The sequence below is a fragment of the Gymnogyps californianus genome, chromosome 5 (assembly GCF_018139145.2).
Source record: "Gymnogyps californianus isolate 813 chromosome 5, ASM1813914v2, whole genome shotgun sequence".
NCBI lineage: Eukaryota > Metazoa > Chordata > Aves > Accipitriformes > Cathartidae > Gymnogyps > Gymnogyps californianus.
The window spans coordinates 32,352,873-32,424,616 of NC_059475.1; the positions used below are offsets into that span (position 1 = coordinate 32,352,873).

Sequence of the window (71,744 nt, forward strand, 5' to 3'; positions counted from 1 at the left end):
TAGGTAAATAATAAATAGCGCCTTTCCAATGCTGTCACCTTCTTAATAGGAACACTAAAAAAAAATGGTGTTCCTTTTCTGCTAAATTTATCATCCATCAGTGACTGCCGGGTGAAACCCATTGGTTATACAAGGAGTGAGAATTTACACTCCCACCATCCCTTCCTCCTCGCCCTCCGCCTCCCCGGCAGTCACCGCCAGCTTGCCCGTTCGCCCTGGGAGCATGCCACCAGCCTGGGGGCACGTCTCTCAAACGCCAGAGCTCCCCGTGGCAGAGCGGTACACCCACTGCTGCTCTCCGCCACTTTGGCACAGGCTGCGGGCTTGACAGACGCTTTCAGGCTTCTCTTAAAATTTGGCAGTGGCTCTTCCTGCCACGCTGGAGTTGTTTCTGATTCAGAGGGCGATGCTCCTGTGCTTTGAAGGCCACGTTGGGATTGCCTGCCTGCGCTGTTCCCTGCTCACCTGCTAACCCACCTCTGCCCTGGAAGAAGGTTCCTTACGGTTAGAAAATGAAAGGATTAACCCTTTCTTGGTCATTTGGTTTTGTGCACCTTCCTTTCCTCACATATATGTTTGGGAGACGGGCGATGTTCAAAACCTCCAGGTCCCAAATAACGTTCCATTATCTTCTCTGCAAACCTGCCAGGGCAATGGCAAGCCCACGACTAAGTGCAAGTGTGGATCAGGATGAACAAGTACAATGGCAGTGCTGATCAAGGTAGATCAATAGTGATCCAAGAAAGCAAGCCATCTGCAAACTTCCTATATTAAATAGTGAAGTGTTTTATGTGAAAGTCTCCAAAAAGAAGTACGTGAAAGAAAACTAATGAGAAATCTTTCCAGTGATGGGAAATACAGAGGTTCTTGAATTCCCTCTACTGTTTGTGGGATTCAGCGGTAGAAACTGGTGTAGAGTTTGCATGGAATTGCAAACTTAGCTGTTTAAGGTATCTTCTGCAAGCCAAATCAAACCAGCTATTCACCGTAGTTATCCTGCAAATATATATATGTGTGTGTGTGCGCCTATCCCAGAATATACTGAGAATTTCTGAGATGTTAACAAAAAAATTCTCACTGCAAAGTCACTGTTTATGTTCAACCTGAAATATTTTGCTCACTGCTGGTAGAGCCAACTCATGTTGAGTAGCCAGTTCTCCAGCCTCTACACCGTGTCAGCATGGCTTCAGTAGTGCTGCAACACAGATACAAAACCGGCCGTCTCATCTGCAGCCACCCTGAAAGACAGATTGGGGGGTTATGGCTTCAAGTGTCAAGGAAACGAAACTATCTCAGTGTTTCCTGAGGGGGCATTATGGGCAACGGTGTGATGAGCCAATTTTCTGTTGTCTCAAAGGTGACCGTAAAAATGGCATCAGAAGGTTTCTGGTTTACTCTTTCTCAGTGTCGCTTCCCAGTCAGATGTGTTCAGCCCACGAGTAAACATTTCTTTGTGTCTCAGTAGCAGGAAGGCACCTCAGAAGGTGAAAACTTGTTCAGTCTGTCTCTGACTGTTACCAGCAATACAATTTCTACTGTTAATGCTTAGGTGACCAGATTATGGAGCTAAATCAGAGCGTTGAAAAGCTAAGAGCCGGTTTGCTGCATTGCTGAGTCTACCTCTGTTTATTGCTGCTGTATTAATTCCTCCAGGCAGAATCTCATGGAGAGTTGTTTGGATTCTTTCCTATTTAAATACATATGCAGGTAAGAGTAAATGGATGGATATTCATCCTCCAGAGCAAACCCATGCCTGCTGAAGGGCCTTTTCTTTCTCTGATATCTAATCCTTTCCTTCGGCAAAGTAAATAATGAGACACTTCTACAGATCTGATTAAGCTCCGAGTCCCTTTTTAAATGACAGAAGATCAATACTATTACTAAATCCATTAAACAGTTCTTCACACTTCAGTTGTGCTCTCTCTAGGATATATGAGAAAGAACAGAAAGGTATTTTGGCTATTATAAAGAAAATGCATGATAAAGCCTCTTCTCATGTTCCACTTTGTCTCCCTGGCTCCAAGCCACCCATATCTTCCAGGCTCCCCATCCCTTGAATCTGGCTCACAGGCCAGAATTACCCAGAGACCTGGGATGCAGGAGGGACTTTTGTCTTTCAATCTCTTAAGCCAGGCTTGAATCTGTCAGTAGTATCTGGAAGTTCTGCTTTTTGTTTAACTCTGATGACAAGTGAGCTGAAGTAGGTCTCAGTTTCTGGTTTAGTTTTTGCTTTAGTGTCTGTTTTTTGCTGGTACACTGAAAGCTTTCACAGTCCCTGAACAACAATCAGGGCACCGCAGCTCTGTGCACATAAACAACAATACAGCTTTGCAGCAGATTTTGAGGTCTTGCGTCCATTTTCAAGCCAATGATTGACCATGTGTGAGCAAAGGATATAACCTTAGGGACAGGAATGGGTTTTCTTCCCAAACCAGAGCAGAGGGAGGTTTTCCTGTGTGATGTGATGAAGAACAGAGACTTGGCTCTAGAGCTCCCACACTGCAGGCTGGGTCTGCGAATGCTGGTGTCTTTTTTCAAGCAGCCCTCTGAGGTAGGGAATCTCCTTCCCATTTTTAAAAACTGTCACAGACAGTTTTGGTGTCCACAACATGGCATGTTTGTGGGGAATGAGCAGCTCTGCCCATTCCTCCTGTCAAGTAAAACAGTATTGATGTGACAGGACAGTACCTCCCAGTCAGCACTAGTTACTGCTTCTACAGTCTTACCAGAAAGGTCAAGTACCAAAAAAGCTGGGGACACCGAATCCCCTTTCTCCACCAGAGATGGTCCCTCCAAATCAGGTAGTCCTTGGATATCTCAAAGGTTAAAGGCAAAGTGTTATAATAATTCAGAAAATGAAGTATGCAACCCGACACACATCCATGCTTGTCTGTGGCCTGATGTCACCGCCAGCCGACCTGAGAGCTCCATCTGTATCCTGCTCCCTGTAACCACTCTGTAATTATGTCTCATTGTACGGCATTTTTGTTCAACAACTCGCTGGCTGTTTTTCACATCAAATGAATTATTCAGCAGCAAACTGTGTTTTTGTTTCTAACAGCAGCAGCAACAATACTTCATGCTCATAGAGTCCCTTCAAAAGTGTGCTGGAAACATTATTTCCTGAATTCTTCCATACTCAGCAATAGAAGATGGGGCTAGTTCAATGAGGTGAGCAATGAGGCTCAGCACAGCTCTCTGACACGGGCCAAGTAAAACAGAGAGCTGCAGAACTAGGAAAGAAGTCCAGCTTCTACTGCTCTACACAACTTTTCTTCCCCTCTGAGCTACTTTTCAGCAATGTAGCCATGTGCCAGATCCTCAGCTACTTTAATCAGCATTATTTCCTTCAATGCCTTGGGGAGATGCCAACATTTGTCTGGATCCAGCCCACATTCTCAGGCTAAATTCCCATGGATTTCCCATGGACACTTAACATTTTTTTAGATGTCTTTAGCTCACTGCTGCCATCAAGAGTGGTGAGTGTTTGGATTATTTCCTCTCTAGGCAGAAGCTGAACCCCACCAAGCTGGGTTATGAGAACAGGCTGAGTTTGTGTGTGCAACAAACTATTCAATGAAGGTGGATGCTGCATGTTTGTGCGTGGCCACTTCAGCTGCACTTCACAGGTACACTTGGAACCCGTGCTTGCCTGAAGACCTCACATAGCAGCATACATCACAGGCTTTATGCCATCACTCATACTCTTGGAGACTCAGGGACCTACCTGCCCTGCAAGCAATGATCTGGTCTCAGCAATTTACACCTTTTAACATGAACCTGGGCATGGAGCCCGCAACGGGTAGGGAGATCTAGCAGCATCCTACAGCCTGGTTCAATGTAACCAAGCAGCTATGGATTTGACTCTGCTCTTGCCACAGGTCTCCCATAGAGTATCAGATCCAATTCAAAGCTGGCTTTGCCCTGGAACTAGATGTTCAGTGATGTTAGGAGATCACTAACACCACTTCAAGGTTTTCAGAAACCTCACACTGCTTGCGACTTGTGTGGGGCACGTTTCTTCGGTGTTAAAGAACGAAACACTGGAATGTGTGCATTCAAATCCCATGACCTACCAAACCAAGTCCTCTGTTGCACACATTTTCTCCTGTTGGGAAAGAGCAAACAGCAAACCAGACACCCAGAATGTCTTTCTGGATGACACTGAGCTACTCACTACTGTGAGTACAGGATAAAAATCTATGAAGAAGAGAATCCAAACCATAATCTTCACTGGAATCTGGACAAATATTGATTAAAATTTTCCCTCTTTTTTTTTTTTTTCCGTCTCTTATCCGTAATTTTCATTTCTGCTGAGCATCTTCTGGTTTTCTGTTCATAGTCAGGTGCATGAGCTGCTAAAAAACCAAGACACCCAGGAGAGCTGGGAACTCAAATCTATGGGCTGCACTGCCTGTGACCTCTGCTTAGAAGGTTTTGAAAGAAACATATATCTTCTGTCTGATTGGGGGATGCTGGAAAAAGAACTAGCAGGGTGTGGTGGACAACACACTAGCTCTTGATTTTTGTGCCATTGTTCTTCAATGTTCCCATATTGCTCAGGCATTATTAATCCTACTTGTTTTGGATGATCTGAATGTGCCTGACTGCAAGGTACTCTAAAAGAGCAGAAGGAGTTGCTTTACCTGATGAAAGACAACTGTGAGTGATGCTCCCAACAGACCATGACTCTCAATTGTCAAGTATTATTTTTCTTAGCTGCTAAAGCACTGCAGAGCTTGTGCAGCTGTAGAACTTGTTAGCAATACTACAAAAGTGGAACAGGTATATTGATTTTCCCCCACCCAAAAGCTGGTACTTTATGCTGAATCTTACCTTTGCTTTGTCTTAAAATTTGGCCACATGTATCCTTTAAAAAGCAGAGAGATGCAGATCTGTTCTTTCTGTGGAAAAAGAATTGTGATGTCTGATTTCCTGGAATCTAACTGTTTCTCAGTCAATAGGATGCAACTCAGTAAGGAGTGTTGGTTGCACAGATACAAAAAGGACCTGATGGCGACACAGCAGAAGAAAAACTGGAATCAGTCAAAGCAGTCTGGGGTGAGACTTGAACATGTGTCAACAATGTCTTGCTAGTGCAAAGAATATATAAGAAGCCCTATCATATATAGGACTTCTGAAATAATGCTTCTGCTCTATCTTGCACTGGAAGGCCACACCTGGAGAACTGTCCTGCTTTCAGCACTGCACTTGAATAAAGATGTAAACCACCTGGAAGAAATCCAGAGGAGAGTGAGGAGAACAAGCAAGGAGCGAGAAAACTTGCTGAGTTGCAGCAATGTTGATGGAAGCTGAAAGATCAGAGTCCTAGAGAAGAGCCTTTCACAAAGATCAGGAATTGCTGCAGAGTGAGAGAATAATTTTTTGGTCATATTTACTGTAGCTGAAACAAGAAATAATTGGTTTAAATCACTGCAAAGGAGACTTGGTTTAAACTTTAGTAAAAAGTCTCTTAACTTCCATCTATGAAGGCAGTGGTGTTCTGTCATAGGAGGCTTTTAAGAACAGGTTAGATAAACATCTCTCAGGAGCAGTGTAACTCAATCTGACCTAATTGCTTTAAGGCAAGGGGGTGATGTAGATGGTCTCTTGAGGATCTTTTCTAGTCCTGTTTTCAGAGTTGGTACTTCCTCAGGTTTATGGTATGAGATGACATGGCTTAGCTTGCTCATCATGAACAGAGCTGTGAAGTCCCTGCAGGGAATCTGTATTTATACTGGTGATGAGTGAAAAGGAGAGATCCCATCTTTTATTAGACAGCCATCTTTCATTAGTTAACTGAGTCCATCTGACATTGAATCACACAGATGTAAACATTTGGGAGCCCTAGAGCTCCACATCAGTCTCTAGACTAATAACAGGTGGAGTGGGAAATGGCTGTCCCAGAACAATGAAAATAAGAGAGATGTCTCTCAACAACAGCATGTCTCTTAGAAGAAGATGCATTGCTTGAGAAGAAAAATGGAGCTCACTTTATAATGGGAACCTGTACTAATGACGCTGTGGGGTTCCTCATTTTTCTGTTGATTTCAATTCTGTGTATGCTATAAATTATAGGATTTTCCTAACTGACAGTGTTGTATTCCCAGCCACTGATCTGAGAGTCAAGCTGTGCAGTTACCTGTAATCTGCAGATTCAGACCCTATTCCTGGGTACAGCTTTTCATCTTCTTCTCTCATTTGGAAATAATTTTCCAGAAGTCAATCAAATCTCCCAGACTGAGAGCCGTAAGTCTGCTGAACAGCAGCTTGAGCTTGCAAGGTTGAGGTGAAAACTTAAGTTTGGGGTGCTGCTGTGACATGTTGGTTTGGTGATGTTCAAGGCAGGCTTTTCTCTTGCTCAGCCCTTCCATTTTGCTGGGCCACTGACTAGAGAACTGTTTTTCTGTCCTTACATGAAAGCCCAGGCCTGTGTGATACACCAGCAGGCAGCATTGCCTGCCACAAACATTAAGAAGTGATGAGCTGAGCCCCTCTGAATCATAAGAGCTCAAAAAAACTCATGAGTTTTTACAGTTTGCCTGTTGATGTTTGGAGTCCCTACTACTCAGGTTTTAAAGGGCTTTTAGAAACAGGGCCTGCCTCTACCTCAGGATGACAGTGCAGTCCCAGCACCAGAGACTGGGAGAGTTAAAAACCGTGAGAGTTGTTAGCAATGGGGATATGCCAGTCAGAGGTCAGCCCTGGCTTCATGAGCCACCCCCGCAGCTTGCGGAGCTGATGTGAGAGCCTGGCCTCTGGACCACAAATGAGTCACACATCTGTTCTGCCCGGCTGATGCCGAGACCTGGCTTTTTGTGAGCATCCTGGCTCAGCCCCATATCTTGCTCAGCCAGAGGCCATCTAAAGGACCCCATGAAAGGGCTTGCATCTTGGCTTGCTAAGCTTATTTCAGGGAATGGGCTTATGTGCTCTCCCCGACTCAATGCTCAGAGCTTGCCAACAGGCAGCCGAGCCTCAAAGATAACCTACTGAATTCAGCAAGCTGTTGGTTGGATCTAATTCAGCCCCAGCAAGATGCCGGAGACCAGCTCTGAGTGAAGGAGTATGCTATTTGCATGTGGCCATTTTTCTAACCAGAAGTTTGTAGGAGGTAATATGAAACAGCTGGGTTTTATCTGATGCCAAAAGATTTGCTGCAACCCAGTACTTCTGCTGTGTGAAGTGGAGGAAGTCTGCAGAGTCTAGCTCTATCACCAGCTCTTTTCAGGGACCTGATACCACAGTCCATCCAGCACGTGACTTTCCCCTGAGGCTGTTCCAGGCCATACTAAGCTGCTTGCTTTGGGCTGCCATCATGAAATGAGAATAACGCTGGCAGCCAGACTGGCTGCAAACCATCCATTGTTGGTTAAGAAAGTGAAAAGCCTTGTGTTCGCAACTGTAAATCCCTCAGCTGTCTTTGCTAAGCAAAATCAGAGAAATGCTTAGTCCATCTGTTTCATTCTGGGTAATCTGAATACATACTTTTTTTTCCTAGCGGCCATTAAAATACATTTTAATTGTAGTATCGCATGCTCAGCAACAGTTTCTGCCTAACAAGAGTTAAAGATGCTGCTGCAGGAAGAACAAGATGCAACTGCATCTGAGTTTGAATCACTGCTGAAGCAGAGGCATTGACAGCAAAAGCTCCCCCCCACCAAACTGGAACAGCAGGCTGCTTTATGGACAACTTTGGCAGAAGGGCTGGAATCTGAAGTCATCAAGAAAATCAAACTCCCTTATCAGCCTTGGAAAAAAGCTCTCATTTGCTTTGTTTCAGGTCTCAAAATAACTGTGTCCCCAAAACACATAATGAAGGTGGGTTACCACTTCCAGCTAATACAGGTCTTAAAATGATGACCCTACGCATGTTGTCCCTATCCCCCCCGCCCTGATGCTGCTGTCATGTGTTGAAAAATACGTTAAGGCAAGGCAGTTGGCCTGTCTCTTCGTTCACCATATGGAAAGCAATACAAAGGCAAAAGAAAGGGATCAGCATTTAAAGGGCCAGCAGACAGCCACTGCCTGAGGTCTCCTCCTTGTGTCCTCAGGAATATATCTGTCTCACTCTTCCTCCCTCCATCTCCAGGGTCAGAGCTATGATAGGGTCTGGTCACCCAGATGCCCAAGTCCTACTTGGCACAAGTCCTACTTGTGTCACGGAAGGGAAGTCTTGCTACCAGCTCCATCTTTTAATTTTTCTACCATATTCCATTTCTCTATTTCCTGTTTCTCTTGTGTTTCACTCCTTGTTATGTCTCCCATTCCAAAAACCCCTCCTCTGCCCTGGAGTCAGAGCTCCTGCCAGGCCCTTCAGACTTTCAGCTATGGGTATCTGTGTCTCTTTCTCCTCTGTTCCTTTTCCCACCTAAACTGTCCTTTGAGATGATGATACTCTCATTCTCCTTTCTCACCAAAACAGGATCCCAGGCTGTGAATTGGATCTGCTTTGATTGATTTGCCGTGAGACTTTTCACTCAGGCTGGTTTTCACATTCAACGAAGCTCTCGCGTCCCTTTGGATATCTTCTCCCTCCTCTCCCTCCATGGGGAGCGTGTGTAAGCAGTTATGTTCACTGCAGATTCATGGCCAGATGAAAGCCTGCAGAACTGGGAGCTCATAAAAGCATTAATCGGTAACCAAACATTTTCCCTGCTCTCATTTCAAGAGAGTCAAGTAGTCAGTAAAAACGTGTCAGGACTGGTTGAGCTAGAGCAGGTCCTGCTGTGGGATGGACTGGACAGCAGGATGAGGTCTGGTCCAGCTCTTGTACATTTCTGCCCTTGGGGCTGTACCCCACAGCCCCCTCGTGCACCCCCCACACGCACACTCACATATGCATAGGCTGAGGAATGCCTCCATAAATGCTGGAAACAAAGTTGCTGGTCGAGATGATTTCATACTAAATTCAGCTTCTGTTACTAGTAACCAGGTCTTTCTCCTTTCCTTTCAAAGTGATTTTTTTTTTTTTCTTGGCAGAGTTCTTTATAGAAAGCTTTTCTGTCATCTTCAGATCTTCAGTGCTCATATTTTGCATTTTGGATGTCAGTATTTCACAGTAGTTAACACCAAACCTTTACAGTGCTGAGGTCAGCTGGGGTCTAACACAGAAAATGTACAGTTTCAGATTAATCACAGTTTTGATTTGTAGCTCTGACAATAGACAAGAGAACATATGCTTATATGCTTCTGTTAGCTCAGCTCTGGGGAGAAAATAGTATAACGAAGAGAGTACACTGGTGATTCACCCTTCCTCTGAGCTAATCTCCCATCGCCTCTGTAGTCTGTGGTGGGCAACAGGGAGCTCTCGTGAGTGCCGTGTATAACAGGAGTCTGGGCACGTGTCATCACTGCAGATCTGGTGGCACTACTTGTATGAGGATCCGCCTTGGCCCCAAAGCCCCAGCCAAATTCCTCTTCTTATTCCCTAATGCCCTTGCCAGTTCCACCTGGCTACGTTATAGGTTCTTTCCTCACCAGTGATGGGGAGTTGCCAGAGGTAGCTACGAGCTGGCACAGGTTCACACTCCCCGGCAGGCAAAACGGAGTGAAGGGGAGCCCTCTGGAAGGAAACAAAAGTTGTGGAAGGTTTAGTTTTGCAGAGCTGCTGCTATTTATAAAACTTGGCTGGCGATGAAGGAAGGAGAAAGTCTGTGGGTAGGGCCTGTGAAGTCAGCCTCTCTTGGAGAGCAGCTTCATTCGCCACTGCCATGGTTGAATAGTGCCATACATGCCCCCTTATCTGTCCATGTAACACCACAGATGCTTTCCATAGGATAAGGAGTGAGCATGAAAGTAGGGTAACAAGGTAATTTCCTGGGCACTACAACGGTCTATTTATTTCCTCATTCCCACCACAACTGCTACTGGAAACAGTTGCTGTAGGCACAGCTCTCTGGGCTGAACAGAGTTTGAGCTGGCCCCTTGCTGTGACAGAGGAGCATCTGTCTCTGGGAAGCAAAAGAGAGGTTTTTTTCCCCTCCCTACATCTGTGGGACCACTTAAACCCCCTTCCACCTCACAGGCTGCTGACTGCCTCAAAGTCACATATTGCCACAGGTTTCCTCTCATGTTCTTATCAAGTATCCATGAATTTACCTTCCTTCGATTGTAGCTGTGAGAGGAGCCAGGAGGGTGTCTTGTCTTTTCATCACCTTCACTGAGGCAGCATCGAGGCTGTTGTTGGTGTGGTAGTATAGCCTGCAGCACTCAGTAACAGAGGAACTCCTAAGAAGATCCACTCAGAACAATCTCTGGAAACCATCTCATACCAGCTGCAGCGATACAAAGTCCTACTAATTGGTTATGCGAACCCATGGATAGTATTAAGGAACCTGATAATTTACTGCACCCTCCCAAGCATCCCATCTGGGTGGCACATTGGCCCACCACTGTTCCTCCTTATTTAAGTAACCCCTGCCCAAGCCTCTAAACTACTGCACAAAGCAAGGAGTTTCGCAGTAGAAACTTGGGAGGAACATCAGTCTGCTTCAGGGTGCACAAGGAAAGGTGAATAAATGAGCAGAGAAGAGGGGTAGTCAGCAGGTCCTGTGTGAATTTGGTTTGATTTCCCCTTTGCCCACTGCATACCCTCCCCCTTCCCTTCTCCTGCCCCTTGGAAAAAGAAAAGAGAAAGGGTATCATCAAGGGGTTGAGCATAAAGAAAACAATGCAGACAAAACCTCTGGAGATCTCACGTGAAGCATCACGAGAACACAGCCGCTGCTGGGTCTGCTGGGTTGTAGTTTGGGGAGAACATTTACACAGATGAAACTTGCAGAGAAATTCTGGGAAAGAAAAACAGAGATGCACAGCTAAGGGGGTTGCTCTGCAGTCAAGATCCTCCTCTTCATCTTACGGGCTCCTGCGTTCACTAGCAAGCAAGAATAGCCAGACCTTTACCTTCCTGCCAGTTCTGGAAACCAGTCATACCCTCTTCTGAATTTAAATGAAGATTTCTCCACCCTGTCCAGGCCACTTTTACCAACTGCAACGGTTAACACATATTTGGAAAAATTCTGCAGCCAGCATGTGTTTGTCTTCTCCTCACACTTTCAAAAATGATTGTGCTGGAGGAAGGAAGCCTCCCCCTCTTTTGCCCCCTCCAGCTGGAAAATAACCTCTAATCTTACTGCCTTTTTTCCTGCTGTGTATCCTGCCAATTAAAACTGGATCTTGTTATGAACTGCAAATAATGTGGCTAAGCCTTTGGTCAGGTTTTTTCTAGTTCAATTCCCATTCTGCCCACGAACCTGGGTTTGGCTTGTATTTTGCATCCCATGATCGGCTCATCCCTTGCTCATTTCAACCTCAGTTCCTGCTTGCTGTCAGCTTTCCTACTGCTCTGCCTGTCATCTGCCATTTTCTTCCTGCTGTTTTCACGTGTGATGGGTGAATGGGCTCACTTCCCATTGCACTGGAGACATTTTAGCCCTGCTGGGTACGTGGAGGGGCCTGTGTTCATTGCCCTATGTCCTACCGCATGTTGAGGACATACGCGTATACCACCTGGCTGAGCTAAAGTCTTGTTTGCTTGTTTTGGCTTCCAGGATGTGTATTCCCACATTGCCATTTGACTGCTCCACAGAAAAATACCATCAACTTGTAGTGGACATGACCGCCTCCAACAGAGTGTCCTTCTCTGTCTCTCCAACTCCCTACAGCAATGGTTGGTTAACTTGGGTGGGATTGGGTGGCCTCTGCCCACACCTCCACATCTGGTTGTTAAGGACTGCTCGCTGGAAAAGGTGTGTAACTATTTAACTATGAACTCTGGAGGGTCTTGTTGTATACATAGACCTCTTTCTTGGGGGCTTGATACTAGGTTCTCCCCTTTATGGCCAATCCTTATTTCACTCTTCTGTTTCCTGTTAAGGCAGTTCTTGGACAAAACCACAAGTTTCTCCCTTGGTATTCTTAAATTCAGCGGTGGCCAGGAGATAAACTTGCCCATGGTCTTTTAGGGCCTTGCTCCTCTAAAGCTGAAGAGCCCCTTGATGTGCTGGATGTCAAATATGCCTTCTCTTTCTATCTGCAGAAAGAAAAGCCTTTTAGGAAGTTTCCAAGGCTCTTCCCTACTCCGCTGACACATGCAGTAGAAGTGGTGATGTGTCTGCACATCTTTCCAATTAGACTGCAAACTCTGCTGGGATGTTTGATACTGCAAGGCAGAGCTGGCTGCTATGGGGAGAGTGTAGTCCACAGGAGCTCTGTTGGCTTTGGTGGCATTGCTGCTGTCTCTCTCCTTGACATGTGGAGGGCCCCCACCTGGAATTTTGTCCATGTTTCTCTCAAGCTCTGTGTCACTGCAGAAACATACAGATGCTACATAGCTGGCAAAACAGTCCCTGACTCTGTTTTCTCTTTGGTAACTTCCTTCTTCCAGCTCCTGGTGTGAGTGTGCACTGCTTGCAGGTACTCTGAGTATCAAGGTACGTAACAACCATTTTCTGCAGTAAGTAGGTTGTTGTGTAGCACCTGGAGGCTCTCTGAGATCTTTTTCATATGCACATTCACAAACTTCCCTCTTTCCACCACACTTTGCAGTGCTCCTGGAGGGAAAGAGGCTGAGAACTGAGGAGACTGTAATTTGGAGTCTGCTGTGCCCTTTTTATACTAATGTATACATGGGACTGATGCAGTGACAGTATGTCAGTGAAGCCATTGCGAGGGCTAAAATTGCTTCCAAAGTGACAGTCCATGGACCTACATCTCCAGTGACTGGAAAATGCCCTTTCTCTTACATTAAGGTCATGAGTAACAAGCCTGCCTCAGCTTGCCTGAGCTTTCCTGGGGCAGAGACTGTTTGTGTAGGTGGTGTCCTCTCCTCCTGCATGGCCTGCAGGATGAATCCTCATTTCACTCCTAGTGAAGAGACACGCAGCTGTGGGATGAACTGTCATGAGCAATATGAAGTAGGGGGGAGTCACCTCTATTTGAATTTGCTGCGTGCTGCGATGTATTTAGGATATGGAGGACTGCATGCACCTGAGAACCGGAATCTTATTAGCTCTGTGTTTTATACAATACCAGGTACACCTTACATGCACCCAAGCACACCTCTGCCTAACCTTTTTTTTCTGGTCTAGTTAGCTAACAATCACCTACGGAATTTCCCTCATGTCCTCTTTGTCTTTAACTCAACGGTTCTCCTAGCAGCAGCTGTAGCCTCATTTATTACTTAGACATGCGTCGTGGTGGGCAGAGGTGCTTGCTATTTCTGGCACAGATGTATGAACCATGGGCCATCTGAAGAAGGTGACTGTGCTGCCTGCAGGACGCAGCCCTTTCGTTCACAGTAGCTGCACACAGTGTTCCCAATTTTGGGAAGCAGCTGCTTTCCACCACCCACCTGAGGAACATGAACTTCTGGTGCCATCCCAGGTAATATAAGTTTCACACAACTGATGTAGGTCCACCTTATCTCAGAGACTTATATGCCACTTTAAGATGGTCTCTTCCCCACCCCCAATGTGGGCTGGATGTGTCCCTGAACTAAAGAATACGACTTCAGTTTTTTCAGAGACAATGATAGAGATTTGCCTTTTCTCTTGATGTTTCTGTATCAACTCTTTCAAATTTTGGCTAGAGCAAAATGTGGCGAGATACCACAGCTGGAATGTGGGATGCCGTAGCCAACTGTCTGCAGACACCACATCTGCTGGGACCAAAGCATACAGCACTTGGCTGAACTTTGTCTGTTCAGCTCTCTGTGTTTCAGTTTCCATGTTTCAGCTGAGGGCCGAGTGAAGTATCTCTGGGTACACTCACTTCACACTGACCACCATAGGATGAAACCACTCATGTACATCCTGCAACTGGGAGCAGGTCCCTGTGGGCCACTGATGGGGCAGTCACACTGGAAATGTGTTTGTGGCACTTACTGATCCCATTACTGGCAGTTTCAGAAAAGGACCCTTGAGCCAAGGAGCCTGAGCTCTTAGAAGTGATTGGAGGAGGTCTAAACAGGCCCTATGGGCTGCTGAAATAGGCTCCAAAGCTGTTGGTCCTGCCCTGTTTGTCAGCACCATGTTCTCCTACAAAAGAAAAAAGAGGACACAGGAAGCACCAACACAAGGCGGGAGAATCAAGACCTCAATCCAATGTACTAATGATACTTAGCACTGTACATCACTATACTGTTACTTACAGACATTAACTAATACATCCTCACAACACCCCTGCGAGGTAGGGAAGTATTATTATCCCCAGTGTACAGATGGGGAAACCGAGGCACAGAGAGGCTAAGTGACTTGCCCAAGATCACACAGCAAGGCATTGGCAGAGCCAAGATAAGGATGGAGACGTCCCTTGTTCCCCACCCCATGCTGCCCCCCACTAGACAATGTTGTCTGTCTGGAGACGGGGAACCCAAGAGGTCCCTTCGAAAAGCAATGCCTGGACTTGTTGCCTATTAATAATTTTTATTTGCCTTTAATGAATTATTTCACAGTTTTTCCCTCACACTGTACACCATGCTTTCACAGTCCGTTCAGCATTCTGTGGTAGCCCACAGCCTTCTCCTCTGGCACCGGGACAGCTCTGCGGGGGGTTTGTAGGGTGCTCTGTGCTTTCATTAAAAGGATGTTTAGAAACAGTTTTCACTGGCATTAGACTGGGAGCATGTGAGCTCTCACTGGAGACCGATAACACACACTGGAGAAGCAGGCAGAGGGAACTGATGGTAAAAAGGCATTTGCTATCCCCTGTGAAATGACCAGCGGCTCTCTTGGTTTCTTAGCTCTTCCAAGCTCCAGTGATCACTCAGAGCAGAAACTGCTGGTCTCCGACTTGCCTGGTCAGGAAGTCGTTGTTCTGGGGGTTGCTTCCCTCATAGGTAATAGGCAGTCAGCTCAGGACCAGAAAGGTCCCCAGCATTGCCTGCTCCAGGTGTGTGATACTGTCTTGGAACAAGGCTGGCTGTAGCCGTTGTGCTCTCCTGCCACGGGGAAGGGGTATTACCACGGTTGGCAAGCAGCCATATCCAGCATCTAAGTCTCTTTTTTTTCAAAACTGGGATTCAATGAAGAGCAAGGGAGAGTGGATGGAGGAGGAGATGAGGATGAGGCAGAGCAAACAGGAAAATCCACCAAATGAGCTTCTAGGAAGGAATTGTCCCCCCTTGGGCACTTCAGCTGAAGTGGCTTCATTTTCACAAGGCTTCTTTCTCTCTCTGGGAACACCTGCTGAGCTTCATCTCTGTCAGCTGGATATATCGTATGACATTGGTATCTGCAGGGAAAGAGCATACACATACACGTACGGTGGTTACAACTCCCTGTGGAAGACAGACACACCGCACCTTCATCCTTGGTGCATCGCCTGGGGAGCAACATGGCTCCAGCGCTGCCTGCAGAACAGCATCAGTTGGAAGGGGCTCTGAACCAAACCCCGCAGCTTTGGTTTTGGAGAACCTGGTCTGATTTGTGCTCACCATCCCTGTTGCTCACAATCTTGCCTCAGCTAGTTTTTACCTTCTCTCTGATCACTCTTGGTCAGCACAGTTGAAATCACACAGTTGAAACTATCCAGGTCATCCTTGCCTGTTCTTGTGGAACGGCACCTTCATTGGCTTCCCTTCCCTCAGTGCCTGCATGCAAGCCCCTAAAGGCATTTTGCGTACAGTTATGCTCTGCCTTTTTGCCCTCCTATTCCTTTTACAGCCTATTTCACTCTTCTCACATTTTTCCATGATGAGTTGAATTGGGAAGAGCATCTTTTGCATTCTCTTTGTACACCTGCTTTCCTTAAATTTCATATTAGGAAGTCCTTCCACCATGACACTCTATCTGCATTTTTGTCATATGCTGTATGCTGCTGCATACTGCCTTGTCTATCCTGTCTAATGAAGTTCCTAGGGCCAGAGAACCACTGATTCATCCCTGTAGAGAGCTGTGAGGTCCCAGCACTGTGCAGGTGCTAAGCTGAGCCCTCTTTTTCCTTCCAGTATTTCAGTGCATCAACACAGCACACAAAACATGGGAGTTTTGTTTTACCTCCTGGCCTCAGCAATGAGGGAACCTGTTCACTCCGAAGCACAGGTTGATCTAAACAAGTATGTGTCTCCAGACAGGCCCCATGATTCTGCAGTCATGGTCAATCCTTTCTCAAATCATGTTGATTTACTATCATGAGGGTGACTTCCCACGCACATGGCACCCACATAGTGACAAAAGCCATGTGGTATCAGATCCAAGCAAGCAAGCAAAAAAATAGCCACTTTCACTTATGTATGGATTGAAAAACGGTTCTTTCTTTGCTCACAGCCTTACTCAGACAGCCAACCAGGGCCAGCTTAGTCCATTTAAATTATTAGATTCTCAGAAACCAATCTGAAGTGCAGTGCAGTCCACAGTCAGAGGGCAATCTTGTCTCCTCCTCATCCAAACAGCAATGTGCTCCACACCAGCTAGGGAAATGAGAAGTGCTTGAGCTTTCAAAGAGATGAACAAATTACTGGTAACACATCCAGCACTAGCAAGTGCGGGTATTGTACCCACCAAAGCAGTTGTGGGTGCAAAGTCCCCTTTAAACATGAGAAGGGGACATCTCTGTTGTGCCCACAGCCAGAGCTGAAACAGTGGGAGACGGATTGGCTTCCCCTCACACAGAGCTCTCCGCAAACATGCCATGGGGTACCAGTGGGCTGTGGCAATGCTGTTGTGACTCCTCAAGCTGTCTCTGGTGAGGTGGGTTTCCCTACTGAGTCTTCTGCAGGTCCAGCTGCATCATCCTAGTCAGTCCAGAGGGTGGGATTCAGTGATTAAGTTACTTGCCCAGTTTGGGGTATTCTTAATGAGCCAAGAAGTTCTGCTGTTGCTTGTGTTAGACAAGGTGCACCAGCATCCTGGGCTGTTCATGCATTAGCATTTCATACCAGCCCAGCAAATTTTAAAGCAGCTTTTCTAAAAACAGAATTGGTTTTAGTTGTGCACCCTCCTGGAGTGAAGAAATTCAGTTGAGGCGGTAGCCCTCAATTTTAGGGCTAAAATAAAATCAGTGCACGTGGCAGGCTGGTGGCTAACTCACTCCCAGCAGTGTGAAGGCAGGGCACACAGCCAGGCCAGAGTCCTGCTGTGCTGCCTGCACCTCACTGCAATCTCTCTACTCTGTGCCCTTCTAGGCTTTGATGGACTCTGGTCTGTGTACACATCCCTGCTGCTGAGGTTCACACTTTGAACGTCTGCCTGGTGCAGGTGATAAGTGATAACTGCGTAGGCATGTTAGGAAATCACACCTGCCTGGGCCTGCAGGGAGTCGATGCTTGGCTGAGGGGCCGGAGGTGGGTTCAGTGCATAACTGGGCGATGAAAGGTTGCCAGCTCCCTTTGGCTTGTGGGTAAGGTAGCTAGCTGCTGATGGCACAGCTTCACTCACCTGGGAGATTTCCACACGCCTGGGAAGCCAGGGGCAAAATAAGGTGTAGCCTGATAGAGGGCGGGAGATACTCCCATTGCGAGCTAGTTACAAATCTCCCGGGCAGGTTTTGGCATGTTTTGCTTACTTTTTGAGGGCCACTATTTTACCAAAGAGAAATAATGAGAGCAGCACTCTGTTTACAGAAGTAGAGCCTAGTCTTTGTCAGGTCTTTTCCATCAAATAGTATTGCACCATACTAGCTCTGCCTGCAGCAGTATTTCAAAGCTACATGTAAATGTTAATGAAGAGAAGACTCTAATCTCTCAGTGAGGAAGAAGCAATCCCCTTCTGCTGATGTGGAAATAACAGGTAAGGACAACTCAGATGAGGGGTCAGACCCATACAAAGAGATGCTGGCAAAGCTGCAACAGGAACATGTCTTCTCACTCTTAGGACTGTCCCTGTGTCCTTGTGCAGAGTGGCCTCCTGCTGTTTTAAAGGTCATTTCTGCTTCTCCCTGTAGCTTCAGAGCCCAGCTGCTTATCTGCTGTGCAGACACCGTGGCCTGGGTTTTGTTCCCAGGACTTCTGAGTCACAGGGGTTCAGGAAGGCAGCTCCTGAGCTCAGCCGTGAGCCTGCTCCACGCAGCATGGGAAACCTGGCTTGTACGTGCAGTCCACACGATGTCTGAACATGAGGTTTCAGTGCAGGGCCAGCAGAGACTAACTGCGGGTGTTTGATATTACCAGGCCAGCTGATGGTCCGGTCTCAATCCCAGTCAGTATGTACCTTGATGATGTGGCCCCACCAGTGGGTAAGAACTGAACAAAGCTTGAAGGTAAGGTGTATGTCTGGCTGCCCATGCTGCACCAGACTCTGGACACAGAGTTCAGGGAGGGCTGCATGTATGCTTTGCACAACTTAACAGCAGCTTCCTTCTCCCTTAGTAGGGAGGGTTATACAATTATCTTGTGTTATTTCCATCTGCCTTTGTGATTTTTGTTTGGAGGTAGCGTAAGAAATCAGGCCAAACCCAACCTTCACCCTTGACAGACAGTAAATAGCCATAAGGGATTTGCTGTGCTGACAGCCCTTTAGAACAGTAAACCCCTTTGCTAGCTAATTCCTCTTTACCATTTAAAATCTCCCCCACCAAAGAGAATAACTGCCAGTGATTTGTGCCAAAAACATTCCTTATTAGAAAAAAAACCCACACAGAACATGACTGTAATAATAACCAAGTGCTTTTACCAGTGAGCCTAGTGAAACTTCAGATAAAGAAAAACAATTGCATTTTGCAGATGGAGACAATGAAAGTGGAGACACTGACTTATTCCAGGTCACATAATAATTCTTGATAGTGTTACCTGATTCCTATGGCTGTGTTCTAACAGCCACATCCTTTCTTACTGTATGTATTCACTTCTTTCCCCCTGAATACCCTTCAAGTTTTCCATAATCATAAATAAAGAAGTGGAACAATGGCCTTGAATGGTGTAACAATAACAGGGAAGAGTCTCTGATGCAGAGCTGAAGGCCAGAACTGTTTTTTGTATACATTAAGGGCCTTTGGGGACACTTTCTGGTATGTTTTTGCAGCAAGCTGTGGTATTTGAAGCTGTTGCTGTTGAATAAATTAGTATTTATTTCAAGAAGCAATGAGGGATACTAAATAAATAGTATCACGGGGGGTGGGGGAGCACAGAAATACATATTTTAAAAATGGGAGCAAAGTGGTTCAGCTAAAAGGACTTTTTCACATCTGAGCCTAGTCAGAACCTCAAGGTTAGGATAACTTCTTACTTTCCACTGACTATTTTTCTCTTGCATAGGCTTCTCCATTTCCTGGTTCTGGCAAGGGCTGAAAGCAGAAGGGCACACTGTAAACTAAAATAGGCTAAACTGAGCTTTTAAGCACATTTGCTCAGGGAGTGTGGGGTGCACAGCTGTGCTGTCAGACTGCCCGGAGCCCATGGCCAAGCGCGGCAGATGGGACCGGGCACCCTTATGGGAGGTGGAAGAGGAAGGAGATCCCAGCACACCCTTAAGCGCACCCTCCCTGGTGCTCCTCCCGGGCACAGCCACCGCAGGAGCCCTGCAGGGCCAATGCCTGTAGGACACCAAGCACAGCCAGCTCTGACAGCCTCCCTTGCCTCCTCTAGTTCAATGAACATCAGCTCCACTGTGCTCTGCCAGGCTCACTCCTGTTTCATGCTCAGTTCTCACTCTTCCCTCTCAGGTTCAGGTGGAAGAGCTGCTCTGTGGGGTTTTCTTTGCACATGGCTTCCATTTTGCTTTCTTGTGATCCTTTAATTTTTCTTTGAGTATTACAAAATTCCTTTCTTTTAACAGAAATGGTTTAAACCATAGTGTGGTTTTATCTCCCTATTACTATTTGAATTTAGAATACTACTATTTGAATTTAGAATACTACTATTTGGGTAGGTTAGCATAAAGGTGGTTGCTCTGGCAAGGCTAAAAGTTGTTTGAATATATAACTTCTTTGCTGTCCCAAAATGAATTGTTGGGTTTTGACACATGGATGACAGATACCTGAGCAGGCAAGTGGCTGATTTCACGGCAAAAGTTGAAGCATCCTGTTGAATGCTTTGTGAGTAAATGTCTGTCTCTCTGATCAAAGTAGAATACTAACCCTTTACTGAGATGGTGGAAGGCATGGCTATTGAGGATTACAAATAGTCTCCTGGCTTTGCTAAGGGGAAAAAGCTTTTTGTCAAAAAGTCAGAAAATGCAATGGTTGGGACACACTCTTCCCCATCCTGCTTTCTTCTTCAAAAATAAACTAGAGATGGAAAGAGAGACAGGATCCCCTCCACACAGACGGCATTCCAGCAATACTGTCATCTTCCAGGTTGTGCTGCAGCCTCGGCAGTGGTTAATCTTTGGGCACTGCAACCTTGCTGCACTATGCGAGTGCTTGAAGGGGGAGTACAGCTAAGGATACAGTGAGTCATGCTCATCCCTGTGGAAATCAACGCAATCAAGTCAGGGACAGACTAAGTCTCGTGAAAAGAAATGCAAAAGCGCTCAATGCAAAGCCATGTCCCCGCTCCCCCCCCCCCATACCTGTCGGCTGGCGGGATCTTGCCTCTTTCAGGTAGTAGAGGGCCTTGTTGAAGTCACCCAGGTGGTAAAATGCCACTCCCGATCGATAGAGCGCCTTGAAGTTCTCACCTTCTTTCTGAAGCACTTTGAGGCAGTACTCCTTGACTCGCTCGTAATTCACCAGCTCGGCCTGGAGCAGGCAGGCTGCAGGGGATGGGGATGATGGGGAGACAGACAGACAGACAGGAGAACATTAGTGCCGTATTTCTCCCTGCTCCTGCAATCTGCATGGGGAAAGAGAGCAGCTTAGGTGAGGGAAATGACTCAGACCTGTGATTCAGAAAGGGTGCAGTCATATGGATTGTTTGCCAAACCCGATTGTTCGCAATTGAGATACCAATGCTTCTATTTTTGGCATTGCAAAGTGAAGGGATTGTGTTTGCTCCGGGCGGGGGCGGGGGGGGGGGGGGGGCAGGGGGAGAGAGGGAGAACATAAACATCCCTCAGCAGAGCAGGAACGCCGTACAGTCTCATGGCAGCAACTGGCTTAATTTGTAGTAAAATCGCTTCTCAGACTGAGGGCTGGAGCTCAGGAAGGTACAAAATGGCAGTCAAACAGTTATCTGACAAGGAAAAAAGGGACTAAATTGGATCAAATTTTGTATTTGGCTTAATCCAAGGCTGTTAGATTTACAAATAATCTGTAATTGCCTTTTATCCAGGAGGTCCTGTATGGAGTTTTGCTATAGGAAACAAGGGGCTCTGCTCTGTTGGAATGTGCTGCTAGCAAACCAGAGACACCTGGAGTTGTAGTACAGGGAACAAATGTGCTGCGCTGTGTGCTTTCTGCAAAGTACTGCAACACAAGTTCATCCCGAGAGGTCAGTTTTGCTGACTTCCTAAAGGAAAAGGTAAACACAGTGAAGAAAAGCATGCTGAGGACTCTGTGTGCTGAAGGACAATTGTTGCAAAAATGTCAAGGAACTGAAGAAAATCCCCACAGTGAGTTTCCCCCAACTAGGAGTGAAATAAAGAGGAAAGGGGGAGATCCCTGAGGCATGCTTTACAGCCCTGTTCGTGGCTTACTGTAGTGCTTACTCTGGTGGGCTAAACTTCATTAGGCGTATTGGGCATTGAGAATGGTTTGGGGAACACTGACAAGAACAGGACATGGTGCAGTCACAGTCTTTGGGGCAATGAAGAAAGTTGTGCTGTCCGCAAGCCCACCTGGTGCTGCAACCCAAGGCAACTTTGGGAATGACACAATTTGGGGAAGGGGGAAGGACGGCAGGATGCCGCTGCAAGGATCAGTTCAGAGGCTGGCAGCGTCAAGTGCCAGGGCATGGAGAGAAATTTCCCATGGCAGGTGGTGTTACTCAGTGTGTCTCTGGCAAGGAGACTCACTGCTCCTGGAAATCCAAGTTGTCCCAGTTCAGGTGTCACCAATGAACAGGCAGACTTCATTTTTTGCATGGTAACTGCAGCCTGCAGCTGAGACGATAGGATGCTTGGTCAGGAATATGATACAGTTCTTGATCCCCTTCCCCTGCACCCCTAAAGTAAGCCCTGCACCCTCTCTGTATCTCACTTTACATTTCATGAGCAGGAGGTTGGCTAGATGACCTCCAGAGATTCCTTCCAACCTAAATTAGTCCGAGTCTATGATCAGTTAACATGGACAGAATACATTCCTAACCCAAGTACATGTTCAAAGCTTAAATAGCTAACTGGGAACAATCATAAACAGGCTTTTACCAGTAGCGAATGGATGGTACAAATGTTTTGAGCAAGGACTGCAGAACTAGCCCCACTGCTGGTACATTTGGTTGAGTGACGCAGTAATTACGAACGAGAGCTTTGTCCCATTTGCTTTAATGATAGACTCTCAATATATTTTAACAGCTCCTGCCATTAAAGTGCATAGGTATTTCAAAGGCATCTGGTCGCTTGCTATTTGCTTGCCAGTTAAAAAACACATGTTTCTAAAAGCTTAGCAGCATTTCCTTATCCAGAATTTGTCCCTTCCTATTTGTCAAACATTGATTTTTCTCACTGTTTCTAATGGAGCTTGAAATGACTGTGCCTTGTTTTCCTTTATTTTTCAAAGCTATTAAAAAGATGGCTGTGTAAATTTACTGCTGGCTTCACAGCCCTGGAGACGGGATTGCTTTGTTTATCTGCTGACCAGTAGCACGTACAGCAGTGGCAGTAGCTTTCTGCACGCTGCCAATCTGATCCAGCCTTTCACGTTCTGTGAAACTGCCTTTCAGAGCAACTAGGGGGGGTGGATTTCAGACTCTCTGTTCATTTGCTACTTGGGATTTCCAGTTAGAGTCATAGAAATGACTCTGTGAAAAATGACAGGCAGTCTATTCATGTATATTAACTCAGTAATTCCATATTGGACTTGCTTCATGGATTGGTTTAAAAGAAAAGAAAAAGTCTCCCACATCCTGCTAATTCATAAACCCAAATGGGCTTCCAGATATCCAGCTGGGTTCTTTCTGTGACTCACACTCACAGTAACGATTCTGCAGGGCATCCCCACTAACCATGCACGTGGCAGAGAGAAGTCAGTACCACATGGCTAGCAGGAGATACGCGTGTTTATCTGAACAAAGCGAGCAGATGGATGTGCAGGAAACAGTTCTGCTGGAAGAGTTGGCCATTTGGAGAGCCAGCGTTGGAAGCGGCTGTTGGAAATGAACCTGGAGGGAGTATCTATCTCCCTTATAAATATTTAGAGGTGTGTGCTTTCAGTTCTTGGTGGACTGAAATGATCTTAACGGACTGTGATTCAATGCAAATATTGAGGCTGTTAGTAATTCAGTTTTCAGAAATGGAAGAGGCATGGAATCCTTGTACTTCCTACCTAATTCAGTCAGGGGAGAATTGTTCTGAAAACATGTTGTTTTCCTAAACAGACATGTGCATCTCTGGCTGGGAGTGTTTGTTTACCACATCAAACACCTCATCACCCTCCTTCTCGGTTCATAATAGGCCCCCAGTGAATCCTTCTGAGAACAGAGCTCACTCAGAGAGACCGAATCAAGAGGTTTATCCAGCTCCTCCTCCTGCTTTCTTGAAACTGAATGGGCTTCATCCCACCAGCACCACCTCTAGTAGCTCTTTGGCGATTAGAAGCGTGCCCTTTACTTGCAGATGCAAACCTAGAGTCACCCATTCCCTGCAGCTCTTGTTGTCATTGTAATACAGCATCCGGCGGCCACAAGCTCAGAATGTAGGATGTCCTGCTTCCCCACAGCGTGCGATGATTATCCATCATACTTGGTTATCATTCTCAATTTATCAGCTGATTTATTGTGTCAGCTTAAGCAATAAGTAACTCCTAATTTTTAAAACCATGTTTGTCACATGGTGATGAAGAGTCCCTATCTGCTGTAAAATAAGCCATTTTGAAACTGCTGGGTGAAATGTGCTATGGGGAGGAGGAGAAGGTTAATGCTATCATCAGCTCCAATGGAGGGGCCCTGTCCATCACACTTCCCAACTGACTGTTGATGTTTAAGCAAGGAAACAGGAAGTTTGGCTGTTTTTCTTCATAAGAGGAGTGTTAAGCCTAGATTTCTAAGTTTTAATTTGTGGACTCAATCTATGCCAGCCAGTTCCATGAGTTGCAACAATTGGAGAGGTGCAGTACAGATCTGGTACCAGTAGGTAACTGTGCCATCAGAGCTAATTTGTTTGGCCCTGCTTAGCACAAGGTTAGGCAAAACAAAGATTAAAGCACCTGTAGAGCCAAAATACATCTACACATTTAACCTTTACCAGTAGTTGTGGTTAGCAATGGTGGGAAGTTGTAACTGAAATCCCAGCAGTTGAGGGTTTTGGATTCTACTTTATTACACCCTGAATTAACTTTGAATTCCAGAATACCTTTCAGGAAGATATCTAGGCGTGACAAGTGCCAGTGAGAAAGGATCCATGACAGCCCTTTTCTCCCAAAGGTTAATTACTTTCATTGTTTAAGAACTGTCACTATGTTTCTATACTGATTTTTTTTGTTTAGCTGCAATTAATAGCCACTGGTGCAATTACTAGCCACACCTTTGCTACCCTGAAAACCTTGTATTTCCTTGTTGCACTGTTACTCTGAGACTCTGATCAAGTCACTCCTTCATCTTCTCTTTAATAGCCTGCATAAAGAAGTGACTGGAGTCTCTTACTAAAAAACCCGGTATTTTTCAGCTTTCCTCACTTTTATGGCTGTTCTCTGAGCCCTTAAAATGAAGTTCAACTGAAAGTGCTGTCAGTTAGCATCCTACCAGAGAAACCTCTTCTGTGTGAATACCTCTGCAGGTTATGGCAATAGCTCAGTTTGGCCCAAACTTTTGGCTTCTAATTTTGGCTGAGCTAAGAACTAAGTCTGGAAGTAGGATGCATGGGTTTTAACATGGAGATTTTGAACAACAATATCAAGAGCCTTGCCTACCTGGCAATTTTCACCAAAGGGTAAATCTGCATGCCAGAACAATCCTCCAGACACAGTTTATACCAGTGGCTAAATTCCCGCTGTAGGCAAGGCTCAAGACCTATCTGTGATACAGAACACTTAAGAGAGTGAGCCAAATTACTGTGCAAACAATGTTAGCATATCCCTACCCCGTGGCGTGTTCCTTGGGCTCAGCACACTGTGTTAGTCATAACAGGAATTCCATTTGCTGTTGTTCCGGGAGATGAAAATGCCCTTGCCCTACAGGAATATCTTGGGTTGCAAGTTCATATTTCACAAACTCCTGTCTTGTTTGCAGTTTGCTATCACCCAGGTAAGCTGGTAGCACTGCCTATTTTTAAGATTGCCTCGTGCCTTCCACTGTAGGAGAGAGTCAGCTGCTTATAACTTTGCTGGTCTTTTTAAGTTTTTGGACTAAAATGTTCCATGTGCGATGTCTGCCTTTGATGTCTGCTTTTGGAAAATGTCAGCCAAGACTGTTCAGGTATTTTTGAAAAACAGGCTAGGGAAACGTATCTTATTTTTCCCTTGTTAAAGATCTCTGGTGACTGTCTTTGGATTTTTCTCATGCCCTCTCATCGTTTGGCTTTGCAAACTGAAATCTGGCAGATACCATTTGTGTCAAGCAGGTGCCTTCTGTTATCCCTGGGGTAACCTATAGCTGGCCAGCTGATAACCTTCTGAAAATAAAACCAGTATAGTACTGCACGTGGTACTCTGTAGAGATGCTTTAGAATTATTTGGTACCCACATCCTTTGAATATTCAGTCCACCCTGGGCACAATCCAATCTAGGAAAAAGCTGAGATTTGGAATCTTAGAGAGCAAAAAAATTCTCTTATTGGCTCACTGTCACAGGACAAAAGAAGAGCAGAAAGTGGAAACCAAGCTGAGATGGCCTGTCTCAGTTATGACAGAAAGACAGGGAGACAAGTGCTTGCAAGGGGAGGAGACCGGGGCTGAGAGCCACGTGGGGACAGAGGCACAGAACTGTTGGGGTGGTGAAAGAGGTATATGAGTGGGGAGTTGAGGTCTATTGAGGAGGCAAAGTCTGGGCGGAGAAGTGGAGTTAAGAGTTTGGGACAAGGTGCTAAGGACATAGAGAGACAGTGCAGCCTCCTCTGGGGACCAAGAGGAGCATTTATAGCAGTGAAATCCAAGCAGAGGAAACTAGTCTCCCTAGGTGTGTATGGCAGCAGCTCCTCTAGCAGATCACTTAACCACAATCACATCCCTGCTCTGAATCATCTTTTTCTCTGCTGGGTGTACTCACCAAGGGATACTAACCTGCAATGCTGAAAGCTAGCCCTTGCAAATATTCCCTGGAGACTGGAGCAGGTGTCCTATGCAAGAGCTAACAGTAAGTCATGCGGTTGAACCACTCTCGTATACCCATGCAAAAGGGTCTGAATCCAAATGATCTTTGTTTTCCACCCCTTAGACTGAAAAAACCAGCCTGTATTGATCTGTTTGGTCGCAAAGCAGAGAGAAGTAGCTAAATCCATTACTGCTTAAACCTGAAGTGGATATTCCCTCTTTACTGTATTTATTCTTGACTCTACCACTGGAGTTTAACAGCCTATATGGATCATTACTCTTTAGCAAGTGCTAGGTACTCCAACCACTACAAACTCAACGTGCATTTCACAAACTGACAGTGTCATTCCCAGAAATAACCGCAATTAAACTCTACAAAATACTTTGGTTTCTGATATGATCTCACCCTAAGTATAGCAGCCAGCAGCTCGCTTAAAATCTGTTTAAATTGCAGGAAGATGGTGCATATTCTTGCTCTGGTTCTACTTTGGAAAACATAGGATTGATGCTTTGATATAACTGCTTCAGGGTTTTATTCAGACATTTGATTAAGACCTTTATATATCGTTGAACAGGCTTTGTTCTCATATCTCTTTAAGACTCTAAATAATAGGGCAGGCTAGGAGAGTCTCATACTTGGCATCCTTCATGGTGATGCTCTTCCTCAGAAAAGAGAAAACATGATAGTGGTAAGTTCTGGTTTGATTTAAGTGTTTGGGAAGAAAAATTATTGGAATATAACAAAAAAAAAACCAACCCCAACAACCAACCAAACCCCAAAAAACCCCCACAACCCAGGAGGGGAAAAAAAGGAAAAATGTTTGTCTTGGAAGAGACAGCAATCTTCTAACCATGCCACTAATGGATATACCATTAATCTCTGCGTGCTGCAGTCTGTGTAAATAGTGTTTACAAAAAGCACATGGAGCTTACAGTGTCCATTGGAAGAATTAAAAAGGATACCATTACTACATGAGACTGAAAATTTCAGCCATATGTTAGTAATTTAAATTATAATTGACTCCTAAAATAAATCAGGTAAAATGTGTCTCAGAAAATGATGCTGAAAATGTAAAGGGTTGTCTTAGATTAAAAGCCACCTTGGACTTAAACTACTGTAATTTTAATGTACAGCATAAAAAGATCTGGACTACTGGAATGCTTATCCAAATTTCTCTGAAGTTGAAGTTATTGATCCTGAGTGTGCAAACTGCACAGGCTACATATGGATGGCACAGCCCAATTTTTAACCTATGTTTTAACCTGTGTTAAATATTCAATCTGGATTGGCACTAAAAGGAGCCACATAACATGGGGGAATGTAAGAAGCCTACACCAAGGGAACAGAGCAGAGGTGGTAAAGCATCCATATCTGCACTGAGCTCCGTGTGTGCTGTGCCTTTCAAGAATGCAACCCAGCATTCCTCAAAAGAGGATGTTTAAAGCATCTTTTTTTCGGAGAAATGCCGCATGCAGTTTCACTACTAGGCTGAGATGCTAATTAGGATCTGCAGTTTCCAAATAATCTCTTCCATGAAATATTTCTCTTCTTTCTCTATAGTCCAAGCTTGCAAACAAAGAGGATTTTCTGGCTTCTCACCAATAAAAAGCTAATTATAGACAGCTTGATAATGTCTGGCAATAATCTGATCAGCTGACTCCTAGTTCCCGGACAACCTTAATGGGATGAAAAGGGAATATCAGAATAACAGTACAACTTTCCAGCCAGTGGCTCTCATTTATTCCTCTCCAGGTACCAAAAAGGCCTAAACATGCCCGTATGTTTCTGCTTGCGGGGAAATGTGTGGAAAATTAAAATCCAAACTGTATGACAGGTTGTCTCTCTCTGTAGGGAGGGATTAATGCTAAATGAGGTGTGGATCCACAAATGTTTGGAGAGCCCAAAAAGAGCCCAAGCCACCTTCCCCTTCTTCTCAGCCTGCCTCTCAATTCATAGAGAGATACCAACTGTTCCTCCCCATCCTGCCTTTTGGCCATGCTTTCCTTCCAATACATAGCATGGTCTCCCTCACTTCTCTGCTGCTCCTGAGTCCTTCATACCTCTTCCAGAAGAAAGACCCTGACTTCACAGTTCCAATTAGCTTCTCTAGAAAAGAGAGAGACAGTAGTAGTGACTGAAGTATGCTGATACTTCCACCATCATGCACATTAAGAGGTATCTAGCAGTTCTCAAAGGAGCTGCTGAGCCTGTGTCAGGCTTTTTGTGGCTGGCAGCTGACCCTAGAACTCTGCCTATTGCCATCCTTTGGAGCGCACAGGGCTGATAACAAGGAGATAAGTAACAGCTAATATGTGAGCTGTCAGAACAAATCAGTTTAACTTCAGTCTGCGATAGGGTGATCAGTCTTGAAGATAAAGGAGAAACAGTAGATGTTACATATCTTGGCTTTTACACTAGTCAAATGACAAATTTTAGTGACATTTTCTTAAGCAAATTGAAGGAGCACAGTCTAAATGAATAGACTTAACTCTGTTAAGAAAGTGAAAGACAATATTAAGTAGGGTTCTGCACTGATCTGTCCTAGGCCCCATGGTATTTGGTATTGTCAATAAAGACCTAAATGACAGACTGCACACTGCCTCGTCAATTTGCAGATAACACCAAGATGTGAGGAGCTGGCGTATGTTGGATGACAGGGCTAGAATTCCAAAGGATCCCCACAAACTGGTGGTGTCCTGATAAAAATAGGATGCAATTCGACAAGGTCCTACAGTTAGGCAGGAAAAAAAAACCACTGTGTAAGTACAGCAGGGCAACAGTTGGCTGGACAGCAATTCTGCTGAAAAGGATCTGGGGACTGAAGTGGATCACCAGCTAAAGTCAACAAGGCTATACTGTTAATGAAGAAAAATGCACACCAGCATGTATGAAAAGAAGCAGTTTGCAAGACATGTGAGAGTACTCTGTCTCATTTTGGATGCCAATCTTGAAAGAAAATGTGGATGTAATCCACAGGAGGACCCTGACAATAACAAGTGGTCCAGAGAAGACAGAATATAAGCCCTCAAGAAGACAGTGAGGGAAGATAGGCTAACAGTGTTCATATATGTAAAAAGAAAAAAAAAACCTGTAATGCAAAGAAGGGTATAACCAGGATACAATCTGTTCTTCTTGTACTCGGGAAGTAAGAAGAGGGCTTACATTTCAGCTAGGAAGAACTTTCTAGCAGTGAAGAGAGTGAAGCATTGAAAGAGGCTGCTTGGGGAAGTTGTGAAGGATCCTAGCTTTGCAAGTGTTTAAGAACATCTTAAGCAAACGTTACCTGGGATATGTCTTATCTGTACCCTTGTACCATGCATGGGTATGGACAGAAGACTCTTGAATTGCTGTTCAGCTCTGCAGTCCAATTATTGATTGTCGTGTAACACTCAGAGCATGAACGGTCCTCAGTTCTCCTTAACGGCTGCCATTTAGTGCTAATTCCTATCAGAAGGTCCTGTTGGAAGATGTCAGAGCAACATTCTAGCCAGACACTTAAGTAACAGCAGGCATGAATGATTTCTGCCTTTGCTGTGTGTTTATGTTCCCATATTTCAGACTTTTCTAATTTTCAAGAGCGCAATTCTTTATAAGTGTTCATTATTTCTAAATGATTCTTAAGCTACTTTAAGGCAAGTTTGTGGTGATTTATGCTTCTTTTTTGTCACAAATCCAGTGATATAATACTGCAGTTTTCCTTCAAAGGGCCAAAGCTTTGAGAAGCAAGGAATTTCAGCAAACTTTTCATCTGATCCTCATAGCTTCTGTTTTGAAGGAGTATTTTGACCTACCAGTTCCTGCAGTTACTGGTCCTTCAAATCAAAACCAGAGGCTTACTGAAAATTCTTAGCTATGATAATATTAAAGAAGTAGTTAAAACCTAGATGTCAAGCAAACAAGAATTGTTTTCTGAAGCCAAAATCTGCCCCCAGCTGTGTACCAGCAAATCTTTGTTCTACCAAAATAAAGAGCTTAAGGTGGAGATGATCTTCATATTGCATCTCCTAATCTCCATGCCTTTGATTTTCCCAGCCAGCAGAGGTAGGAGCAAAGTCCTAGCAAAGCACTGGTAGAGCAAGAGCTTCAGTCAGCTTTTAACGACTAGATCATTTTGATTCTATAATATCCATAAATACTAGCTCCTCCTGCAGCCATGTTAGAAGAGATGGAAGTCCCTTCTGTTTGTTTTTGCCAAGGCTGTTATTGTTGAGCTGCCAGGTTAAAACCCCTGGAAGTTTCCTCCTCTCTGACTTTATATTTATCTAGTAATCTTTGACCTGTCTTTATCTTTTAAAATCAGTACTCATCTAGTCCAGTCTAGTCCAGTCAATATGACTTTAGATATGTTTGGCCTTTAGATCTACTGTTCCAGCTGCTATTTATTCCACCACCTCTTCCTCGCTGTTTGCTTTTGTTCACCTTGTGCTGCTCTACTCTCTCACTGTGGCACCTTCTCTACATTGTACCCTTTGATTCTCTGGCCTCCTGTTGCTATTGACACCCACTGGAGGAATCTGGTCTCTTGAGTCATTTTCACAAGGGAAAAGCACTTAGAATTTTATCAGTGATCAGCAACATCAGATGGTGACAACCATCTGGTAAGCGCCTGGAGTTCAACAGCAGTCCAACTCCAACAAGTGCTATCAAATATCTTATGATTCTCACCAGAGTATATTACACAGCGAAATTAAGGTCTTAATGGAATGATGTTTTTTTTTTAAACTCATCTGAGACAAGGAGGAGATTTCTGTAAGTAGGGAGATACTTTGGAGGAAGTGATGGATTTCAAGCTGCCTTCTCTGCTGAAGGGTAAAGCATCCTTTGCTCATAGTGGTTCGAACAACTGACAGCAGTACTGTGAAATGCAGCTGGAACAGCTTGAAGGCTCTCAAATGAAGTCACTGACAGTTGTGCATGCCACAATTGTCTCAAGCCTGGCTGACTGCAGCATGTTCAATTTGGGATGAAAGCCAGCACTTTATCCTGTACCACAAACAAGGCAGGATGACATGGCTGCGTAACATCTGTGTGCTGTGCCCTGTGGTGGCTCACAGTTCACCTCCCAGGGCACGTGAAAGAGCTGACAATTGCAGAGTCTGCTAAGGGGTGGAGAGCAGGCTGTCTCTGGGGCCACCTCCCCGTGTATTCATACCATGTATAATTGATAGGGACTGAAAGGCTTTTGGTTTTTCCTTGAACTCTCCCTAGCTGAAAAGACTCATCTGGCAAGATGGAGAGGTCAAATGGGGCGGAACATTTCCTTCATTAAAATAATAACGTATTCACGTGTTTTATCCAGGTCCAGCGTAGCCCAAAGCCTTTCCATTTTAATGATGTTTTGAAACAGAGAGAAACCTTTATGGCCTCTGTGGGAGGGATGGAGAGGAGAACAACTGACAGAATCAGAGAGGCAGAGGATGCCCAACTCAACTGTTTTCTAACTAATTGAAGAGAGAGAGGTATAAAACAAAGCTCTCAACCTTATTTTCTTTAAAAATGCACTAAACAAACTTACAGAGAAGAGTGGTTTGTCAGCAACAGAGCCAACTAACCCTGGCTGTGTCAGGCTGTGTCACCTGGCTGAGCTTTGACAGACGACGTAAAGTGAGCTTAAGCATCACCCTTTCATGTAGCTGGGCCTCTAGTGTCCTTGCCTCTTCCCTGCCCTCCATTTATACCGTATCAACTTAGTACCATTGAGACATCTGTCTCTCCATCAAATCTAGTTCGCCAACAGGTTTGAAAGTTATTAAGAGAGGACTGACAGGCAGACCACAGAAAACATACGTGCTTATGACTCATTTCCTTTGGAAATCAGGCTGAAAACAAATAAACTAAAGACCAGAGGGATGATTCAGTATATTATTTGCTTGAAAAACTCAGGGTTTGAACTGTGCAGGAGCATAAGCCAGTCCTCTAATAAGATGTCTTCTCTTTAATATAAGCTGTGGCAAAGTGCTTCAGGTAAAGATCTCAGATCATTCCCAAACCCTTCATAAACCACGTCTGTGCAACGCATTGCTGGCAGCGGAAGAACGAGGTAGGAGTGTGTGTCTGAGTTGGAGCACGTGGAGGGTAACTTCCACCCCAAGTAGAGAGCTTGTTTTCAGGCACCAGGAACACTGGAATCCTTGTACTGAATCAGGCCAATACTACAATTCTGTGTCTTGACTGTGCCTTTTTGGTTAAGCTAGGGAAGGTGAAGATATTGTGTAAGAATTATGTGGTGGCTGAAGAAGCTGAAATGGGTTCTGCTGACAAGCATATTGGTCTGTAAATAGAGATCACTAGTAGAATACCTCAGGAATTAATTTAAGAATTGAGCTTGTTTAGTGTTTTGTTAATACCTCTATGTAAAAGCAGGAGTGCCCTACTGACTGTGAAGTTGGAAGGTACTGTCAAAAGGGATGAGGATGACAATGTGATATAAAAAGAACTACATGACCTCGTACACAGCAGTAAATTTATTTGGGATGGAAGTTGGTAATACAAAATTTAAGACCATGATCTTTGGAACTAATAAGAATTTTTGCTAGAATTTGTGAGCTCATGAGCTGGAAACAACCAAAGAGGAAAAGGATGTGAATATGCTAGCTGATCACAGGATGACTGAGTCATTTATGTGACATGGCCGTGGACAGGGAAATGAAAATCTCAGAGAAGTTTATTCATAAATCCAAACCAGTTAGCAGTGGTTCTCAAGCATGAAAATGTAATATTTGCTTTACAGTTTTTATCCTATCTAATACAGCAGTGAATGTTCTGATTAGTTATGTGTCTAAGCCTTCTCTTCTAACCTTATTAGGTTCTTTAACTCCATGATACTTTCTGGCACTGTACTCCAAGTGAATCAGCCCTACATTTTAAGAATTATTTTGTATTAATCTATTAATTTAATTTACCCCCCACCCCATGAGCAAAGCTCCTAAGCTGCCTCAGTTTGAGCTCCATCACAGTAGTTAGAGAATGTATAAAGGAAAATGAATACATTTTCTTTGTACTTCTAGTATAGGTGAGGATCTTATGCTGCTCTGGTTTCCTTGCAACATGAACGCACTACCGTGTCTTAAGCAATTAATCACTGCAAAGCATTTAAGAGGATAGTAATCTAGGATTTGAATTATGGTAGTATTAAAAAAATATGGTGACTAAAGGAGTTGAGGCTTAACTTTGCACCACGCTGTTTGATGAGAGAATCATTGCTACAGGCATGGGGCAGAGATTCTGATGTGATTCTTTTTGAAGCACTAGACAAGAAAAAAGTTGCCTTTGCAGAACAATGGCTAGGGCTGACTTATGATGGTTTTCCAGAGCATCATAACAGACTCCTTCCCTCATCGTTCTGCTTCTGCAAGATCAACTGGGTGGGGTGATGACCTCCCCAAGCAGCTCCTGTTTGGGAGAGGCTATGGCCATTCCATGGATTTATTCTCTGAAAGTGTGGGTGAAACATAATCTTTCTGCCCGCTCCCTCTCTGGGAGCAGGAGTGGGGCAGAGGAATATGAACTCTCACAGCTTCTTCCCTGCAGTTGGTTGAAAGATTGTTCTTTATATCATAAAGATGCTTTTCATATCAGGGTGAATTTGTGGATTAGATGGTGACTGTAGGGATAGCGCAGCACACCGGAGGCAGACGTTTGTTAGTCACATCAGCCCAGGAATAGCCAAAGGAAGCACTAAAGGTCTGACATAAATTTTCAAGTTGCAGACACTTCCTCTGCTTTTGATTTGCTTCCAGGAGTAAATTTCCTCTCCCACACACTACATTGGGAAATGTGCAGGCCAAGGATACCCCACTGCTTGTTTTGTATTCTGCTCTCCATCTGCTTCAGGTAGCAGTAAACAGCTCTGCTGCCTGGAGTCGAGAGTTAAGTCTTTCAAGCTGGAAAAGACCCAAGATAAGCAGCATCCCACCGGGCTGATCTGAAATCAGACTTTGCACGTTAGGCTAAGCCTTACAGATGCATCAGACTGGTAGCGGATTTCCACCACTGCCTGATTAGGTTCTACCAAGAGAGCCCTGAACCCTCTTGCTTTACAGAATAAGGTGACTTATAGCAAGGTAGATACCTCACTTGAGTTTCCTGAAGTAGGAAATGAGCTGTTTAGATGTCCCTGATATGGCCAGGCCAGAGTAACACCAGAGACATGAAAACTGACAGTTGTAATCAGGGCATCACAGGAGCTTTGGAATCAAAATTTGAGGAACACTACTTTGGTGGCTCTTTGCTGGCTGACCCAGCAGCTCCTTTCCAGCAGCTCCCAGGCAACTAGATCGACGGCTAGATTAGCAGAGTTTTGCTGCCTGCCACTCTGATATGAAAGGAGTTGCTGTTGCCATTGATGCAGAACAATCTACATGACAGCCCCCTAAACTGGCAGCAAGTAAATGCAATGGGCAGTGCTTCTACTAAAGGAAGGGAATACTGAGCAGTGGCTAGAAAAATATTTGCTTTAGTAGGGCAGAGATTTGACCTGTCAAACATGGATGTGCTGGAGAAGGAAAAATGCTGTAGCCTTGCAACCAACAATCAGCATCCTGCGTCCTGAAAGGCTTATGCAGCAATGTAAGGATGGTTGTTTTCTCCACCTAGGGACATGTACAGAGTTGCAGTTCCTGCCTTGTTGATGGTACATATGAGTGAATAGGACTGAGACGTCATGATAGTCAGGAGCTTGGGACACAGGACTTGTCAGGCAATTCTGGGTTCTTTGGCAAACAGATACACAACTGCTAGAGGTGCAAACAGCACGAGATATTGCTTTTTTCCCTGACTCCTGTTGGGAGGCTGTTGCAGAACCATTCAGGGGTGGTGACTTAGCCCAAGGCTTTCAAGATGAGTATGTGCTGCTGTGACGGGCAAAGTTGTGGTCATGGCTACACAGGACAAGCATGTGTTAAAATTCATGCCCCTGATCGGAAGAGTTGGTAATTTTATCAAGGTGAATGACAAAGGGTGTGAAGACATGGAATATAGTCACATGCTTGCACATGTACACACTGTTGTAGAGAGGTGCTCCTCCTTGTTATACATAAATAGGTAACCAGCACCAACTGACTGGTTTCCTGTGGGTGTCACAGCAGAGATGGGCCTTGAGGAGAGCCAGGAAGGGAGAGAAGGTCCAGCCTGCACTAATATACCGCAGGCAAAATCAGCTCAAAGGAATCAGGCGCAACAAGGTGCTGTGGGGCAGAGTATGAGAACAACGGGGATGAGAGGACCTCACTGGCAGAACAGAGATGGGGGAAGCCCAGGAAGGGACCAAACTTTGTCCTGGAGGTCAAAAAGTCTGACATAGCTGTGTTGTAACTGGGAGAGTGAGTAGAGGAATTCAAAGGGTAAAGGCACGGACTGCATAAGCAGCCCCGGACTCCTGAGCTGAGAAACATGATGAGAGAACTGGGTACACGGGACAAAGCCAAGGAGAAGCAGATGGTGCTATCCAGCCTCTGAGCCTCAGGGTGATGGTGTGTCAAGAATTTTGGAGAGTGGGGAGAATGGAGTGGATTTTGAAGTAAAGATCATGACATTAGCTATTGCCTATGGATAGTAACAGATGAGCTCTGGCACGTCAGACTATGACAGCTAAAGATCATTGCTCCCAGCTGTCGCTTCTGCCATGGGTTATCACAGAGAGAAAACGTGACTGTGCCTAACTCATTTCCATGAATTGTCTTAGTATTGTTTCTAGCAGTGTCCTAAACTCCGAATGGCTATACTGAGACAGACTTGTCTGCTCCAACCCCACCTTCAATGGTTGCCATTCGCAGCTGCCTAGGCAAGCGTATAAGAACAGGGCAAGCTACAGTGTCCTACCACCACCTCCCAGCCTCACACAAGTGAGTGTGCCCCAGCTGAAGTTACCTTCAGCAATTCCGGCAAAGCCTCCAGAAACCACGCTGACTCTACAACCTTTGTTAAAGAGAACAGAATAGTAACAGTCCATGCCACCACAAGATTTACCTGCATTCATCGATCAATGTCCTGAGCTTACTGTTTGCCATCCAAGATGCAGTGCAGGAATGAACAAAAGAAGACAGATTCCTGAGCAGCCATTAGTAACATCTTTCTAGTTAATGATAGCTAATATTGACTCTTTTTTCAAAGCATTTTTAACCCTCAGTATTAGTCACTGGTGTGGTTGCCTGAGTAAGTTGAAAACAAGATTAATAAACAGTTGTCTTCCTTCTATATCAGTTTCTCATCCATGAAGTGAGAAAACAAAGAAGAAAATAAATAGCCAGTAAATTTTCTCAAAACTTTATTATGTATTTTCTCCCTTTCTTCATTTTGTTTCCTCAGTTTCATAGTCCTTTGTATGTTATTTTCTGTGAGATGGCACAATGTCAAGAAGAAAGTGGGACCTTGCAACATTTAGACCTCCCCTTTTATTTATCCTGTTTACTTTTACTGTTCCTTTCCTCCCAGCAGCTCCTTTATCAAGTGTGCATTAGATCTCACCGTAAAATCCTAATGTGAAAACTTCTGATGACCCTCCATTCTTGGAGCATCAGTTGCACTGTTCAGAGGACACTGATGAGGAACTGGGGATGTGCTGCTGAACTGATAAGCAGTTCTAGAAGAAAGGCTGGAGAAACAGGTCTGGAGTTGGGTTAGAAATTTCTGGGTCTGAGCCCAAGTGAACAGGAAGAAGAGAAGGATGCTCCATGTGCTGAACCACGCAGAGGTGGCCTAGCTCCCAGAAAAGGAGGTAACCGTGGAGCTCATGGGTGTATTTAGCCATAGACTGGGAACCAGCTTTCATTTTGACACTAGGTTTTATTGAACCAGCTGAACCATCTTCAGCACAGCACTGATGGAAACCTGTGGAGGTGTAAGAGGCTGTGACTCATTGTGGGACTTTTGCTGGAGGAAACTCTAGGACAGCATTTCAGAAGAGGATGGAGTAAAGCTGGCAGGACGTGCTACTACAGAACTCTCAGAAAACATACCAGTGTTCTCAAGGAGGAGAACAACCAGTACTCTTTAGGTAAACAAATTAACCACAGCTCTGTTCTTGAAGAAGCTTTGTGATTTTTGATATCTCCTGCTTCATCTCCCATGGTAAGGTATAGCTAGACTTAGATCTCAGCTCACCGAGACTGCAGCTCCTCTGGGCAGTCTGGCCAGGGCATCTATACCTTCTCAGTACTCTGTTTCAGGCAAATGGTGACAAGGTCAGCCGGGACAGGCTTCTCCTCATGCAAAGGAAATTAAACGTGGTAGAAGTGGCTGCAAAAAAAACCCCACCAGAGCCTCAAGTTTTGAAAAGGCTTGGGAAGAATAGTGACATATATAGAGGAAAATGCATCTCCTGCCTCAGCAAGAGAGATGCTGTCGAACATGTATCGCTTAAACCAAGTTTGGTGGCAGCTTGCCATCCTTTCTCTTCCTCCCTCCCACCCCCCCCCAGCATCTGGATGTATTTCCATCCCATCCTCTCAATGCACAATAAACTCCCTGAACAGGGAGAATTTTGTTCTCCATAATAAAAGGGAATAGGTAAATACTGATATTTTTAAAGAGTAATTCATGACAATGGCTTCAAATCCCACTTCTTTCTTAAATACATGTCAGGGTTTGGGCCTACCACTAAAAACCCACACATAGTCATCTGTGTTTAGTCTCTGCTGCAGTTGCACCTGCCTGGAGCAGTAATTGCATCAGGCCTGTAAAACAAGATATTCCCATGCACTCTGGCTGGGTAGATGTATCTAAACCAAGGGTGTCAGGAAACTCCCCCCTCAGTCAGTGAAAGTGCAGACCAAATCCTGCTCTGTTTGCTACTGTCTCTCTTTCCCATCGCATGGCATCCTTACAGAGGGTGTTTTTTGTTGATGCAGCACATTAAAAAAACTTCACATCAAGCAACAATCCAAGCCTGCTTTAACACCCACAGCACCATGTGTCCTGGTAGAGTCTGTACTTGTTAACGGCTGTATACTGGGATGGGATTTTAGCAGGGAGTCCTTGTGAGGAGTCCTAGTGGGTGGTCAGTGGAGACAAGTTTTACCAGCTTTTCTCACGTTTAGTTATATTATTACTTGGATTAAGTATTATAAGTATTTTTACTTGGATTTCTCAGAGGGACTAATCACCAAAGTCTGTGCAACTGGTGACGGTTGGGAGTAGTACCTACACCCCAGCCTAGAGCCCAAGGGTGCTAGGAGGTTCCTACGCTGCTGGAAGAGCCATGTTTTGTAGGACTGTCGCTATGACCTTCGCATAGTCATGAATGGTACCAGTGCACATTTCTGCCAGCGTAGGAGGCCAAACCTCATTATCCAGGCTGAGATGTATCTTGGATGGTTACATTTTGTAATACTCTGTGCAGGTATGTGTGCCCTCCTGCCAAGACTCCTATAGTAAACTAAACATACCTGAATGGGGATATAAACACGTTACATTTAATTTACATTCATGTAATTAACAAAGCCTTACAGTACTCCCAAGAGGTCATAAACGCAAATGGATAAACTGGGATTCGAAGAATGGAAAGATTTGGTGAAGATAATACAACTGGTCAACGCAGAGAGGGAGGATTAGAAACCCAGATCCCCCAGCGCCACTCCTCGTCCCCAGTTCTCTCCCTGGTTCTGTTTCTTCTGCCAGGATTAGCTCTAGCATTTCTGCGTGCTTAGGAAAACCAACAAAGATTTGCTTATCGCACTACAACATTCCCTCACCAGAAAAGCTTAAAACTATGCTTACCCTAAGCGTTTTGCTGCTTTGGAACGACTAGGACTTGTTTCTCTCTGCAGAGCAGACATAGTCCTTTTGATCCTGTAAACTTTTAGGCAGTAATGCTGGAATAAAATAATCATTGCATTTAATGAGAGTAATGGTTGCATTTGTAGTAGGTAAATGATCCCTACCTGCATGCAGTACATAAAGCATTTAAGCTTCTTCTAGATCAAAGAAGCTGTAGGAGTGGAAAGGAGACTAAGACCTGAGGGATATTTGGCCAGTTTGCTTTTCCGCAGGCCTTCTTCATACATTCATCTTTTTTTAAAAGGACACAAACCACTGACTTGGGGGAAATTCAGTTGAATGCACCATCAGGATGAGATTGTGGTCCCTGTTCTGTATTTTTCAATAAGGCTGAGAGAGGCAAAAAGAGGTCAAGTGACTTCCTCAAGGTCAGAGACCGCCAGTGAGTCATAAAGAAAGGACTGTTTGCCTTACAGCCCTGCATTCATTCCGCAAGGCTCTATGCTGCTGGTAGGCTTTTTCTTTGCCTACCCTAGCAATTTCTGGGAGCCTTGACCATGCTGCTGCTCTTGCCTCTGGTGACATTTACCAGAGAGACTTGTGGTAAAATGAAGGGGTATCGGCAGGCTCGTGTAAGAACGCGGCAGCACTGGCTTTTGCAGATGTCAGGGGGAGTCCCCTTAAGGCAAAACTCTTGGAGCTTAAACTGAAGCCCAGCTAGTAGCTTAGTCAAAGAAATGTGAGCAGCACTGCCAATGATGGCAAGTGGTGAAAATCCTAGGCCGATTTAAAATATAAAAACCAAAATCACAAGAATTTAAAAACCAGCAGATTTGGGATCCTTCAAAATGGGCTAAATAGTTTAGGCTGTGGGGGTGCCACACAGCTCCACAACAGGGAACCTTAGAAAACACACTGAATATTGTGGGGCTCTGATTAAATATAAGAGCTGGCCACCCCACCTCACAGTATGAGAATTGCCTGTTGAAGGTGCTCTACAAAAGAAGTGGAGCTAAACAAGAATCTGTGTGCATGTTTGTGCCTAAATTTACATTCTGCAAGGCAAGACAGGCACTGATAACAGTTTAGTGTTTGCCCACATGTTCTTACTCATGTAATCAGTCAGATTAAAAAAAAAAACAACCAACCAACCCCAGCCTTCACCCATGAGATTGCCCCAAATCCCCTTTGGGTGTATATTTCTCACCTACTTATTTGGCTAAGTGCATATTTAACTGTAGTTGATGCTCTCCTCTGACTGGTATGCTGCATCTAAACAAGTAATTGTGTGTGTGTGCGCACCTATATTTGTGATGCAAAACATCTCTGACAGGTGGATGTGTGGTGGCCACATGAAAAAATAACAGTGCAAAAGCAAGGTGCGCTTCTTAAATGCTAAGCTTAGAGAGTAAGCGGAGGTGCTAAAAGAACTTGATAATAAGGACACTCAGATGACAGCTGCTAATGCTATACATCAGAGCTAAGTGAAAAACTGCTTTCTCTAGAATTAACACGTACTGCTGTTATGCTCTCTGCACTATGCAGATTTATTTATTTTAAAAACAGCTCTAGGCACCCATTCAGTGCTCAGAAGCAAAACTCCCTGCATCTCCTCCCCTCCCCATGTCAAATAACACTGACTTCAACCCTTAACAGTATGCGCTGGTGCCTCTGCTAGAGCCCACTGTGTAAAGAAACTGGTGGCTTCTGCTGCACCACACTTACAAAATAAAGTCCCACCGCTACACCTCTTGAAGCTGCTGTTAGAAAGGTATACTAATTATTATGACAGTTCTGGGGAAACTCCCTCCCCCCCTTCCCTTCCTTTCAGACACGAATTCACAGATCCTCCTGCTAGAATGGGAGCTCTGGGACTGGGCTAGGAGTAGCAATACTGCAATTCCAGTTTAACTGCACACTCCCCTCTCCAACACCCAGGGCATTTCTTTAAAATTGCACACAGCCCAGCAGACACACATGAAGCTATGCATTTCCGAGACAAATGCTGTTCTCTGCTCTGTGCATGCCATCTACTGAAAACATGTGATAACTGTCTGTGCAAAATGACAGCTTGACCTGCTGTGAGGTCATCCCAGGAAAAGCACTGCTTGCAACTCCAGGGTTAATTATACTCATCTCCTCCTGTGTTCACGCTGGTTAAATTTAGGAAAAAATCTGTTCAAATCTAGGTTAAAGATGGAGCACGTTTCTCACACTGTCTGATTGCTACTGCTGACGAGATCAAATACAACCAACAGTGAAAAAAATTCCGCGTACAAACCCGAAACGGTAAATAAGTGAGCTGGACAATGACCATTACACAGGACAACTCCGTCAGCAGGAGCGGACACATTTCTAGCAAGTGGAACTTGTGTACTCAGCAGAAAGTGCCACAGAAGCAAATCCCATCCCTCCCTCCCACTTCATTTACCTTCTACCTACCACGTCTCATTGGTATCTAGCACAGATATTGCCTGTGAGTACTTTTTCAAGCCCAGGAACTCACCAAGCTATATTGTTCAGAGTGTTATGGGCTCTTTGTATAACCCTGCCAATCTAAATGATCCTTGCCAAATAGAATGGATTTTAATAAACCTGTGAACAGAAATTTGGAGAGAGACAAAATTACAGCTGTGCAATTATGGTATCGCTCTGGAATCTCACCTGCCTCTCCCTCTATGCAATTTCAACAGGCTTTTGAAGGAAGAGTATTTGAAAACATGATGAAAGGGGGCTAAATTGTGCCCCATTACATCCCAAAAGGCATGTCGAGTATAACAGATTGGCATGGATTAAGACAAGAGAAGATGCTGGCTTGGTGTTTCAAACCATTCACTTTATTCTGCATCTTTTTTACCACTAGACAACAGGAAACAAAGCTAACCAACTCTGTCTAGAAAGCCAAAAGCCAAGTGATGGTGACAGCTGACGCACTAATGTCCTGATTTTCACCATTTTTTTCCCCCAAGGATATAAAGGGTAATGAGTGACCCTTCATCCTTCTGGAAAACAACAGAGCTTTATTAATGTTGTCATTCTGTGTACCTTGTCCAGGCTTTGAACGCTCTCTTCCCTCTACATACCTAGGCACAAGTTTTTGTTTTAGAGATGCTTTCAGGCTTGGAAAGAAAAAATCCATGCGCTGCTAGGGACCAAAAATAACCTCTGATCCTGCAGTTCCTGCTTGGGTAAAGCTCCTTGAAGTCAACAGGAGTTCTGTCTCTGTAAGGACTTCAGAATCAGACTACAAAGTAGTTAAACCCCCTCAGCCCTCCCCTCCATCTTCCTGCAGCACTTCTTCTAAACAGATGGCAGGGAGCAAAGGGAGTCATGATCAAATGTCTACTGACCACAGTGGTGACTGGCAGCTAGCGAAAAGCCAGTACTATATTTGCTTTCAACTTTCATCGCTAAGAGGCCAAAAAAATTCTTTTTATACCTAGTGCTATTTGGAGCTATTGCAGTAGCGCCCAAACCCTTCCCCTTCCTTACATGAAATGTGGTAGAAGGAGTCTCTCTCTCTCTGTAATACTGTTAATTACAGGCACCAGAACTGGAACTGTGGTGAAGGGAGTGAAGGACATCTCGGGCTGAGGGAAAAACGCAGCATGCAATCTTGGCCAGTTCACGAGCCACAATTTCTGTAAGTCTGAGCATCCCACGTACGCACCGCTGCCTTACCACCTGTCTCCCAGGGGAAGAGGAGATGGGGATTAACCAGTGGCGGCTGGAGCAGCCCCGGGGAAGGGCTGGGGGGCCGCGGGGCTGCAGACGAGCCCTAGCGCAAGGAGCGGCCTGGCCGTGCGCCCCCTCCCCAGCGCTACCCAAGGCAGCCGGGCACCGAGCCGGGCACCGGCAGCACTTCTGTGCCAAACGTGAGAACAAAAATAAAAATGGAAGACAACGGAAGGAAAGGAGACGAAACGAGCGGGGAAGCGAGGCAGCGCTATTTTGCGGCGGGGAAGGGAGGTGTGCGCGGCGAAGGTGGGGGGACCCCGGCGCCCCACGCCCCGCGGCCCCGCTGACCTGCCAGGCTGTTGTAGCAGTCAACCTCGATGGCCTCCACCGCCTGCCGCTGCTCCTCGCTGAGCCCGGCGGCGGCGGCGGCGGCGGGAGGGCGCTGCCCGGCCGGCTCCTGGCTCAGCAGCAGCAGCAGCGCCTTGAGCTCCAGGAGGGCGCGGTGGTACTTGCCGATGGCCTCCCGGAATTTCTTGTCCTTGTAGCACTGCGCCCCTTCGCTCTTGAAATCCAGCGCCCGCCCGATGAGCTCGCCCGGCTCCGCGCTGCCCGCCGCCGCTGCCGCCGCCCGCGGCTGGGCTCCCGCCGCGGGGCCGTGCCCATCGCCCGCCCCGCGGCCGCCGGCGTTCAGCTTCCCCGCCGCCGGGCTCGCCCTCTCCATGGCCGCGGCGCCGCCCGGCTCCCGCGCCGCCCTACGCGGGCGATGCCGCGGCGCCCGCCGCCGCGCTCCCGGCCTTGCCCCGGCGCCGCTCCCCGGCCCCGCCGCTCGCTCCCATCCTCCGGCGGCCGCCGCTCCTCCTCCCCCGCCCCGCACCCCGCGGGGCGCCCGCCTCCGCCCGCCCCCGCCACCAGCCGCCCGCCGCGGCCGCCGCCGCCCCCCGCACCGCCGCGACCCCCGCCCAGCGCAGCGCGGCGCAGCGTGGGGCGGCGGGGGCGAGGCCGAGGCGTGGGGATGCACCGGCACCGCTCCCCGCTCTCCGCGCTGGCCCGGCCCCTCTGCTCCCCAAACTGGCCATCCCCCCAGACATCGCCCCCCCCCCCCGCTCTCCCTCAGGCTGGGTAGCCAAGTCCCTTCCCCTCCCTCTGCCTTGCCCTCCTGCACCTTAGGGTCTCATGTCCCTGTCTGCAGCCTGGGATCCCATCTCCTCCTTGCCCCTCTTCACCCCCATTTCCCTTCTCCCTCGCCTCTCCCAGATCCCACCAGTGGCCGCCCAGCACCTACACCTGCTCGTGGTCCCTCAAGGTGTTTTGGTGTATGTACTCCGTATCGCTGGGCAAACGCGCGCCAGGCAAACAAGCCTGCTGTGTCCTCTGCATCAGGGCAGCAAAACGAAGGCCCAGCAACTGCCCTGGCACCAGGCACTCGGGGACTTTGATTTTCCTCAATCAGGTTTTCCCATCTGCTGCTGAAAAATGGGTCGATGCTCACTGATGCCTGCCACATTTCCTGGTTTGGGGGTATCAGTGGGGAGTGGCCCTCCTCGTGCAGACAAACAGCGGAAGAACTGCTCTCAGCACCAGGCTTTGCTTTGTTAGGCCAAACACCATGTCTGCATTGTGTGTTTGAGCAGTTTGATGTATTTTGGGTGCATTGTTGTGCCAGGATATTTTGTAGGTCGTACCCCATGCTTAAAAATTAGAGGATGGATGAAAATACAGTGAGACTTTTTTTCTCAGTAATATATTGGGAGGCATCTTTTCATTACCCGTGTAACTTTTACATGGTAAAGCTGCAGCTGTGGTACAATGTGTTCAAACTTCTCTCTGCAACCAGGAGGACATTTTAAAATGGAGACTTGAGTTTCTCTCTGAGATATGTCCAGCGTAGTGTGATGGCATGCGGTGGTGCAGTGCTGGGCAAACTGGGATAGCTGTGCAGCACAGCTCCATGTAAAGGTATTAATGCAGGTCTGGAACTGGTGCCCAGATAATTCCTTGTTAGCAGGGCTAGTAAGTTGGGCTTTATGCATCCGTAATGGGAGTCCACTGCTGCTAAGTTTCTGGACCTTGCCGAGGTTGTGGTCACAGTGTGGTACAGACATACATCTACTCACTTGAATTCAAGAGCCAGAGCCTCAAGGAGAAGCAAATAGCATCATACTTATGATAAAAGTGTAATTTTGAAAGTACTTGCACGAGTGAAATTAGAGCTAAGATATTCAGCAATGATTACATGATTTCAAGTGCTTTGATTTCCAGGTGCCCTACTAGATACATCTTCATGAAATCTTACTTTATGAAAATGGATGCCTAGCATTTTCATGTACCTCAAGCCAAGAATAAGACAAGTTACTTACAAATCTTGCTCAAAGTATGCGTGATCTAGAATCAGGAAATCCTGGGGGGCGGGTGTGGTGGTGGTGGGTATTAGTCACAGTAGCTAAGTGGAATTGACATGTGGAATCTAAAAATTAAGGAAGGAAAATTCCTGCTGGGTCATTTTTTAATCTGTCTGCTAGTCATATTGCACAAAGTTTAAGTAACTTCAGAGGTTTCGTTGTACCGTTATTGATTGCTGTTCAGGAGAATTCACAAGGACAATGTATGTCCCTCGTGCTGGAACACTGACTTTGCCAGAGGAAAGGAGATTGCCACAGAGATTTAATTCCTCAGATCTGAGCAGCTGCAGAAGCAATCGAAGAAGGGACTGTTTTCGTGGAGGGTAGTGCGGCAAAGTGACACTGGGAGTTGGTGTTGCTTCCCTCTTTCAGAGTTTGCCTGATCCCATGGACATACATGGTATAGGGGGCACGGAGACATAGGTCACTTTTCCTTCTCTCCCCCCCTATGCATTAGCCTTAAGGAAATCTTTGAGATTTCTTCCTTTGGTTACTGGTCAACAGTGGATGCCTGAAACAAGCTATGCAAAGCTGAAGTCTTCTTACAGAAGAGCCTGGCAGTGGTCACTGCCAATACAGGTGCAGATGTGGTCAGAAAAGGTCACAAAATATTGACAAAACTGGGTGCTCCTCGCATTATGAACTATACTGAATATACCAAACTGTGGCTTAGTCCCGAATGTTGCCTAAGCACCCAAATGAGTCTTCCATCTCGTAGTTCTTCCAGAATTGTCCAAGCTCTCTCCCTGACAGATTGCTGGTGAATATGAAGAGGAATGTCACAACTGTGTAAATACCAAAATAGACGATAACAGAAGTGTCTGAATGATTGCTGTTTGTTGGCCAACTTAGACTCCATGTTGATACCAAACAGTATCCCTCAGCTGAGAGCTGGATCTCTCAGCCAGAGAATTTAAAGCTGCCGTAAGATTTGTGCAGGATGACTGGCAAAAGTCAGTTTAGCCCATCAGCTCCTTCCTCCTAGAGAGAAGTCAAGTAATGTGTTGGCTGCACTCAAATATTTAGGAAACATCACAACATCAGTCATAGGGCGACCACACTGACCGTTCTTGTAAGGGACCACTTTTGTTTGTTTCGTTTTCAAGGGGAATGTGGTGCTTGAGGGAAAACATGAGAAGCTATCGCCTTTCCAAGTCAGACAAGATTTGTACTTGAGAGATACCTCACATTTCATTTAACATATGACGTGATGTCCAGATCTAGATTTCAGCTGCCTGGGGCCCACTAGACTCCCCGTACAGCCTTGCAGATGGTCAACACCTCTAATAATATCCAGCTTGAAAACCTGACGAGCATCAGGCGATGCTGAAAGCATCAGACGAGTAAGTTTCTGTATTATATCGATACACTGGACTGTGAAATAAGGCATACATTCTGATAAAACGAAGCCAGTTTGCCGTCATTATCCATATGCCATGAGATGAGGTCAGGGTATTGGTCAGTATTAGCTGTCATGCCTGTCTTTTGTCCAACGGTGAGTTTTTTTGTCCGTAAAAGCAGAACGTGCTTATCTGTCTCATTCTGTAGTAGATGGGGCGTGCCTGTCTCTGTGGATGCCCCTAGGTGCCGTGAGTGTCTAAAACTGCCTGGGTGTGCCTGTCTCTCCTCCTCCACACTGAGATTTCCTTAGCACGTTCCAAAAGCGTACACTTGCATTGCTCAATTATTATTATGCAGCAGTCACATGCTTCGTAGGGATATTTAAGGATCTGTGACTCACTAAACCATAATTTCCTGCTCACAGCTTACCTGAAGAAAATTGTCTTTGTGGGGTCCTGTTCATGGTTGGGAGATGTGTTCTTGGGTGAAACTGTGAATATTGAGAAAGATACTGTACACATATCTGTGAGATCTTCAGACCTTCCTCTAGCTGCAGTTGTTTCTGTCTGCCCAATAGAATGATTAATTTACAGACAGGTGTAGGACAGATTCCTCGCATTTCAGGACGGTGCTGTAAGGAAACTGGAAAGGCTTCTGCGGAGAGCTGAGGAGGCTGGGCACCTGGGCTCTGGTGATGCATTTTTCTAGCTGGATGTGAATTTGCTGTAGCATTTATGCTGTTGGGTGAGATTTTTATAAATTGAAACTTTGAGGGCCGCTATGAGGACTCAAGTCTATATACATTCAAACCCAGATATCAATTTGGAAAGCAGTATAGCCTGTAAGGCCTCAGTCTAGTTCTCCTTGTGCATTCATTGGCATTGATGGGACTGTTGGCCATGTGAGAATTGTTTCATCAAGTCCTTCATGAATACTTATAGGGGCAAACCACAAGCCTCACCCCTTTCTGAGTGGGCCAAAACCAGACTGTGATGAAAATGGTGTCAAGCCCTTGTGAACAGGAGAAGAGATCCCTTACTGCCTCCGTTCAGCTGCAGAATTCCCAAGCTGCAGCAGGCTTCCAGCATACACAGCTCCTGCTGCTACAGTCTGTCACCAGCTTAGTCAATCATCCATTATTTATTTCCAAATCGAATGTAAAGCTCTGCACCATAGCCTTTCGTCCATGTACAGGGAAAAGAAGAGACAGAGCTTCTGAAAGACCTGGGAAAACAAAAGCAGAGAAGCCTCTGAAATTCTTTGCTTGGGAGATTGTCTTACGTAGTTATATCCAAGGAAGAGAGGAAAGAGAAATAAAATCATATGCAACAAACGGTTGCCACCTTGGTACAATTCCTTTGATCTCTCCATATCATTTGTTGTAGTCAACAATTCCTTTTCGCACAAGAGATCCTTTGTTTACAAGTATTCATCAAATGCAACACACTTCACTTAGAGAGTATTGTGTATGTGTTTTCTTCCATGGTCTGGCTTGTGTGATCAGTCAGCTGGTCCTGCTGGGCTGTTTGATGCCTGCTGATTGCCTGGTTGAGAACGGTTAATCAGGACTACAATGAATTTCCCAGGAATAGTATACAATCAAGGAAGAATAGTCAACAGAAATATTTGCAGGCAAATAAGAGTGTCTCCGTGACAAGCCATTCCTTGGGCGTGTATATGAGCAGCATCTTTGTCACAGAAGTGTTTGCTGATAAAGAATATTAAGAGGTAGATGGTTAAACAGAAGAGCTGTTCAGAATTGAAATGACTGTTCCAAATTCTGCTTTTAACATACTGGATTCTTTCTTTCTTTTTCATAAAGACGATAACAAATTGCTAATTAAGAGGCTTAGCCATGGAGGCTACAGGACCCAGGATGGGCCGAATCAAAACCATTTATCATCATTCCCAGTGTTTCTTTTTGCACTTTAATTAAAAATTAGTACTCCAATTTGCAGAACAGTCACACTGGAAGGGAATGCTGCCAACAAAGTTCGAGAAACACTTTTAACCTCTTAAAATCAGTTGTTGACAGCCCATCTGCAGGCTGCAGCTATAATCTGCACAAGTGAATATAATCAATCAAGTGAACCCCAGTGTTCTGGGAAAGCTCTTGCATTTTACTCAGGCTGGACTAAAGAGCGGCGAGGTTGACTCCTCTGTTGCGTGTGAAAAGAGTAGATTTGGAAAAAATCCCACCCACATCTTTCTTATCAGGTGGATATTGAGAATTGCAGAGTAAGCATTCCTATATCTTTCAGCCCTCATTTTTGCTCTATCTTACCTAGCAGCATCCAAGGCTGTCCTAATTCTGAAGGCACATCTACGCCAGGCGAAGGAGCATGGTGTGAGGTTTTTGAGTTAGCAATGACCTAAATCTGACTTGAGAACAATGCTTTTACTGAGACCCTAAGGAAGCAGACCCTCGCTCCATCTTCCCAGTTACTACTGCCCCAGGGAGACCTGCAGAACTGCTTAATGCTGTGCCACGGCAGTATGGGCTCGAGTTACTGTGCATCAGCTGCTCCACCAGGACTGGCAGGGTGCCTGCTCTGACCCTTGATGAAGGTGAAGACACCAATTCCTGTAACACGGAAAGACTGCATATTGTGCAGCTTTAGTGGGGAATAAGAGACTGCACAGAAGCAGTTACTGGAGGGCTGCTCGTGTCTGGCATCCTCTTACTGCCCAGGTAAATGGCAAGTAGTTCAAGGTTAGTAAAGATCACTTAACTCCAAGAGGTGGACCAGGTGACACTTGGCATTCAGATCTGTACAGGAGTGTGGAGTAAGTCACTCGGGTTTGAGTCTGATCAGACAGTATGTAAGTGTAACTGGAAATTGAATTACTGAACAACATAAAAAGAATCCTAAAATGCACTGACTCCCCATAAATCTTGAATTGCTGGCACTCAGAAGAGAAACGCCATCCAGTGACCACCAGCAGTAAAGCCTGCTCAGTTTATGTGTCCACATTAGGACTGTTACCTAGCCTTTACATCATGCTTACACCTTCAGGATCAAGCAGTGATTGCAACTGCACTCCAAGATAAGTGCGTATTTATCATTGCTTGCCCATTACCTACATAATTAACACCAGCACCCCTGGGTTGAACTCACACATATGGCTGTAACTCTCATTCAGCTGAATTCTTCCATGATAACATATAGGCACACATCAAATGTGCATCTAACTACCCCTAAGCTTGAAAAAACGTCTCTCTCTCTCAGTTTTGTGGCTCCATCTCTGTTTATGAGATTAAAAATGAAGCGTGGGAGCAAATGGGGACGCTTGTGCTTCTAATTGCTTGCTTTGTGTGACAGCCAGATAGTGCGAGGCACAGCTATTCCCAACCCTTCTTACAGCTGAACTGCAAGAGGAAAACTGTGAGCACCAATTTTACAGAGCAAGCAGACCTGCTAGAGAAGCGGCTGCCTTTTTAATATCTGTTCCAGCAATGTGCGAAGGAGTTAAGATCTCACAAGAAGCAGAGTTGTCTGTAAAGTTCCTAGTTTGGCAATGTCTTTGAAAACCAGGGCTTACATGAATTCTCTCACACATGGCATCCATCTTTATCGTCTTATGTCATGGGGCAATCTTCGCTAAGGTGAAGATTCAATGCCTGCCAACTTTGTCGTGCCTGATGGGTACCAAACCCTGGGCGCTGGGAAGGCTCTTGCTGTGCTAGACGTACCTGGCTGGGCTGATGTCAAAGGGGAAGTTTCTACTGTTTTCCTGTCTGGTCTCCAAAGTCCCTGCAAGTTGTAGATGGTGATCAGATGAGTGGCCTCCAAGGAGAAACAGGCTATTTCAGGAAGTGTGGCTGATGATGCAGTAAACGGTACTCTCCCCTAAGAGAGTACTTAGCCACTCTGTCGGCAGACTGGCAGGCCCTGCAGCTCAGTTAGCTATGCTATCTTTGGAAGAGAGGTGAGATGAAGGTGTTTTATGCTCCTGACCTTTAATACGCTTGTGCTGTTATTGAGTTTGAAGTGTAAGCTGCAGGGCCTGGGTCAATTTTCAGTGTAAATGCATTCGCACTTGCTTTTCCAGTTGGATATAGTTATTCTGCTTGCTTTTCTCTCTCTCCTAACATGCTGAGGGTGCTGCAGTGCGCAGCTAAGCAGATGGCTCACTTCATCCTAGAGACAGATCCATTTCTGAGCATGGGGATTCTTGTATCTAAAGAAGTGCTTGAGTGAAACCACTTGAGTGAAAGCTGCAGTGGAAACTGGAAATCTTTAAGGTCATTTACCACATGTATGGGTGATCTGCTCACAAGAAGCAGAAAAAGGGAGAAAAGCTCTGAAAGAGGAATGCTTCTTGCTGCATCCCCAACATTCATCATCCTGCAATATGTGGGGTTTTCCTGAGGACATGCAATCCCAGATTTGCTAGAAACAAATTTGTGAGGTCTGATGAGCGCAAAGCCCCAGGCAGCATGGTCACAGGCTTACCATCTGTGCGTGATCCTAGTAGCATCAGGCCTGCAGTTCACATGTGAGGTTCTCGGCTTTCTTCTTTTGTTGCAAAAATGGTTCTGTTCCCCATCCAGGCAGCTTTCCAGGCCAGACCTCATCTCCCAGGACACTGCAGTGATGGAAGGTGGCCAGTACGGTGTGGTATCAGTATAACTCTGTGTATACCGGGAGCTTAAGTGAACGTTAAGTGAGGAAACATCATTGCTTCATCCTGCAAAGAGAAGAGAAAATCTAATGGACCTTGATCTGTGAAAGCCTTTCAAACTCATTTAGAGGGGCCGCGTGATATTGCAAATGTAAGGTCCCAAGTGTGGACACGTAGAGATTAGCCCTATCACTATTTAATTGAAGCTCACTGAGGATTTCACTGCAGAAAATTTACTTACTGGTTCCTGCAACACACTGTTGTTCCATTGTTACACTCTTTGAAAAGGTATTTCTTTCCCCATAAGCTGTTGTGCACAGCTTATATTAACAAGATCACCCTGAGGAGAGTCCGAAGAGCAGTCTTTATGGCCCTACTTGTCTGTGCACAGCTGTCACAATAATTTCTTAGCCCTAAGCAGGAGCGTCCTGGCAGCTCAGGAAAGGAAGGCTTCCTGGTGTTGAGGAGATTTTGGCTGCTGTCTTGGCATTTGAGTTTTCTCTAATGTTTTGGGATTTTTTCCTGGTTGCTGCCTGCCTTGGGCCTTTTCTGTGCCTTTTCTATGATTTCCTAATTCACTTCTGCATTTTGTGTGACAGTGAAATGTTCCTTGGCCTGGTGGGTTGGCTCCCAAACATCATTGACAGGCAGTATGTGAAGACTTTCGATGAAACGTCCTTGGTGAATGCAAAAATGCATGTCTTGCATATGTATACGTGCACGTGTACTTACACACACAGGAATTAGAGTCCTTAGCTAAATCAGCAGCAATGGGAATACAATCCAAAGACACTGGTTCTTAAAATAAACAGTTGCCATTATAAAGTATGATTTTCGGCATTATTCTCATGCAGCTCTATTTGGGCTATTTCTAAATTAGGCCATCTAAAATGTGGGCAAGCTGTAACATGGGTCAGTTTTGCTCTGGAGAAAGTATCTTGTACTAGTTGTGTCCCTCAGGTAATACAAAGTTAAATGACACAAAGTTTGAAATACTTTGTATATGACTGTTAGGGCAACATAAAATACATTTCATCAGAATACACCAGGTAAAAAAAGGTAGTTTCAATGCAGTGTTTCCAAATTTCTCAAAAAAAGAGCCATTGCAAGCTATATCCATGGTCCTCTTTCCCTAGTCTGCACTTGCCTGAGAGGATCAGAGTATGAAAATCATTAAAAAATATAGCACATGTTGTCAGAGAACTATGGGAAATTGCTGCTTTGAGCATCTAAACCTGGAAATTCCTTTGTCTTGGATGTCAGCTATGAGCTTCCTGTCTTTATACATCAATAATGTGTTTCCTCCTTCAGAATGTCTTATTTAAAAACTTTAGTAATACAATATATAGTATTTACTATATACTTGTCATGGTTTAACCCCAGTCAGCAACTCAGCACCACGCAGCCGTTTCCCCCTCCCCCTCCCAGTGGGGTGAGGAGGAGGAAAGCAAAGGAAAAAAAAAGTAAAACTCGTGGGTTGAGATAAGAACAGTTTAATAACTAAAGTAAAATATAATACTAACAACAGTAATAATGAAATATAATAATAATAGTAATGAAAAGGAATACAACAAAAAAAGGAAGGGGGGGGGGAGGAAAAAAACCAGTGATGCACAATGCAATTGCTCACCACCCGCTGACCGATGCCCAGTTAGTTCCTGAGCCGCGATCTGCCCCTCCCGGCCAACTCCCCCCTGTTTATATACTGGGCATGACGTTCCATGGTATGGAATACCCCTTTGGCTAGTTCAGGTCAGCTGCCCCGGCTATGGTCCCTCCCAGCTTCTTGCACACCTGCTTGCTGGCAGAGCATGGGAAACTGAAAATCCTTAGCTTAAGATAAGCGCTACTTAGCAACAACTAAAAAATCAGCGTGTTATCAACATCGTTCTCACACTAAATCCAAAACACAGCACTGTACCAGCTACTAAAAAGAAAGTTAACTCTGTCCCAGCCGAAACCAGGACAATACTATATAAAAAGAGAGATATAGTCCTGATTAATGTTGGATGTGGAGGCTGGAACTCATTTTTTATTCCAGTCCAATGTTTCTGTAAAATACTATGTGGTTTCAAGGCAGATAGCAGTTAAATACTAGCTAGGGAAAGGGGAAAATACATTTCTAGCAGGGATTTGAAAAATGGAAAATCAGTGGAAAATGGCATCAGATGGATGCTCCAGAGAAGGAGCTGAAGAGGAGCTTTGAAATCAGAGGTGGTGAGAATATGAAAGAACAAAGACAGAGTGGAAAGAGGAAAAGATGAACTAAAAGGATGTTGTGAATGAGGAATAAAATTGAAAAAACTACGATAAAAACAGTACCTTTGTACTTCAGTGAGGAAGTAATGGATGTTTGAAGATGGAGCTGGTGCAACTTCTTGAAAGATGAGCTGGTGGCTGGAACACCTGTACGAATCAGGATTTCTAGAGCAGGGACAAACAGAGGCCACAGCAGCACAGGACTGAGGAAGCAAAGCTAAATGTCGGTGGTAGTGAAAAATCCATATTGAGGCATAAACAGGCAAAATGTGCAAAACCCTTTTATCTGTCATCACCCTCCAGGTAGCATTTGGTATCTAGATGACTGTTCTCTGGAGAAGCCAATTTAATCCTAAATTAATTAAAAAAATGGCCAGCCTTTTTTTAGTAATCCCTGTGACAGGAATAGCAAGCAGAATTTGTCTGAGCCCTGACTCACCGTTTTCTTCAGACAAAACTGTGAAGTGACATGCATTGATTGTTTTCCAGATTGTACCAGAGGTGGATTGTAGTCACGACACCAAAGGTGTGGATCTCTACAAATAAAAAAAGGAGATACTATTCCCAAATGAGTAACCAAACTTACCGAGCTGGGCACAGTGGAGAAAGGTGGTTAAAGAGAAAACTCATTTTCTAAACAGGGACAAAAAGTTGTAGGGGCTTGATCTAGTCCAGCTGAAGTCAGTAAGGCACACCTTCTATAAAAGATGGACTTGCACAATCCCTGTTGCATAAATTCAGAGGTCTGTGCATATACCAGTGAAGTACATGGGCATATGGGACAGACTTTCTGAGAGCCTGTCTGCAAACCTGCCAAATCTACAGTAGATAACAGACTTTGCAGCTCTCTAGGATTTTCTTATGCCAAGGTCAGGTGCAGTGTATGAGGAATTCATCTGAAACCAGGTTTTTCTTGCCTTCATTATTCTCATAATTTATATTAACCAAATCTACACTGACTGAACAGAAAGAAAATGGACACTTTTCCTCTAAAATTAAAATATCTGTTTTAATATAGATTTATGAAATTATTCATTGACCATGCCTCTGCTTCTCTGATTGCATCTCCCATCAACTACTCACTGACTTCAGTATCCAGATTTCATTTAATTCTTAGTCCATTGGTTTTCAATTAAGGACAGTTTGCTCATGAGGATCAGCCTAGAAAAATCTCTCACTGGGCTGTTGCCTTCCTTTATGGAGTTGCACAATTATTTGACTGTTCTCATTACAGTGCTAGGCTTAGAAATACCAGTACTGAAAAACGCAGAGCAGTGAGAAGAATAAGCTATGCTTGACCTTACTAGCAAGATCGCTCATTCTGTATTGGGAGGCTTTGGGGATGGTGGGAGCTGGGCCAGTCTGCTGGGAGTAATGGGCTATGTCGCAATTGTCCTCCTGTTGTTTACCTGCTAACTAACTCATTTAGTATTTGGTTTAATTTATTGATTATTCTTTTTTCTTTGTGTTTAAGGGTTCTTCCTACAGTAACTCATGTATATATATCTTACGTTACTAAATGTGAAGGGCCACACAGTTTACTCAAATTATTCTTAGGTGATGCCCTCCATAGATAGCTAGCCATGAGAACAGGAGACTCTGCCACTAACCCATCAGCTGATAACACAAAATGGGTGAACACACGCTCAGGAGCAGCACAGAGCTCTCGAAGCTGCTGATTTCAGAGACTGACCCGTGCGGCATGCCAGGGCATTGACCTTTGGGAGTGTGATCCAGGACAGGTGACAGGGGCCCGAGGTTGAAGTCCAACCTCTTCACAACACCTTTGTGCATCTCAGCCGAATTACTTTCCCACCTCTCTGCCCTGAGTCTCTCCCGCTTCTCCCAATGACCGGGCCCCTCTGACACGTCCTGCAGCATCACCTGCTGGGATGAGGCTTCTCGGCTGCATGTCTTCCAGGGGGTTGGGGATTAGGGCCAGTATCACTGTATGTATGAAGCCACCTTATAAATGTATGATCTGTTTGTAGCATTTTCCTAGTGAATGAGGGAATGAAGAGATGGCAGGCATGGACAAAATACTTAGAAACTTGCTTCTAAATATTTACCCTATGCATTAAGAGTGCTTTAAAATTAGGATGAATGCTGAAATGAGATATTTGAGCTGCATTAAGGATATAGGATTTTATATAATCACTTAGTGTCGTGCTCACATTACAAATCAGATCATTGTATAACACAGTCTTCTATAGCTTGAAAGCAAGCAGGTTACTTTTATATCGCAGCAAGTATTTTATGAAAAGGTTGATTTGTGTAGACAGACTGGATAAGCGGCAACATCTTTGTAGCTTCATTGATGATTTTTTTCTTCTGTTTGAGAAGTGATATTCTGACATACCCTTGCACTCATAAATCCAGTGTTTATCATCTGCTCAACCGACTGAGGTCTCAGGGTTACAGAAATGAGAAACACAGCTCCTAAAAAGAAGTAGATTCTGGATGTCATTGAGACAAGCTGTTGCATAGAAAATTGGTATGGGTGATGATACAGTTACAATCTGGAAAACAAACGCTGTATATAGTCATTTCCACTCCGTCAGCAGTGAAAGGCAGTCAGGCTTCAGAAACGTAGTATTCACAAATGGGAAAGTCAATGTCTCCTGACCTGAAGTGCCTGAGATCTTTGGGGTGAAACCCAAGAATTTACAACATTTAATATATTCTGTGTTTTTCCCGTAGACAGACTGAAAGAGATTGTAAAATGTACTGATAAATACGATAAATAATGACTATCAAACATAGGTAGACATATGAATTTTAGCAAAGGAGACTCATACAGAGAGAGAAGTGTGTGATGAATACAGCTTTCCATGTCCACTTTTGTAAATGTTCAAAGACAGAGGAGACATTTGATCTGCCATAAAAGCCACTGTGGATGAGCAAGTAGAAAACTCATGAGCAATATAAAAATTCAGGCTACAGCTTCTGTATCCTTAATGCTCACCTGAGATACAGTTTGAAATGATCTGTTATTCTGCCAGAATGGAGTCCAAGGTTTCGTCTCAAAGGCTAGTAAGTCATAAGCCATAAAATATTCCCTCCACTCACCTTTCCCTTTTAGGAAGGAACAACCACAGTGAGTTGCATAGATGGATAATATGGATGGAAAAGATACTCCAGTCAACCTGGAGCTTAAGTCTGAAGGATATTGCTTTCACCACAGTTCTGATAGTGGATTTACGAAGGCAAGGAAACTCATTTAACCCAACCTTCCTTAAATACAAATCTTGTTATAACTTGGAATAATAAAAAAAAATTAACATGATTGAGAGATTTGGTAAAGCAGCAGAGACTAAACAAGGGTTATTTTGGAGCTGGGTGAACAAGATCGTATAGCTTGGTAAGGCGCATGTTGTCCTTTTTCAGTACGGAGCCCAGGCTGATTATGTAAAGGCATTTTCTGCTGGGCAGAAATGCAATTTCTTATAGATGAAATTTTTTACAGATGCAATGCTCTGTATGTGAATGAAACACTTTGCTGGTGATTTGTCCCATACTGGGGAAGCCTGTCCTGGAGAAACAGCCCTATTGATGGAGGGTGCTCATTGCCCTGCCTTACTTTTTGTTCCCTCAGACAACAGTCTACACTTCATGGCACTGAATCAAGCTATGAAGGTCTGTCATGTGGTGTATTGCTGATGGTAAATGTTAATTTTTCACAGATTTGTAGGACATATAGCTTGTCTGTATTCATCTCCTGATGTTCCTATTATCATTATTTATCACTGGATCATGATAGCTTCTGAGTCCCAGTGGAGCCCCACTGTGCTAAGTACTATAGAAGCACATGCCTGGCTTTGCTGTTTTGGATTCACTCCAGTAGATCAGCTATATTCATGTATCTCCTGCCTTGTTATTCTGATTTTTTCCTGTTCAACAAAGGGGATATTTAAAACACTGGGGAGAGGGGAGTGGGGGGAATGATCAAATAAGATCTTTTGCATGTTAATCTGTAAGTGTCCTTGCTCCACTCGCCATTGCACTGATAGAAAAACATGACTAGTTCTTTGCTGGATGTGCAACTATCCCAGCATATTCTGTAAGTTGCCACATACCTACTGACTCCAGTATGATCTGCAAAGCAGAGAGGTGCTATGGCGCTTTCAATTATACAGATGAAGCTCTGTTATCAGTGCAGGTTTGTCACTTGTTTGGAGCACATGCTGAATCTCTGTAATGTGAGCTTAATTAATTTAACCTATTCTTTCCTATCAAAGTCTGGTGTAAAATACTCACAACTGTCCCACTCTTGGCTGATGTGGTCGAGAGAATATCCCCAGATGGAGGTTTCTCTCATGGGCAAAATGTACTGGACAGTGTCCTCCTGCTAAGCTCTATTGTTTCCAGCTTGGTACATTGTGAGGGCAGGGTCACAAGTACAGCCTCTTTAAGTTTCCGTGAAGTGGCACAGCAAAACTCATCTCAGTCTCTGATGATGGAGAGTGCAGCACCAGCATGATGGGCTGATATTGTTCTGATACCCAAGGGATCAACCTTGCTTCCTTGGGACCATACTGAAGCCAAAGATGAGATAATCTGTATTTGCGGAGGAAAACCCATCATTTTTTAACGCAGCCTGTGATAGGAATTTTGCTACTCCTGCAGGAGAAGGGATGTATGCTCCTGAGAATGGGATTCCTCTGCAAATTGCAGTCCAGAGATATTTGAGCAGGCTTATGCCCCTGTATTAGTTCCCAGAGCCCACGCTGAGCACTGATTCACTAGTATTTTCCTACCCCATAGAGGACCTTGTAGCTTAGAGGCTGCAGGGCAACAAGGTGAAGCCTACAGTGATGCTCTCTGCAGCAGCTTCTGAATGGAAAGGAAGAGGAATCCATGCCTTCTCAAGCCCCATTTGCAGTGACTGAGTAAATCCCCTCTCTGAAAATACCTTGTGCAGACTAAGCAGGCAAAAGCCTCATGTAGCTGTTGAGCTGGAAGGCCCCCATAAACTCATGCCACCTCTACCAAACTGGAACTTTCCTCTCTCCAAAACAGTGTCCAATTACCTTGCAAATCACCTTCGATAATGCAGTATTACCTGGCACAGAAGGAACACTTTGCTATAGCTCATTTTTCACAGGCCCAGCAAATGGTCCAAGTTGCCCACCTTAGGTTAGCTCACTCGTTAGTGTTAATTCATTCTCTCTCTGGGCCCGGGGAAGAGCAGTCCTGGCTATGCGGAGATGGCTAGCCTGGGGTCAACGCTTGGGTGACTTGTCTGTCTTCAACATTGCGTAGTGTGGAGGTACAGATGAAGAAGGAACGTAGCAGTCAGGATGGAAATAATGTTTTTTTATCAGTACCTGTTGGGAAGGAACATGTAAAATTCCTGGGAAGGAAGCAGAGGTGTTAGGGTTACCAGGCAACCAACACCAGTAAAAAATAATGTGAAAGGAGAGCAGGGAAGAAGGGATCCAATCAAGGACCTGCCTGGCCAATTAGGTGCCTGAGACAGTGATGAAGTGAGCACACTAAGATTTCATAGTAGGTGAGGAAATCTGTTTTAGGTAGACAGAAGGTGCAGGAAAAAAATTTATGTGACTAAATGGACAGAGCAGAGATGAAAATTCTTCACTGAAATGAAATAAACCCCTTTATTTTAAGCATTATAAGGCCTGGGGTTGTTCAAGCAGAGAGATTTTTAGGGGTTTCATTCATATTCTGCCAACAATGCTGCTTGTTGGATTTTGCAGCTCTCTCCAATCTTGAAACACTGAAATTAACTGTTTCTTTTCACTTCCTGATCTGGTCAGCCTGTCCACATTTTGCATCCTCCCACTGGGTAGCACAGGGCTCACTGCCAAACCGAAGCCCTGGTTTTTAATAGAAAATACAGTAAACCAGGAAAGCAAATCCTGATTTTGTTCATCACACTAGAGAGACTCTTTATTTTATTAAAACCTTCTTTCACATCAGCAAAATGCCTGACTAAGGTCACAAAAATCAAGGACTTTGCAATTTGGCCATATTAGGGTTTACAACGCACAGTAAAATGATGGCATTCAAAGCTTACTGAGAGGTATTCTAGAAACGCTAAGTCTGTGGTGTGGTCCGGAGATGGGGATTATTAGATTATTAGGCATGTGCAATGCAGAGGATGCATGGGGAGGCAGTTGCTTTGCTTTTCTTGCCTTCCCCCTCGTGGGCAAGCCTTGGCTGTCAGCGGTCACTGCCTGCTCGTTGGCAGCGAGCGGGGCCAGGGCTCTGCTCCAGGGCCCTGATCTGCCCTTTGGAAACCGGGTGGAAACAAAACACCAGTAGACTCCCAACACAGCAAACAAATGCAGACAAGTAGAGCTGTGCGGGATGGAGGCTGTGCTCCAGGGTTACCTGACAGCTTGGACTGCCTCTTGCTGGGCATGGGTCTGCCTCTGACCCGTGCGGCTCTCAGGACACGGGGCAGCTTCTGCTTCTCCCACCTGTCTCCTCTGGGTGATCCAACACCTGCAGATTGGACTTGCTGCATCCTTCTCTGTTGTGGGCTTTTGCGTTGCTAATGCCAATGCAGCAGCAGGGATGCTAAGATCAGAGATGCCTGCAGAAACACAAAAGCCAGCGTCCGGAGCTTCCGTGTGGTTTTAATACATGACCGTGTGCGAGATGACATAGCCGGTGCTTCTTTGCTTGGGAGCTCATTTCCCCTCCTGCCTGCAGTTGTTAGCAGCCATGTGGCATCCTGACATTTTGTCTTTATTAACTTCTTGACAGATAGCCTTTTGGGGTTTATTGGGAGATTAATTGTTTTCAGGAAGCTTTTAGACTGTTAGCAAGGTTTTATCTTTTTTTCCCCCATCCCTTCGAACAAGTGACTCTAATAAAGCACTATGAGATGTACTAAAATGCTCTGAGGTTGCCAGGAGCATCACTCTTCCCACTGTCCCCCAGCTTGTCTGCTCTTTGCAGCCCAGAGCTGAGAGCAACGAGGGGGGACCCAGTCTTGAAGAGGGAACCAGCTGCAGCCATCATTGCAGCCGCTTTAGTTAGATCTTCCCCGTGGCATTTTTCCAGGAGAAAAAAAAAGAGCACACAAGCCTGGCTATTTTTTTCTATAGTCAATGCATGTGATTAGCGGTATTTATAAAAACTGTGCAGAAAACAGCATCTCAGGAAAAGGAAAAGTACAGGCAGATGCGCTGAACGAAAGGAGAAATTAACAGACTTTGAAGTCAGCAAAAGTGCCTGATTAAGGATTTAAAAACCAAAATTTTGCGATTTGGCCATGCTATGGGTTTCTAAAGCATGATTCAACGATGGCTTTTGAGGCCTACTGGAAGCTATTCTGTAAATGACCGCATGTGTCATGCCATCTGAAGATACTGGTAACGTTGTCATTGTTTTCAGGGTGGAAAGAAGGAAACTTCACCAGCAAAAATGTTAAAACAAAATAAGGGGGATGAACTCGTAGCCCACTCAAGCCTTCCCTTTCCCCCTTTAAAATTTTGTGATTTCAGCATTTTCCTTGCATTGCCCATAATTTTCTGTCACTGGTTTGTTCATTTTTTGATGTCTTTCCCCCAAACCAGAAGATAAGCATTTAAAAGAACATTTTTCCATTCCTATTTACTATAAACCAGTAGCAAATCGCTCATTTAATAAGTAATTTAAGCCCAGCAATTTTGCATTAGCATGGGAATTTAAATCTCCCTTGTGCTTCACTGCAGAACTAGATTTGCCCAGAACACGGAATGGGACTTGGAGCTTTTTACTATTAATCTGCGAGTTCAAATGCAGGTTGGCAGAATCCAAAGCGCTGTGATGATCTCCTTGTTCAGCAGCCTCTAATATGTCTTGGAAACTGCCCAGAGTATAATGATAAGGATACATACACAATACTTTTCACCTGATGGTATATAGCTAGTTTATTTGTTCTGTCTCTGTGGATTGCTAGAGATGAGCACAGAGGTGGTTTTCCTTCCATTTGTAGACGTAGTCCTCTCAATTTAGCTGTGTTTATTTGAGACTATAAAGGGAGTCCTTGGTAGTGCCCCCACTGTACCCATAACGTGATTGGAGTGCTCAGCGCTACCCATCCTGCATCCACTGGAGATAACGAACATTGTAAATTATGGACAGTCTCTCTTGGTGTATGTATGTGTAGTGCCTAGCAGAGGGGGGCATAGTAGGATGAGATTCCTCATTAGCTCTGATCAGAGAAATACAGAAAAATAATTCCACTGGGAAGAGGGTGACACTAAATGACATCCAAACGCCAGGGCATGAAAAGATGCCAGTTTTTATCCAAGTATTTTATGCATTTTTAAAACACACAAATGGAATGAATATGTCTAAACACTAATTGCTTAAGGTGCCTTTCTTTGACATTAAAAGCAGTGTGCATAAATTCCTCATTTTACCTGATAGCTTTCATTAGCTCTGCCTCTGTAATCCACACCTCCTGCTAACAAGGACAGAACTGCAATACTCATTAGGACTCTCCCTTTAGAGGAAGCCGAGTGAAAAAGCCCTAGAATTTTGTGCTGCAGTAGAAGGTGAAAATGTTACCAGATGAACAATTCTTTCCAGCAGTGCTTCGGCTAGTCTCACCATGTAATTGAAGATTTATTGTAAGCCATCAAACCCCATTATTTCCCATCCAGGAGTCTTTGCTTTTCAGCCCCTCACTCATCCGAAGACATACTTGCTGAGGAGAGGTGCAAAGTCAGCAGGAAGGATGGACAACATGAATAATTAAAATGGAGGTTGAGTTCCCATTTGCTACTGGAGAGAAATGGTTTGCACAAAAATAGAATGAGACAGGGCGTCAGAGATGCTCCAGAAGGGTGGCTGTTACGTCTGTTGGCATTTCTGCTCTCCAGGAGGATTGTTCATGACAGGGGTATTTAAATACTGGGTTTAGAATGGCAACCTATCATAATGTTATTCGGAAACACTCTGCTGCAGATAATGCTGGAGAGATGAGTTTGGCAAAGGTAGAAACTGCTAACAAGTAGCAGTTAACTAAAGAATGGGGATCTGCAGTGTGCGCACATGTGAATTACCCGGTGGAAAAGTACATTACACAGAATATTATCTCAGTAACAAAGACAAGCACTCAGAAATGAGAAAATTGAAAAATTAAGGTTAGCTTTGATTTTTAATGTGGTTGTGCTGTTAAAGACTGTCAAGTGCCATGTTTTCATAGCTTTCTTCTGTATTCAGTGTTAAGGATGGAAAGTGCTCATCTGTTCAGTACTTTGTTTTCTTCCACTGTTCAATGTTTTTTACTTATTTTTGCACATTAAGCAAATCATTTTTGAAGAGGGGATTATTAATTTCCTCATGACACTAACCACCCCAGCATCATTATATTTTTGCAGACATTATTAAATTTATTTTCATAAGCCACTCAGAGCTAGGGGACCTGTTATCACCCCCCTTTTAGAGATGCAGCCTTGAGGCACAGAGATTACAGAAATCTTATTTTGGGTGCTTAAACTGAGAGAGATTTCAGAGAACTTGACTTCTCAGAGTGCAGAGAATTATAAAACACACAAAGCATGACCACCATAACTTTATTTGCAGTGAGGGCTCAGCACATCTATAAATCAGATCCCTGGTGTTGGTCTCCAACAAATGAGCAACTGAAATTACTGGACAACTGTGAAATGCTAGGCTGAAAAAAACTTCATTAATATAATGTACAACTATATCACTGGCAAGAATAGAGTCCAGTTCTCCAAAGCAGAATTCTTCTGCCTTAACTATTTGATCTTGTCACTTTCTGTAACCTTCACTTGGTACCTTGACATCTTTCACCGTCTGAAACACATCTGAAGTAAGTGTTCTGCAGGCAGCTCTCCTTCACAGAAAACAAACTCAGTATATCTGCAAGTCATATAGTGACTCTAACATATTGAATGGGACAGGAATCCTGGGGAAAAAAAAAGAGTGTGTGGTTATGCAGTTAAAGTCCGTCTCCTAATGCATCGGTACAACAGGACTGAATAAAGAGCAAATAAGCAGTGTCAGCTCTGGTTTCTCCTAACTGTTTGATTGCTCTCGTACAAGAATATTATCCCTTTGCTGTGCTTTATACACTGTATACACATCTCTAATGGAAGGGGAAGAAATTCCATCACCAGTTACCACCCTGATGTGCCATCAGTGAGGTGACAACCTCCAGGCTCACTTCACAGACCCTGCTGCTCCCAGCGAGGGAATGGCTGATCTTGGCAGCCCTCCGCAAAGGCTCGGGCGAGACGGGTGCGTGGAGCTACGCTAGCGGGACGCGGGGGTACTGGGCACTCTGTACAGCAGATTGGTAGATTGTGGTTGTCAGTCTAGATAAAAAGCTTGTTAATCTTCAGGGTATGTATATTCTTCCACACACTGAATATTGTTCTTCACCCTATAAATGACTGGTGATATCACTTAAGAGTCAAAATGCCAAGGACCAAACCTCAGGACAGGAACCATGCAGTGTTCTGATGGTGTGGTCTCAAACATCCCGTATTATTCCCACATGGCAATCTGCATCAGGGCTACCTCAGCCAACTCAACCAGGATGGGTGTGATGCTCACAGGAACTGCAGCCCACGTCTCTTTCACTTTGAAAGTGACTGGCAATTCCCAGAGGGCCAAGACGAGGTGAAAACGATTGTAAAATGCCTGTATCTCTGTTTTTGAACAAACAGGTCAGAATTAGCATTAAAAATGCATTTAATTTTCGTCACTAATGCCATCGTTCTGGTTATGCATCACTCAGGGGTGAAGAGCAGGTCACACCGCGGTTGTGGTGGGAGCCTGGGGCAGCACAGCCCTTCGCTTCATGCTTGTGTTTCCCCAGCCAGCGACTGCGTGCTGGGACGAGGGACGTTCTCCCACCCCACCCCACCCCATCCCATCCCATCCCATCCCATCCCATCCCACCCATCCCATCCCATCCCATCCCATCCCACCCCATCCCACCCCACCCCACCGCATAGCAGGGCTGGCCGAGGACCGCCTTCACCCCGGCTGGCCCCGCCCCGCTGCCGGAGGCCCCGCCCCCTCCTCCCGCCCCGCCGGGCGTGGCGCCGCTCTCGTTTCCCGTCTCTGTTGCCGGTGCCGCTCTACCCCGCTTCCTGTCTTCGCCGCCTCCCCCCCCCCCCCCCCCCCCCGTCAGGGCGCCGGGCGGAAGTGCGCGGCGCGGCCATGGCGGCTGTGGATATCCGAGGTAGGGCTGGGGCGTGTGTGGGCGCTCGGGGCTCCCCGCTCGGGGCCCGCGGCCCGGGGGGGGGTGCCTCCGTGTCGAGCTGTGGGCCCTGCCCGCTGAGCTGAGCTCCGCCGGCGGGCGCGGGGAGCGCGGAGGGGTGAGCTCCTTCCGTGGGGCAGAGCGCGGCGGGCCTGGCTGCCCCGGGGCAGCTGCGGCTGAAGGAGGAGGTTGGCGTAACGGGCACCGTCCTGGCTGGCTGGAGGTTGCTGTGCTAATAGTATTCGCTGCAAGGAGCGTCCAGGTTACTGGACGATGAGTTGTGGCCAAAGGTGGGAGGGTGATAGAGCTGCTTCCTTTATTAGTGCTCTGTAGGGGCAGTGGAGCTACTAAGTTTGTTCGTATGTCTTTGAAAACTCTGCACAAGAGCGCTTAGTAGCGTTGCTAATGCATCTATGTCACGAGAAGGAACTGGGAGGAAAAACTGTGTAAAAAGCCGTTTTCTTGGACTTGAGGTAGGCTAGGAGAGTGTGTTCAGGGCCAGCTGGGAAAAACAAGCCTCCCTTCTGGTACACTTCTGCCTTTTCAGGTGGAATAAGGAGGTCCTGGGGTGAGACAGTAACATAAGGGAACAGCTCAAAAACAGAGTTTTAGCTCTGAAGCGTGGAGGAAAGTGGGAAACACTGGCATGTGTGGGACTTGCACTGGACCAAAGCAGTGAGTTAAGCTGGTAATCTTTACAGCGCTTCAGGTGGATGTGATGAGGCAGGCCAGGTGTTAGAAAAGCCAGAAAGAAAGCTGAAGTAACTGAGAACAGAAAGGTTTGGGTGAGAATTCAGGGATATGAATGTTTTGAAGAAGAAGGGATGATATTTGAATGAAATATTAAAGAAGGTTTACGTTGTAAACAAAATACAGGTTAAATTATTGTGAAGAGTTTGAACTTTGAGGGAGGAAGAGGGGGTTGAGAGGGCATGAGAAAGGAAATTATTTTTCTCCATCAGGGTGTCTGAATGGAATCACACCGAAAGCCTGTGTGGTGGGGTCTCAGAGAATGACCAAGAGCAGATATTTAGGGAAAGCTTGTGAGGGGTTAATTTTGATAATGCCACAGAGGTTTTTTTCCTTTTTTCTTAAAAATCTTACTTAATGATGTCTGCAGTCCTGTTTGCTTTTCTGACTGCCTTGTTTCATATTGCAGCAAGGAGCTATGTGGACAATTAATGGAGGAGTGCTGTATTAAGTTATTAGCTGGTATGAGAACCTTCTGTCTTAATCCAGATCATTTAAGTTCCCTCAAAGTCTTTTATCTAATATGAGTCAATATATTAAGTAGATTTTGAGGCATACTTCTATTTTTAAGCTATCAAACTATTTTACTGTTCCTCTCAGTTTGTAAAAGCCTAGCGTTGGGCTATCCAGCTGGCAAGGCCAGGTACAGCACATTGTGTGAATTGCTCTCCTCTCATTTTTTGCCATGGTTTGCTGGCTTGTCCCCCAAATTGTCTTGACATTCATGGCAGATTGGCATTATTGTCACAAGGACTTTACTTTTGCATCTGTGATGCAAATTCCACAAAAAGTGCTTTGAACAAGATGTCCTGTTTTTGAAAGGAACAGGGAAGCAGGAACACCATCCCTTCTTTCTCATACCCAAAATAAACACAAGTGCTCCCTTCTTAGTGGGAATAACAGGCATGTCAGGTTCATGGTTGGTTTTGTTCTTCCTCCCCTTTTTTCCAAGAATAGTTTAAGAGAACAATCTTGCTAGTTATAAAGGCAATTATAATCATTGGCACTAAGCAGCTATGGGTAATTGAGCCTTAGAGCCGAACTTTATATTCCGTTTTACAATATGTTTATCAGTCTATATACAGCATTATAGCTATGTATATATATGAAGCTTGCCTGACATTCCTCTTGAGAAATGTAGTTATTGTTAATCATACAAGCAAGAAAAGTTCGTATTTGAAATGTAATATGAGAATTTATTGTGGCAAGCACTTAAGATTTTGGTGGTGTTGGGAAGGAAAGCTTGTCTTTTGGTTTTGAAAGGCATTTAGGATAATCAGCGCTATCACAACTTAAGTGCTTAATAATGGATCTTAGTGCTGTGTTTCTGAGATTTCCTTTTTTTATAGTGAGGAGAGAGAATAGTGTATGTGAAATAACATGAATGCCTCTAGACTTCCCCCCCCCCCACCTCCCGCCCCATTCTGTGAAAGAGTTAGGCTGGCAATTATGAGATTAATAACGCAAAATGATTTATGCATGACTATTTATGCTGCATTTTTCCTGGTTTGCTGGGCAGCTAGTGTTACTTTATTAACTGTTCCTCAGAGAAGCTGCTAATAGTATATGAGCTGACATTTTTGGAACTGATTCAGTCATCCTTGAGCACGCAGAGTTGTTGCAGAAGTTAAATATTCACAGTGGAATGATAAGTGGGAGTTCTGGGTATGTATATAAAGCGTGAATGTAAGGGAATGGTTCCTGCGAGAAGGGAATGGTTCCTGCGAGAAGGGAATGGTTCCTGCGAGAAGGGAATGGTTCCTGCGAGAAGGGAATGGTTCCTGCGAGAAGGGAATGGTTCCTGCGAGAAGGGAATGTCAGTTCTTCATTCAGTCTTCAATGACTTCTCATCAATTACAGTTTTTAATTCTAAACAATACATGTCTCTGTTTTTTGCTTTCTTGTGTCTTGGAAATTCTAGCCTGGCTAGCAGCAAGGGGTTCTTGCTATAGTAATTCCCATAACATGCAACTCAAATCATGGGTTACAACAATTTAAAGGTATTTCCATTACAATCTCCACCTGTGGTCCCTTTGGACCAGACCATAGGGTTTAACATTGCAATGAACTCCTCCCCTTGCCCCTGCTCCAGCTTGGACTTATCCACAGACTGCAGTCCCGTAGGGGTGTACCTGCTCCAAGTGGAGCCTTACCTGTGAGCCACAGTCTCTTCAGGGGTATGCCTGCTGCAGCATGGACTTATCCACAGCCACAGTCGCTTTGAGGTGCACCTGTTCCAGCGTGGCCTTCTCCATGGGCCACAATGCCTTCAGAGATGTACCTGCTCCAGCGTGGTCTTACCCACCGCGCCAGTCCCTTCAGAAGTAAACCTGCTCCAACATGGCCTTACCCATGGCTGCAGTCCCTCCATGGGCGTACCTGCTCTGTCGTGGGCTTATCCAAGGCCACACGCTTTGAGGTGCTCCAGCATGACCTCATGCACAGCCACTGATGCTTCAAGGTGTACTTGCTGCAGCATAGACTTATCCACAGCCACAGATGCTTCAAGGTGTACCTTCTCCAGTGTGGATTTATCCTTGGGCCACAATCCCTTCAGAGGTATACTTGCTGCGGCACAGACATAACCACGGCCACAGACACTTCGAGATATACCTGCTCTGGCATGGGCTTATCCACGGCCACAGGTGCTTTGGGGTGTCTGCTCCAAATGAGTCTGTGACTCATCCACAGGTCACAGTCCCTTTGACTTGAGTTCACACTGGAGTTCCAGCCTGTCCAGTACAGCAGCACAGAAGCAGCAGCGATGCCCTGGCCATCTGCCAGCCCAGGTGCATGGCCATTGCTGTTATCAAAATGTTCCGAGGCACAGCAGAGTAAGATGATAAGCAGTACAGCAAGCAGCGAAATCAAAAAGCAGCCACTAGTGAGCACTAGACTCTAATATACAGTAAGGCAAGCAAGCCCCATGGCAAGCACAGGAGCCTGCCAATTAATAGCAAAACAGCAATAACAGCCATAAATTCAGTCTAGCACATTCCAATCAAATCTGTTGTTATCTCGAACCCTTCGAGCCCCACGTTGGGCACCAAAAAGGACTGTCATGGTTTGACCCCAGCTGGCAACTAAGCACCACACAGCCGCTCGCTCACTCCCCCCCAGTGGGATGGGGGAGAGAATCAGAAGAGTAAAGTGAGAAAACTCGTGGGCTGAGATAAAGACAATTTAATAGGTAAAGCAAAAGCCACACATGCAAGCAAAGCAAAACAAGGAATTCATTCACCACTTCCCGTCAGCAGGCAGGTGTTCAGCCATCTCCAGGAAAGCAGGGCTCCATCACGTGTAGTGGTTGCTTGGTAAGACAAATGCCATCACTCTGAACATCTCCCCCTTCCTTCTTCCCCCAGCTTTACATGCTGAGCATGATGTCATATGGTGTGGAATATCCCTTTGGTCAGTTGGGGTCAGCTGTCCTGGCTGTGTCGCCTCCCAACTTCTTGTGCACCCCCAGCGTACTCGCTGATGGGGTGGTGTGAGAAGCAGAAAAGGCCTTGACTCTGTGTAAGCACTGCTCAGCAATAATGAAAACATCCCTGTATTCCAAAACATAGCACCATACTAGCTACTGTGAAGAAAATTAACTCTATCCCAGCCAAAACCAGCACATATCTGCTTGAGGAACATCATTTTGCTGCAGTGTGATAATAAAATCCAGGGATTTTAATTCAAATGTCCCCAAATCTGTAGGAACTTAACTGGCATATAATGATTTGCAGGGTATAGAGTATGTTTCATTTAAAAAGCTTGCTTTTTTATATAATTGTTTATACTCTGTAGTTAGATTTCTGTAATTTCCACTGAGTTATGGAATAAGTAATTTGCTGCAGGCAATTTGGCAGATTAATTGTAGAGTCAGGAATAAACTCTCTTTTTCAAGACTACTGGGAAACATCTGCCCAAAGATAGCATCTTCATGTCTGTCATTTTGAGTTTTTTTGTTTATTATAGATTTCACCCACATCAAAAATAATAATTTTTGAAACATAGCAGTATCAGCTGCTGTGAAATCTTAGTGATATGTATTTCAATAACAGAACATCTTGGAAATGTTACCAATGCCACTTTTTTGTTTCACTCAGTAGTTTACTCATTGGCTTTAGCAAAAGAAAACTCTTGGTTTAATTAATAGATCTCTGTAGTGTTTTACCTATTTTTCGTCATCATAGTTTACAGCTTGGAAACTATTTTTGTAAGAAATAAACTATTTTAAACATGACCAGGCTCAGATTTAGCGTGGGGTGTATCACTCCCCGCCCCCCCCCCCCCAATGATTCTAACTTAGTTTAATAAATTCAACTTACTTAGCAGAGACCTAGCTTTCAAAAGGAACCATGCTTTGAATTGTCTTTCTACTCAGCTAATGCTGTGGCTTATAAAATAAACTACATAATACTACTGAGTAGGTGTAGTGTGATAATATTATGTACAGTATCAGAGCTAATTCACTGCCACCAACAGTGCACACACACATGTGCACACAGACCCTGCTCACATTCTTGAGACATAAAGGTATACCAGCAGCTAGCAGTCAAGGAAAGTGCAATAATAAAACAAGGCTATATTTCTATTGTGTACCTACAACAGAACTGCAGAAGGTTAAAGGATATGAATTATTATTTGAATTCTATGAAACACATTTTTAATTAGAACTGGTTTGTGTGAGGCTGTGTTCCACCTCCTTCCCCCGCTATAACGATTAATTGGTGGCAATTTACTCTTGGAGGTATTTGTAGTGTTTCTGGCTACTTTGGTACTCAGTGTAGATTTCTCTTCCTAGATAATCTCTTGGGAATTTCCTGGGTTGACAGCTCCTGGATTCCAATATTAAACAATGGGAGTGTGTTGGACTATTTCTCAGAGCGAAGTAACCCGTTCTATGACCGAACATGTAACAATGAAGTTGTCAAAATGCAGCGGATGACCTTGGACCATTTGAAGTAAGTTGTAATTTGGAACTGCTTCCTGTGCAGTGTCCTTTTGTCCCTCCATCCAGAGGCTTTGATGGTTGAATGGAGGCATGCTGGAAGCCTCCTTCTGTTCTGTGCTTTTTAGTCCCACCACTTGCCAGGGAGCCCAGCTTTTTTTGTATTTGGATGTCTTCTACTTTCTCTTATGCTTAACACCTCCTTGAAATGGCATGAACGTTTCTATGTATGTTCTGAGATTCCAGTAAATCACCTTTTAGATATTTCTCTGAATTAGAAAAGCTGTCTTCTTTCATTCTCCCAGCTCAACAGAACCGGAGTAATGGTAATGTAGTTAAATGTTTTTCTATGGTGAATAGGGTTTATGTTAGGGCATACTTTGAGTTCATAAATAGTTTGTTTTTCCATATTCCACTGGCTACGTGCCATAATTAGTACATAGTTCCTCCAAAGAGCTGGCTTTTTAGTATGGATAATAAAAGTAGTGAGTGTTGTAAATAAACTGATCACAGATGGTTGTGTAATGAGATTGCAGCACACGCAAGTTAACTTTCTTTGCAGTTCCCCATCTGCCACACTGAGCACAAGTGAGATGTTTGAGAACTATTTAAAGACTCCACAATATGATAGGGAGTGTGCAAGCTGAACTAAAAGTTCATTGGCAAAGTCACTTGTGCTCAGATGTGGTTGCAGAGGGGCTTTCACATCAGACACACAGATGGTCACATCATATACCAGTCCTTTGTTTCTGTGTTTAAATGACATCTCTGATGATAAATTGTAATCTTTCTTGCTATTTGTTTGTTTGCTAACATTTTCTACTTAGATGTTGCGTCAGGTTGTTGTAACTCCCTTTGTATATGAAGCTAGGTTTTGATAGCTAGCTCAGGAAATCCTATGCCTTTATTTACTGCACATTATATAGAAGAGCTTCCAAAGCATCAGAAATTCATCCCTTTTACTGCCAGGCCTTTTGGTAGCTCTTCACATCCTACAGATTTTACTTTGAGGAAGATACTTATTCTGGTTGCTTCTTTTTCAGCCAGATGGTTGGAGTGGAGTACATCCTTCTTCATGCTCAAGAGCCCATTCTCTTCATTATCCGAAAGCAGCAAAGGCAATCTCCAACACAAGGTAAGGTCACTCAGTTCTTGTCACTGTTGAGAAGGCCGATCAGTTAGTCGCTTCTATCTGTTCCTAACTTGTGTTTAAGCACTTCTGGTTCCCCTTTTCTGTCTTTATCTTAAATCTAAATAAAAGGGTATGACGCTTTGTGGTGGCGTGGAGATATTTTGTCTAGCAGAGTGACCTCTAGTGTGCTAATAGCAGGGATTGCCATCTTGTGGTGAAATGTGAAGAGTGCAACGAGAAAGTGCTGCCCTGTGGTGTATTTTGCCATGGGAAATTGATAATAGCATTCATGCCATGTCGTATTTATCTGTTAGGATATGCAAGAGTTTTCATTTTAATTATTTGAATATAAGGCTAATGATGTCCTTGCTTGTGGCCGATGAGCTTAGTTTAGTTTGAGCTAATCATCTGAAGTGGCTAGTATGTGATTTATTTATTTATTTTGGAGAACCATGATTTGCATTAGTTAGGAATAGGAATCATTTATGC

At 44.9% G+C, this 71,744-nt stretch overlaps 2 protein-coding genes across 2 annotated transcripts in view; one reads left to right on the plus strand and one right to left on the minus strand.

The window, feature by feature from the left end:
- Nucleotides 1-14,371: 14,371 nt before the first annotated feature.
- On the minus strand, nucleotides 14,372-43,330 carry TTC9 (tetratricopeptide repeat domain 9). The gene is made up of 3 exons (XM_050897951.1): nucleotides 42,958-43,330; nucleotides 20,448-20,630; nucleotides 14,372-15,234 (listed from the first exon to the last, which is right to left on the minus strand). The coding sequence occupies exons 1-3, from the start codon at nucleotides 43,328-43,330 to the stop codon at nucleotides 15,155-15,157; spliced, it is 636 nt and encodes a 211-aa protein (XP_050753908.1). The 3' UTR covers nucleotides 14,372-15,154.
- Nucleotides 43,331-64,363: 21,033 nt separating this feature from the next.
- The window catches only part of MED6 (mediator complex subunit 6), a 13,701-nt gene continuing 6,320 nt past the window's right edge, over nucleotides 64,364-71,744 (plus strand). The window contains exons 1-3 of the mRNA XM_050897277.1: nucleotides 64,364-64,413; nucleotides 69,977-70,136; nucleotides 71,167-71,258. Of these exons, the coding sequence (XP_050753234.1) occupies nucleotides 64,392-64,413; nucleotides 69,977-70,136; nucleotides 71,167-71,258 (274 nt within the window). The 5' untranslated portion in view covers nucleotides 64,364-64,391. The remainder of the gene's footprint in view (nucleotides 64,414-69,976; nucleotides 70,137-71,166; nucleotides 71,259-71,744) is intronic.

Bases quoted from the DNA above. Each gene is read 5' to 3' on its own strand.
- TTC9 (XM_050897951.1), bottom strand. From the start codon at position 43,330: ATGGAGAGGGCGAGCCCGGCGGCGGGGAAGCTGAACGCCGGCGGCCGC. The intron at 20,631-42,957 runs GTCAGCGGGGCC...CATCCCCTGCAG, and splicing joins CTGCTACAACAGCCTGGCAG to CCTGCCTGCTCCAGGCCGAG. The intron at 15,235-20,447 runs GTATGGGGGGGG...CTTTCCCTGCAG, and splicing joins AAGATCCCGCCAGCCGACAG to ATACCAATGTCATACGATAT.